The 60948-nt window shown below is 33.2% G+C and overlaps 2 protein-coding genes across 3 annotated transcripts; both read right to left on the bottom strand.

Annotated features, from left to right (window-relative positions):
• Positions 1-24950: 24950 nt before the first annotated feature.
• On the bottom strand, positions 24951-27072 carry LOC133185994 (uncharacterized). The gene has a single exon (XM_061321276.1). The coding sequence runs from the start codon at positions 27067-27069 to the stop codon at positions 25018-25020; it is 2052 nt and encodes a 683-aa protein (XP_061177260.1). The 5' UTR covers positions 27070-27072; the 3' UTR covers positions 24951-25017.
• Positions 27073-28525: 1453 nt separating this feature from the next.
• LOC133185406 (protein CIP2A homolog) lies at positions 28526-59579 on the bottom strand. Of its 2 annotated transcripts, XM_061320586.1 has the most exons (24): positions 59468-59579; positions 59011-59140; positions 56267-56429; positions 56067-56173; positions 55669-55763; positions 53394-53490; positions 51106-51234; positions 49433-49578; positions 48181-48256; positions 47592-47828; positions 47083-47245; positions 46257-46401; positions 45764-45863; positions 44463-44581; positions 41552-41762; positions 40985-41011; positions 38791-38853; positions 37490-37600; positions 37036-37169; positions 32673-32735; positions 32318-32431; positions 31932-32014; positions 31059-31198; positions 28526-29484 (listed from the first exon to the last, which is right to left on the bottom strand). In XM_061320586.1, the coding sequence occupies exons 2-24, from the start codon at positions 59110-59112 to the stop codon at positions 29317-29319; spliced, it is 2793 nt and encodes a 930-aa protein (XP_061176570.1). In that variant the 5' UTR covers positions 59113-59140; positions 59468-59579; the 3' UTR covers positions 28526-29316. The 2 variants fall into 2 exon arrangements, with proteins under 2 accessions (XP_061176570.1, XP_061176571.1); XM_061320587.1 differs by lacking the exon at positions 40985-41011.
• Positions 59580-60948: the final 1369 nt, after the last annotated feature.

Here is a 60948-nt window from a genome sequence, read left to right on the forward strand (position 1 = left end):
CAAAGTTTAATTAAAATCACTACCTTGAGACTTTGCTTAATTACATTAATTACGGTCAAGGGTCTGCAATCATTAAATATAATCCTGCATTATTCATAACCATAAGTCTGAATATGTTGATAAACAAAAAATATCATCAAACACATTTTCTCATTTCTTGTGCATTTTTGGGATCAAATCTGTTCTTTTAATGAAATTAATGATTTTTATGGATTGATTCTTCTCATTTTATTGTATTATTGTAATCAATAAAACTATACGATATCACTAAGTGATAGTATTTATGAAATTAAAATTGACCGTTTTATTTTAGAAGCAATGTCAGGTCAGGTCTTTTTTCTTTTTCCTCCATATTAAGGATAAAAACAATTATTGGTCCGATTTAAAAGGTACATGTTCATGTACCTCCTATATAGAAATATTATACGTTTTTCATTTTCGATATAAAAAAGACCATATCAGATGTCTACCAAATTGAGATAAGTTATTACGTGAAATAAATATTAGCTAACCCGAATTTCTTCTAATGTTCTTAAATTTTTAACGATTATTTTTTTATTTTTCTATGCTTCATATATTTCCGTTTTTCTTATCTTAACATATGGTGAAAAGTCGAATAATACGACGTTATACAGAAAAATATTGATGCTTAAATGAGACAGATTGTACAATTTTATTGATTTTTCCACTTTGATTTATTTGCAGATTTAAAACTTACAAATTTTGAAATGAAACAGTTTAGAACAACCTTATAATAGTATTGTATTTACTTTAAATACGCTAATTATAGAAATGATGATTTTTTACAATATTTCCAAGTCCTTCATCTACTTGATTCAATTTAAAAATTCTGCCAGATGATGGGATAAAGAGACATGCAAAGGTAGTCTGCGAACGAAATGCATGCAGGACAATAGACAAGGGGAGTCACATAATTGGCAGAGCCAAGGGAGGAGAGGGAGGCATGCCGGAGGAAAACGGAGAACAGGCGTGGCAATCAAACAACAACCTCAACAACAGAATCAAGCTTCCAATCAGCGAACAGATCAGCGTACTTGGCAGAGAGTATAGCACAGGGTTTGGGAATAACTATCTTCTCATTTGGTATTGCAACCATTCATTTAACGGTCGCAAAATGAGTTTTTCCGCGTAAGCGTAAAGATTATATCATTCAAAGTACGTTTATTTAGCTTAGTGATTATACACTCACAGAAGGAACTTTTATATCTGATGATTTCTCATCCTTGAACCCCCCCCTCCCCCCCCCCCAAAAAAAAAAACCGTAAACCTTTTATAAATTAATAAATAAATAAAACTTTTTTGTAATGAACCATTCATTTTATTTTCATGCTAGCATAAATTTTGTTCAATACTCACAGGAAAGTCTGGCGGGTTTTTTTTACAAATACATCTGCAATGCAAAAATGGGAGCCAGTAAGCTGATCAGTTCCTAGATCACTAAACACTAAAATGTTATGATAAAAATATGTTGAGAGAATTATACAGTATTATCTATTTGCTTCGTAAGTCAAAAGCTCTCAGCTTGTGTTTGTGTTTTAAAAAAATCTGACGTTGAAGAAAATTCTGATCTGACCGCTTAAAGCTCTGCAATAAGTACTAATACTTCTAGTATTTCCACAAATTGATGAGTTGATGAAACAAGGATATCAACAGTCTTTTTCAAGTCATAATTTATGGTCGATACAATGACCTTGTCAACACATACAACCTGTCATTGAATCAAATAATGAATGACGTTTTTTTATACTAACTGTAAAAGGTCCGTGTTTGCTCTGCTCCAAATTTGCATCGTTTCATTGGACTTTCGAGATTGAATACTGTTCGCTATCTTCATATCTCATGCATCTTAATGGGAAGTGCAAGCGCCGGTTCTCTGTTTTTCACCATAATTGATTTTTGAGTGGATTTTGCCTTCAATGTTTGGTTTTCACAATATTGTGCGTTTTTGTCAGGTTATTTTATTAGTTGGAATGGAAGGTACCCTAGGGTGAAAATATTTAGGGATATTTCTTTTTTGAGTCCCATTTACTGGTTGAAATAGGGCCTATATCATTTATTGCGTTTCTAGGTTTGGTATGAAACTAATATAGTTATTCTCGTTCAGTACGAACACAGATATATAGAGTTTATGGATATAGCGATTTTTTTGCAATCCTCCGGCGACCAACAAATAATCAAGCTTAAGAATAAGTTGGACAGATTAAAGATGCAGTGTTATTTATAATGGTCAGCAATATGATACTGTAAAGATTCTTTAAGCGAACTACTAATACCTAATTTTTGTTCAAGGCAATTTCTTTGGCATTTTAAAATCTTTTTGGCTTCTTTCTTAGACAGATAAAGTTCTCGTGTACAAAAAAGACCGACAGAATAAAAAAGTAATCATTTCCTTGGGCATAAAAAGAAACAAAAGAATAGCAGAGATTCAATTACTTTCTTATTTCTGTAAAACATTTAGATTTTGTGCGACTTAATTTTTACGACACTATGTCAGAACGTTATTTTCTCTTGAAATATGGTTTTGGAATTGATAAAAGAAATACTTAATTTCCTTAAAGCATTTTCCTTACAAAAAAATTGTGAGTATACACTGTGTGCACTTTCAAATAAACACTGTTTTAATGACATTTGAAAATCCTTTAAATGTATAGGTAAATAATAAGTTAAAGATGAAGTATGATTCCATGCATTTTATAAAAATAAAAGCAATTAATATTGAATGCTGTAACTCTATTTGCATTGAATAAAAATGTTATCAGTGAATTCAAACTTGATTTCTGCTGAGCTCTGTCGGTAATTGTTTGTTATAAAATTCTTTCATTTTTGATAAGTGATTGGGAATATGAAAGCTTTTGAAATGAATGTTCTATGTGCAATATAAAATTTAAAAAAAAAAGGTTAGGCATTGGCACATTTGTGTAAAGTATATTAACATATTTACTCAAGCTTGTTGATAAGTACCTTCTGAATATATATCATTGAGAAACACCGAATGACATAGAATTCAAGTCAGGTGGTTTCATTTAGATGAGCAGTAGTAACAAACATTATTTTTAATATCAATTCTTAAGCTTGAAGTCCATTAAAATCAAAGAAAATAAAACTATATCTTAAATACTCATATATATCAGATACTTGGACATCACAGTCTGACCCATCTGTTTCATATCAGGACATTTTCCTAGAAAAAAGACATTATCAGTGTCAACCTTACAACAAAGCTTTATGATAAATATGATGACGTCAACTTTCCTATCGTCAACTTCCCTTATTCATGTAGCAATATACCATTATAACTTAGATATGGAGTTCATGCATCCCTTCTGAGTCGATACTCAAGAGCTTGATCCACTTACGAACAGTTTCAGGGTGTGACCGGTCGACAGAAGATGCTCACTCCTCCATGGCACCTGATCCCACCTCTGATGTTTTGGAGGTCCGTGTTTGCTCTGCTCCTATTTTGTATTGTTTAATGGACTTTTGAGCCTGAATACTGTTCATTATCTTCATATTTCATACTTTGTTTTAAAGATTTTATTGTTACACTTTAAAGACATTGTCATTATTTCTCATGTGATATGAAATATATGTTTATTTTCATACAAAGATGCATAAACAATATCTGTCCCTATCCATTCTCTTATCTATCATTACTGAGAACTCGTTCAGAAATAATGGAGGAATGAAAGATATGTAAGCAACTTTCGAAAAAATTCAGAGTCCTGAGACAAAAGAGGAAAATAATGCCTTTAATGCTTTAAAAATAAACTAGGATCATCTAAATATATCATACTTTTTTTCCTTGTACTGCATTGTGCCAAATAACTTTAGAATTGCTGACTCAGCATAGAATAATAATTTAAATAAACATTATAATTTTGTAAATAAATGTATTAAGTCTTGGCAATATGCGAGTGTTACATTTGAAAATAAATCAATCAAATTATCTTTTATAATATTTTGTATTTTAAAATATTTGTAATATTTGTATTCAAAATTATAATTTTTTTTCATTATTTGAAGTATATTGGAGTATTCGTGCCACTCAGTGACACTTCGAAGAAAACGTAGCCTTTTTAACGTAATTCAGTAGGTGTAAGTCACTGTCAGGTAGATAATGTCATTTTAAACCCTATTTTGTCATTTTCTTTTGAAATTTATTTTCAGTGACCAGGTGCGACACTGTATGTGCATATGATATTTTTAATACGTTTACAAATCTAATTTGCAAAAGTGTGAAATTAAACAGCTTGGAAACATTAATGAGAAAGTATTACCGTCATATATGTTTGTGTAGTCCACAAGGAATATCTGTCTTCCCCACTTTAATACATCTATTCGTGTCATGTTATACTAATAACATTTAAATGGCGTTTGTTCTTCAATGATTTAATAGCATCATTTATGCAATCAACAATAAGAAAAATTACGCATAAGTCAAAATTCGAATTAACTGGCTGACAAGGCTTGTAATAATATCTTTGTTTGTAAAGTTCATAATTGTATTTTAGAAGAACTTGGTTTTAATTCTACATCCGGAAATCAAACTTATACTCTGAGTGTACTTTCTAGGGATCAAAGTCTTCTAAATTATACCCTATCTATACTGGATTCCTAAGCTTGAAATCCTTACAAACTAAGATACATTGCTGGGTGCAGAATATGCTCTACCAAGCCTCTATCTTTACTCCTTAGAAAAATATTAACTAACTATGCTAAAGCATTTTCGAGAAGTATATCAAATTGTCAATTCTCAAAAACTCCAAAGAAATTTTAGAAAATTTAAAATCACGCTGTTTTTTACAAGTCAGTAACATCAAAATATATGACTTTTCTATGTGCTTTTCAATTTCTTTTTTTTCATACGTACAACCAATCCTCACGATAAATTATAAAATAGGTTTTGTTTGATATAGAAACTGCTTGTGTAATAAAAATGAAATTAGGAAATTTTCTTATCTTGTAATTGGTCATCTTCAAATTTACTTTTTTAAAAGGCACGCTTATTCTACACACAAGAACTCTGCAGCTGATTTAAAAAGGATGCTGTAAAATCTATGGTTCTTTTAATGATTTTGCGTGCAAATACAACCTATTATTGGGTCTTTTGGGAAAACAGCATGTTTGCATTTATCTTTATTCTCTTTTTCATATTAAGAAATAGCCCCTCTAAAAAACTCATATACAAAACAACTCTTTATGATTACAATTCAGGTTTGTCAAAATCATAATCTACAGAACAGGAAAAAGAAAAGGGGAAAGATTGAATTCTGATGGTGCTCGCAGGTAAGAATATCAACCATGTCATTCCCTATTAATAAAAATCAAATCCACTAAGAGAATAAATTGCTATTTTAAAACCATTTTTTATATATAAGGTTGAAATTCCAGTTTATTTAAGCAAAGGTATATGAACTAGGATTTTGGTCCAATTACGTTGAAAGTTTTGAATAGAATATTAGGACAGGTGCAGTCTCAGAAGTGCTGTGTGGTCTTTGCACCTGTAATCTTTACACCTGCAGTCTTTACACCTGTAGTCTTTACACCTGTAATCTTTACACCAGTAGTCTCATGTGGATTGTATGATTTATGACCTGGTGTAGTTGTTACGGTAATACCCGTTACTATGGGTACCACTTTCTGTGGAAAATGCTGTATAAGTTAAATAATACTCCCTGCAACATATTGGACGCTTAAACTACAAAATTTAATATGATTTTTTAATTGTGTATCTGTTTTATCATTTGGTATATGTACCATTTTCATTGGGACGAGGTCAGTAATTAGCGTTTACCCGAAATCTTTCGACATCTTACATTCCCAAATCACGCTTTCACTATTTACGATTGCATTTGTATAACAAAGTTTATCAGTTATAAGAACTAAATGTAAATCATATACGGTACCAATTTTGATGCGCGCATTTTTGACAAATAGTGTCTTTTATTATGTAACTTATAGTGATTTTCTGCGCCTCAAGGTGGGTGTTTTCTTTCGTCGGAAAGGCATGGTAGCATATCGTTGATTCTTTGCTCTGACAAAGTTGGCGGAAATTTTCACTTTGTCTTGAAGTCATAACAATTGAGCTCGACGTCAATATAAGCTGGAGCAGATATATCAGCTGGAAAGTTGGTTTTAACGATAAGTAGTTAAACTCACATCCCCAGAAAGTTATATAACAAAGGACTCCCAATATTTTGGAAAATATTTTTATATTTTTAAAAATGAAATGTATGGAGATAACGAACAATATTCAAGCTCAAAAGTCTATTAATCAATACAAATTTTGGAGCATAGCAAACACAAACCTTTAAAACATCAGAAGTGGGATCAGGTGCCATGGAGGAGTAAGCATCTCCTGCCGCCGTTGCTCCTTGTCATGACAATTCAGTGTGTAAATAATGGCCTAACAATTAGTATGAAAAACGTCATTCAGCATTTGACTTAATGATAAATTGTGTTTGCTGACAAGGTCATTGTATCGACCATAGAACTTAAGAAATGGCGACTTTAAACGAGACTGCTGATATTTTTGTTTCATCAACTTGTTTGTCAATAACTTATCTCGTTTTAAAAATTGTACATACGTAGAGCATGTTCTTGCGTATCGAACCAACTGAGAGATATAAACCCCGTATGCAGGTGATGAAGCTCCAAAAGTAAGGGAAGTTGATTGAAAAGTTAAATTCATCACGTTTATCATAAAGCTTGGTTTTTAGATTACCATTAAAGTCTTTTTCTAGTAAAATAAATAAATATGAAACAGATGTATTAGACTCTGTGGTATCTTTTATTTCAAGCTCATGGGGATATATCGTATCGATATACGAATGGAAATAACCATTGTTAATTGACAATTCGTCGTCGATATATCGAAATGACGAGTTAAAGGCCACAGCAAGTGTTTTCTTCTTTTCACGTACAAGATTTTGAACACATCCTACTTCATATGAATACAACAATAGGTCTGCTAATAACGGGGCGCAATTGGTACCCAACGGAATTCCAATAGATTGTTAATAATACAATTGTCAATCAATACAATTATAACAGTATTATATATATGGACCGCTCTCTGGGAAAAGGGGTCTTAATGACAAAATTTTCGAAATTGACCTTTTCAAACATTTCAAATCTACAACAAATTTAGGACACACAGTCAAAATTTGAGCATTTAATTTGCTATAGTTTTAAAGCTATGCGTATTTTAACACAGCATGTTGTAATGAAAAGATAACGTCATTGACGTTATTCAATAACATCACCTTTGTTAAAAAAAATGACGTCTTAAAAACACAGACTTTCAATAACGTTATCTTTGTAAAAAAAAAAATGACGTCTAAGAAACAGAGACTAAGATTAATTTGATGATAAAATAGAATAATTTAATTTTTTCCTTACATTTTGAATAAAAATATCAATAAGCACATTTATTAAATTATAAAGTGTGTGTATCTGACTGTACATGTTGCACAACGAGTGACATTATGTTCATGTATATCAAATTAATTTTATAAAGGTAGACTACAAATCTTTTTTCAATAAATGTTGAAAACGACTAACAAAATAACTATGATTACAAAGAAATAGGGAACTAAATACAAAACAAAGCTAAGTAGCATTACATGTACGTTATTCAAGCGGTTAACAGGCCCGATGGGAAAATGCATCTTAGCGTCAGTGATAAAATATCTGGTCTATTCTGGTTACAATTTCTCGTCTTTTAAATTGCTGATCTTCACTTCTGCTATTAATGAAATTTATTCTCCTACGGACATAATACCAGGCTTTGTACTTTGAAATCAGTGGTAATTTTGTATTTCCCGTAGAGGCTTAGAAAAATCTTCCATTCCAGCAACTGTCATGCAGGGTACTCGGGAGCTGAGATTGCGACTGAAAACTGGTCCACAATTGTTTCAGGCTAATTAATGAATTGGTCTCTTCAGTTTTTTTATTAAAACAAATCTACCATCAATGCTGCAAAATGTATGACATTGAACTTGCATCATATGCTGATTTGTCCTACTGTCCCGTCATAATATGCCACATAAAATACATTTATTTCAATAATTTTTTTTTGGCCATTGCAATTATCAGTATGAATTGTACATGTAAGTTCTGTATTCAGAAAACGACTAATTCAAATAATGGAATCTGGCCCATGAGTATTTGTACCTTCGCACATTATAGTTTCGTGTTAAGAAATTTAAAAAAAAAAAAAAAAAAAGGATATCGTCTATTCGGAAACCAAAGATTTGGATTTTGCAGAGTCTCGATTATAGAGAGGCCCCATTTGGAGAGCATAGCGAGGTATAACTCGAAGGAAGCGGAAAATCAGTTCTTGTGATGTCACTGTAGAATACTACATGGTGTCCGAGAGAAGTTTTAAGCGTTGAAACTGCCAAGCCTCTGTAAATACGTAAATTCGTAAACCAGAACTCTATTTAAATGATGTTTGCCGAGTTAATAATTAAACTAACACGCATAAATTTAACTTGCTACATGTATATATATTTTTGAATATGTTATTTTAAAAGTGTAACGAAATAAGATTAAAGTAGACTTAACATGTTGTGCACAGGCTGTAGGAGGCACTTTTAGTTGAAAGGGGAGGGGGGATCAGCTTAACAGAAAAAAAATTAACAAACTAAACCAAAAAAAGTTACATTACTTTTCAGGTGCACATCTGTAACTTATCTTTATATTCTTTTGTAAAGTATTTACTGGTAAGTTTTTATGGGTAAAACTTTTAATAAGCTTTGTTTTCTGTTGTGAAGTATATAATGGTAAATTATTGCACCCTCCCCTTCTCCGGTTTCTATGGTACTGATATCTTACAATGCAATTTTAGGTCAAATCTCTCCATGAGCGAGGTTGTGTAAAATCAAATACTTGTAATGTGTGCATTTATAAGAATGACTTATTTCAATAAAAACACAAACTAAATAAATTAAATGTACTTCCACAAACACCTCAAGAGTGAATAAATTACATGTACTTATCGTCACCCCCCTCCCCTTCTTTTCGGATGGTGTTTAAGTTGAGTTACTTTTCAGGATACGCTCTATTAGAATCAAATCAGCCATCTTTGAGACACTTACAATTTTTTGTGTGAATATCTCTGCTTTTGAATTCTTGATAAAAGTACAGAATAATAACGACAGATTTGACGGAGAATGTTTTTAAAAATATAGGATCGTTACATTTTGGTTATATTTATAAGAGGAGAGGGTCAGTCCATCTTTGCTAGCTAATGATCTTGGCTAGCGGAGATACGGGTAAGTCATGAAGTTAAGTATGTTATCCTAATTTCATCCAAATTCAGATGCCTGTGATATATCAGTATCCTACCCTCTCTATCCCTCTTTTGGCTTTACACCATTATGTATCGGAATCAAGCCAGGATCCAAGATTTTTTTCCAGAGGGGGGGGGGGGGGATTCCACACCAGTAAAAAAAAAAATCATAACCATAAAGTTTTTTTTTGTTGACGAGCAAAAAGAAGCAAACAAAAACGTACACCCCTTTCAAACGTGAAAAACTTATTTCGTAAAGGTTGTGGATCAGGGGTGGGAATGTAGAGGTAGAAGTAGAACCGCTTTCCTCCACTTCTTAAACTTCAAAAGTATTATTCCTCGCTCCTCCAATCTTAAAAAGTGTCCTTGTTTTCCCGGAGAGGAAGAGGATCCGTGGTCATTTTTTCGTTACTTTACTATCTACATTAGATAACTAACTCCACATTTTTTTGGCAAGGGGGGGGGGGGGGGTTCCGGGTCCGCGAATGGGAATAACACATTATATGCAAAGATATGTTTTGATATTGATTAGGTAAAACTAGTACTATTATTCTTTCAGTGAAATAATCGGGAATTTTATATACATCATAAAATCCAGAAGCAACGCCGGCGTTAAAACAAAAGTACAACATTTCAAACGTGGAACTTGCTTTTAAAGTATGCTGATTTGCAAACGTGGAACTTGCTTCAGTTTAAAGTATGTGCTGATTTGTGAATATTTAAATAAAATGTATGTATCAATACAATGGAAAAAATCTTAACACGAACTGCTGTTTTATACATGAAAAAATATCGGAAAACAAAATGAATTTCGATCCACCAACAAACAAATGCTGCATAGAACAGGTTGATGTATGTTTGCGTGAACGCACAAAGATTAAAAAATAATCAAACTAATCTAATATTGTCAATTTTCATGTATATGCAAACTTTCAAAGAACAAACATTATACTTACTAATAATTCATCGTCCACTCTTCTGTCTGTGGTTATCCCTTCCATGCCTTCACTTGCTATACTTTGAGGTCTCGCTTAAGTGACGTAATATAAATAAAGATGGCTTTTGTGATGTTTGGTGGATCATAATACTTTACATTCACAGAGGCGGGTTTACGTATAAATAGAAATTTATGAAACATTATTTGTTTCAGCGTGGGGTTTTAATTATTCATTTTACTAAGATATTAAAACTAGCGAAAATAACTGAACAAAAGTTTAATAAAGATATTTGTATATTGTGTACATTCAACAGCTGTCCAACTTTGTCAGCGAAATGCATACGTATGTAGGATATTTACAAAGGTATAACAGTAAATACAAAGTAATATATTAGAATATCCCTCAGTGGTAACTTGAGAAAATATTTTTAAAATGGCAAAGAAACGTATTTTACACACGATGCGACGATCATAATACACATTCATTTATACTTTCACTCTGAAAATAAAACTGAACGGAAAGTGAAAAGGGAGAAAAAAGGAACACACATGTGCGTTTTAGACACGAAAATTTGACGTCACAATAAACACGTTTTTCTCAACGTGTGTGGGTGTGTGTGTGTGAGTGTGTGTGTGTGTGTGTGTGGGTGTGTGTATGTGTGTGTGTGTGTGTGAGGGTGGGTGGGTGTGGGTGTGTGCGTGGGTGTGTGTGTTATAAATTTTAATTCTGACTCAGAAGTAGAAAATTTAAATTTATCCCATGAAAAATTCTTTTAAGATGATTCTTCCTCAAAACAAACAATGAATTTCAAAAATCCAGGGCCCTGTTTTACAAAAGAACTTACGACTAAGACCAAAAACTTTAGCTGAATGTAAAATCTAACAAAAAATTTCAATTCTTGTAAAAACCTTCCTATGTAAAAATATCTCTTAAAACTCTTTGATTTTTTTTTTTTTTTTTTTTTTTTTTTTTTTTTTTTTGTAAAACGGGGCCCAGAGGGCCAGATGGCGCATTGGTTTGAATTTTTTGTCTACATAGAATTTTAAAATTGAGTATCGGGAAAGTCGCTCTCGTAAAAATGCGGATGCTTTGTCCCGTAAACCTTGCCTTAAGGGCTGTAAACACTGCAGCAAGGCAAGACAAATTCTTTCAATCAGTCTTCACAAACTAAAACTCCCAATGAAAGCCAGTGCCAAGTAAAAAGGGAAATTATTTCTGAAACTGAACATTATTAGTTACGTAGACACTTAGTGGGGTAATACATCATTTCTATGTTAAATTACCAATTAAAAGGGAAATAATTTCGTCTGCACAATTTAAAAGTTATTAATATTTTCTGAAACAAAATCCTGTCTCAAAACGAGCCAAAAACGACGTTTTCCCTACACAATTCAGTAGAATAATGTTGAAAATACAAAAACTGTGCAGACGAATTTTATAAAATTTTCAGAGAATGTAAAACGAAGGTAGATGATTCATATAGCTAATTTTCATGGTATGTTGACACTTTTAAAAGGTCTGCAAACTTGCGACCTACGTTTAGCGAACCGTTCCGTAACAATTGTTTACATGGTGACGTCGTTGATGCTTATGTGACGTCAGTTAGGTTCCTTGCGTGTTCAAATGAAAACAACATATTGTATATGATCTGAGCAGTATGGCACGTAGAGGGGTATATTGATTTGATATATGGTCAGCAGGTTGCGTGGAGGGGGCATATTAACAATAAAATGTAGGTAGGCAGCATAATATAGTGTTATATAGTATTCTTCTCGACCAATGAAATTTCAATATTTCTATTAGAGGCAGGATAAAGTGATCTAAATGTTAGTCCCAACATTAATAGTGGTGTACCTGAAAATGTGCTGTTACCATAAAGTCTCAGGGAAAATGTTCTACCTTAAGGATGAGCCCTACAAAACAAGAAGAAGCTAAAATACTTATAGAAAACAAAGAACCAGAACATAGTATAAAGGTTTTACAAAATAAAGACTCAGATCTAAGGGAAATAATAAAATGGGTCAGAGCTGAACAAAAACCTCTTTGGGAAGACATATCACATCTAAATGAAACGTGTAAATATTACTGGACAAGAATGATTTTCTTCATGATATCGATGAGATACTGTATCATAAATGGGAAAGTTTGCAACCAAAATTTCAAACTGTTCTCCCAAAATTCACCATAGGGAATGATGTGGTGGACTTTCTTAAGGAAATACATTGTAATAAAGTAGTCAAATGCTCACTTGGGGTTCAATAAAACACTGTCAAAAGCCCCGAGATAAATATTTCTGGCACAAAATGTCCCAAGATATAAAACATTTTTTGTAAAAGCTTTGACTGATGTATTGCTAGAAAATATCCTAATAAAGTCCCAACTACAAGAATACCTGGTTGTTGCTCCTATGGAATAATAAGCAGTGTATATATTAGGTTCTCTACCAATGACTCACGGGAAAAACTCTTACTTCTAGAGTTGTGGGAGATTACTTCACCAAATGGGTAGATGCTATCTCTATTAGAAATAAGAAATCAGTAACAATAAGCTCAGAAATTAATAAATCATCATATTCTCTATTTTTGGAGACCCAGTGCAAATTCATTCAAATCAACACATTTGAACCTGATCTTTTCAAAGAAATGTGTAAAATACTGGGTGTAGATAAAACCCGTACTACACCCTACATTGTTAGTAAAAACCAAAGAGATTGGAATGACTTGATACCCTTACTCATTTTGGTATATCGATCATCTTGACATGAGGCCACCATGTGAAATGGTGTTTGGACGTCACACTCCCAGTAGAGTTAGTGTTTGGTAGAGTTTATCTTGAAAAAAAAATAATCAAAACTAAATTCTGAATACGTCCAGTATCTCCCACAGAAATTAAATAAAATACATGAATTAACCCGAAATAAACTAAGCATATCTTTTGATGCTGTGTTCCGGGATTATAGTGCAAAAATTCATAAAAATCACTACAACCTGGGAGATGCTGTGTGGATCTTTTTCCAAAATCAGAATATGGGACCACAGAAAAAAGTTATCCCTTAAATGGAAGGGATCATACAGTGTGTTACAAAGAATAAATGATTTTCTTTACAAAATAGAGGGAAATACAAAACATACAGGGGATATTAACCACCACAATAGATTAAAAGCATATCAGGATAAACGTGATGACTTTACATTTCAATCGTCAACTTCCCTTACTTATATAGCAATATACCTTCATCACCTGCATACGGGGTTTATATCTCTCAGTTGATTCGATACGCAAGAGCATGCTCTACGTATACGTATGTACAATTTCTAAAACGAGGTAAATTATTGACAAACAAGTTGATGAAACAAGAATATCAGCAGTCTCGTTTAAAGTAATCATTTCGTAAGTTCTATGGTCGATACAATGACCTTGTCAGCAAATACAATTTATCATTGAGTCAAATGCTGACTGGCGTTTTCCATACTAATTGTTAGGCCATTATTTACACACTGAATTGTCGACGGATTTTTCCGTTATTTCCCGATCATGACAAGGAGCACACGGCGGGTGTGACCGGTCAGCAGGGGATGCTCACTCCTCCATGGCACCTGATCCCACCTCTGATGTTTGGAGGTCCGTGTTTGCTCTGCTCCTATTTTGTATTGTTTAATGGACTTTTGAGCTTGAATACTGTTCGTTATCTCCATATATTTCATATCAGTGAGTAAATAAGCCCACAATGTTCCAATCTCATGTATAGATTCCCTCATTAAAATAATTTATGAGATATTTGTAAAATATAAAAAGACAATTCCTAAAAATTTCTTACCTTTCGTTATTTCATCCATCAGATTCAAAGGTTAAAATGTCTCTTGTGTGAAGGAAAGGGATTCACATTGCTTGTCCATGCGAAAAGGCACATCATTAGATGTCATTCGGGCTTTGCCTTTAGATGTTCTGTGTGCAAGATATTGCTAAACAGGAGGGCCATGAAACATCCTTACCCTAACTATTCTGTAGAGGTAGTTAAGAGAAGCACAGGCACCTACACAAAGGAGTAAAAGAAAGCGTTTGATACTTTCCAGAAGGGACGGGGTAAGCAAGTAGAGCCTTACATGAAGGAAGTCAGACAGAATATGTATACTGGGGGGAAAAGCATGAAGAGGACTCTACTGATTTAGAGGCCAACAAATATAAAGTCTTCCTCTTCGTCATCATTATCTTTCGGATCATCTCAGCCTGAAAAAGACATATTACTGGGTGATCCCGACATATATACCATCCCGGAAGTAGAGGATGATCCAGCATACCACCCCACAGATAAGATGAAGACCATTCTGCAAGGCAAACAGATGGCCCAACAACAACGGGTAATCTAGAATGTAGATGGGAAAAAATTCGAGTCAAGCAAACCAACTCTGCAGAGTGATCTCGAATCGCTCCTAGCTGCCATGACATCAAACTGTCAAAGGATTCTCCAGTCACTCTCTACAACAAGGATCAGATATGCATTTATTTACAGACAGAAATCCTCGTTTCATTGATTTAATTCTGGATTTCCTCCGGGATCCCTCCCATTCGGAACATATACTGCCCACAGTTAAGGGTTTTCTGAAGCAGATCTTTGTGGAAGCAAACTATTATCGTCTTGAAGGACTAATGCAATTTGATTATAAAGAAAAGCCAAATTCTAATGAAAAGAGCTTCCTCATAGAATAAATAGAATGAGGATTCCGAAGTGTACCACATTATGATGAGGATATTGCTCATCACTTATGTACATATCGAAATATTTGTTTAATCTGTGATACATTTATTATGAATGTTGTTGTTAATGTTTTTATATATTGACAACTTATTGTGTTTGTTCATATATCTTTGTTAAATGTTATGAATATGTATCTACATATACTTACCAATTTAATGCAAAATGAATTATAGTACCCACATTTAATTATGTCGTTTTTGTGCCAACAACTAAAGGATAAAATAGAAAACTTGTACTCACCTTTTAATTCCCTGAATGAAATATATGGAGATAACGAACAGTATTCAAGTTCAAAAGTCCATTAAACAATACAAAATAGGAGCAGAGCAAACACGGACCTCCAAACATCAGAGGTGGGATCAGGTGCCATGGAGGAGTGAGCATCCCCTGCTGACCGGTCACACCCGCCGTGTGCTCCTTGTCATGATCGGGAAATAACGGAAAAATCCGTCGACAATTCAGTGTGTAAATAATGGCCTAACAATTAGTATGGAAAACGCCAGTCAGCATTTGACTCAATGATAAATTGTATTTGCTGACAAGGTCATTGTATCGACCATAGAACTTACGAAATGATTACTTTAAACGAGACTGCTGATATTCTTGTTTCATCAACTTGTTTGTCAATAATTTACCTCGTTTTAGAAATTGTACATACGTAGAGCATGCTCTTGCGTATCGAATCAACTGAGAGATATAAACCCCGTATGCAGGTGATGAAGGTATATTGCTATATAAGTAAGGGAATATAAGCATAAAATCATTGTAGAACGAATGTTCTTCACATGAGAGAGTGCCGTGTTACAGTTCCATATTTACTTCCCTTACTTTGAGTATCAGTATCTTATGAAATACACAGTGCAAGTAAAATAATACTCCGTGCAACATATTGGACAATAAAACAACAAAAGATATGATTTATTAATTGTATATTTATTTCATCATTTGGTATATTTACCATTTTCATAATTGGGATGAGGTCGGTAATTAGCGTTACCCCGAAATTACTGGACATTGGGAGAGATATAATATTTTCATTCTGAAAGTTCCACGGGAGTAAGAAGTAAGGATACTCATTTTTAAAATAAATTGTGCAAATTGAATACAATAAACAGTAATAAATTATATTATACATTTTAATCCTGAGTCAGAGTTCTTTTGTCCAATATACAAATAGTGGGAGACCCTATGTTGCAAAGGGGAGAAAACCCCTGATTGGCAACATAGTCTCAGTCGGTTTTGTGATCCGTAGGCTGGTATAGTCTCAGGTGAACATAGTAATCCTGTGACATCAATTCAAAAGTACCTCCAACATGCCAATGATCTGAAACCGATCAGCCTCATCAAAGAAAAAAGAATCGTCTTTTTCTCATCATAAAATAAAATTTAAAGCAATAGACAAGCCAGTTGAGAATACGGCAAAAATCACACAATGGCCCCCGAGGAGTCCATATTCTTTTGCAAATTCGACAGGTACCATTACATATCGTAAGAACCAATACTATTAGCTACATTTCAATCAACCACTTGTACATGTATGAGTGCTCATTTTATCTAAAAAGGAAAAAAAAAACAAGAGTAGACACTATTTTTGCTATGTACGGAAGCCGGTAGGTGCCAGGTAGAAAAATATTTTATCTGGCGGTCGCCAGATAACTTTCTGGCGGCAGCCAGTTATTAATGTGGCGGACGCCGGATAAAATATATTTTTTTCTATCTGGCACCTACTGGCTTCCGTAGCTATGAGTATATTCAATGAAAGTATTTTTTGTCTTCCATTGCTTGTATTTTGCCATAAAACAAATACGGCTATGTGTTTTATGCAAAGACCTCAAATACTTCTAAGCCTCATAATCCACTTAAGGAGAAAATCAATAGAAAGAAACGATACGTACTGGTGCTAAACAGTACGTTGTTTAGAAAATAATTTTTAAAAAAGTGCGCACTGGTGCAAAACAGTAGGAATTTCTTCTGAATAAGGAGAGACAATCTCAGCAAAACCATCAATCAATGAAACGACACGGAATATTTTGTGTGTAAGACTTTCTGACTTATTTGTTTTTGCTAATTTCTGTTGAGATTTTCTGGGAGGTCGAGGATTTTAACTAGGAATGATAAAAATGAAAGAATGTTATTTCGCATTCTTCTTAAACTTTCATAACCTTTTATTGCTTGACTGTTCAATAGAAATGGAAATTCACGAATGTAACTATTAATGCACAAAACTCTGCCATATTTATTACTGTGGAAATAATTCAAAGTATAAAAAAACACATGTAAATAATACAGCAATAGAATACATAGAATATGGTCAATATGTGAAATAAAACTACAATCTCGATAATAATTAAAAATTAATATTGCTAACAAAAAAAACAAGTGTTGTACTAATTATTATGTTTGTCAAGCTTCTTTTAATAAAATAATATATTCCATAAGACCTGAGATGCTTTCACTTTGGAATGTATTACTCTAGGCAAGGCAATGTCATAGGCTGTATACACTGTGGTCTAAACTCTCTGCTGTAGTGAGACACTGCCATATTTCGCACAACGTTGTAGTACAGCTTTGCAAAGTATTTACACAAACGTTTCCTATTTGATAAGTTACACTGACGAAGCATTTTCCGAAGAAAATTAATGTCACATGTTTCTCTTGAAATTGCAAAGGTGTAACCCTGTTTAAAAAAAATTGTTATAAATGTGATGATGATTTTGATAAATATGTTACTCATCATATACGTGCTTATGTTAAAGATTATTCGTAACAATAACTGTGTTTAACTTCTATTTTACTTCCATGTTTTTTGTTTGTTTGTCCATTCGCTTTACGTCCCTTCGTGAATGTTTTTCTCATATTGGGACGTCACCACTTGCCGGTAGAGGACTGTAAATTTAAACATCTGCTTGGTACTTAAGGCTATTGAGCAGTAAGGGATATTTTCCTGCCAGCATCTACTGCGACATATAGGACTTCCCTTTATATGCGCCCCCCCCCCCCCAGCTCCCCCCACTAGCAGCGACGTAAGGATCAACTTATCTAGAACGAGACACTCTAAAGCTTGTGGCCACAATACTTCCTTGTAAAGAGAATTCAACTGTTTTAAATTGTATCAAATAAAATAAACAAAAGTTATCAACAAAACATTATTTATTAGATGAATTTAATAGCTACCTTGGTAGCTATTAAACCGTTTATAAAAAAGCGTAAACTGTTCCGACACAGGTTATTTACCAGTATAACTTGGGTAGCTATTAAATTTATTCCTTGTAATTTAATTTCCAATTATTAAGTGTAGAAAATAAGACGATTTCTTCTTTAAAAATACCTTCAAATTGTACATATTTTTAAGTCACGTCAATCGGATTGATAAGTTTTTGACGTAAGTCACTGTGGCGTAGACAACACAGGTTATACGATATAACCTAATTTTTTTAGTCTAATCAAATGACGCGTTACAACCAAAATAAAGTTAGAAATAAACTAGAAGGAATGGGAAAAAATGATTTTTCAAGTCAGGCAGCATGTTTAGCTCTTGAAAGGAACCTCTGTTAAGGTCGTGAGAATCCACCTCAACTGTGACATAGGCCTAAGTCTTGACCACTGGGGAATTGTGTATTTTACAAGAACACTGAAGCAGTAATTGCACAATTATTCATCACTTTCATGATAAAATTCACTCTAAAATTTTTGTTTTCATACACACCTACTCAAACATTAATCCAGTTTGGGTAGAGGGTTAAGTAGTATCTCTTCATAGGTGGTCTAAACATTATTTAAATGATATATTGTAGATATGTAAAATGAATTTTGATTAATCACCTATTAGTCCCCGAGGGTCTTTACAGCCCAGTAGCCAAGTACTTCGGTACTAGCTTGAAAATACTGATATATATTAGAATAATTTAATTTTGGTTGTAACGCGTCATTTAATTGGATAAAAAATTTAGACTATATCGTATAACCTGTCTTATTTTCAGCACTTATTGATGGAAAATTAAATTATAAGGAATGAATTTATTGCTACCCCAGTTATGCTGGTATAACGTGGGTTGGAACAGTTTACGCTTTTTTATAAACCGCTTCGCGGTTTATAAAGCGTAAACTGCCCCAACCCAGGTTATACCAGTATAACTTGAGTAGCTATTAAATTCATTCCTTAATTGCTGTGGTAAAATTCAGAATATTTATTACAAAATTAAGGATTATCTTTCTCATGCATAGTTATAATCCTTCGACGTATTTGGCTCCATTCTTTGATATCCCTTTTCAGCTCTTCAAATTTTCATTTTAATTGTGGCGATCAGACGGATATGATCGCCGGTTGTCAGATAGCACAGTTGGTAGAGCACCTGACTGGAGATTCAGGGGGCCCGGGTTCGAATCCCGGTCTGACCCGCTGCATTTTTCTCTCTCCCGTTACATAATATTTTGTATTTCCAAGTTTAGGCTGAAGAGACTGAAGAGACATAATTTGTCGAAGTGCGCATCTGGTGCATCAATATTGGTACCGTATATGATTAACATTAAAAAAAAGTAGAATACATTGTTATTTTCAAGCTTTAAAAAAATCTACAGACTCAAGCAGAAGTAGCAAATAGATAAAAGTATAAGTGATATATGCATTTATGTAAGATTTCGTTTGAACATCCTAGTGGTAGAGCGTTCGCTTCATGATCGGGAGGCCCTGGGTTCGAATATCGGTCGCCGCGCCGCATCAAATGTAAGACGTAAACATAGGTAGTGACTGTTCCTTCGCCAAGTGTCTGGTATTGGAAGTGAAAGTCATGGGCCTTTCGGATGAGACCTAAAAAAGCGAGGTCTCATATCACGATAGATGTTTGCACGATAAAGAACCCTCACTGCTCAATAGCCCTAAGTGCCGAGTACGTCTATGTCTAAAGAGCCATAGCTGCCTCTCCGACGACACGGCCGACTCAAGAATTTAAAAGGAAATCACCTGTTTCTATTTATAGATATACCTTTTCAATTCAAGATCAAACTATGTAATATGGTTTGAGGACGAGTATTATATTTTCGTAGTTGCAAGTATGTCAAATGACATTCATTTAATTGGTTCAATGCTCTAATTCTGAGACAAAAGATTTAGAAAATCAATAAAAATAAAACAAGTAGCTATGAATTTACAAACTTTAAAGCTATATATGGCGTATCTGAGCTTAAAAAAAAAATAAAATAAAAATACGAGATTGAGTGAAGATAAACGTGATATATGTTTTTTACGTTCAAATAAAAATTTTCACCGATTTTGAACTTGAATAACCTAATGTTTCCATAGTTAAATTGATTTTAAACTGTGTCTGTTAATTAAATGCGGAGTCGTTAAATAAATCGGATATTGTGTTAAATTTCTAATACCAGTGAAACGTGATTGATTTTAATTGTGTAAGTTACAGGAAAGTCCTATCTTTATATAAAGTAATAAAACAAACAGAAAGATCTTTTCAATTTTAGTTAAATACGCCATATATGACTTTAATAAAATAGTTTAGGACTGTCTTTTCCAGAGATACTTTCAAAGTGTAATGTGTATATTATATCTTCCTGAAATTATGTATATTATAAAACGTAATAAAGAAAAACGTAGAAAAGATATACAAAGAAAAAAAATTTAAAAAGCATAAATGGAAAAATGTGGGGCTCGAACTCGCAATCACCATATTTACATTCCAGCAATCATACCACTGCGCCAACGAAGTCAATGACGTCGAATGGATAAATTTAAGGCAGATTGCTAAATCTTACGATTATATGAGAAGAAAATTTGAATATATATTTTCATCATTTTCAATATGAAGACCACCTTTAACCAAAATTATCTAAATGTAATGAAGTGCAGTCATATCCAAATAAAATTATTCAAAAGTTGTTTTTCTGGTTAAGTTTGTCATCTTTAGGTGGATACCTCAATATTTACTATACACTCCATACAAACTGGATAAATTTTATATTTATCATATGAAGGAACTATCAATATTGAAATATCATTATTGTGTGGTTTGGTTTTACGTATGTATAAACTAATATTGTATGACAAAATTTTGGTTAAACAATCAATTTAAAAAATCACTAGTATAGTAGGCGATAATGCCTATCAAATGCGCTATGGCTCTTTGAAGCCTTTCAGCGGTATTTGGTGACGTCTCTATGTGAGTGAAAAATTTTCGAATGGATGTAAAACAAGAACTTTCCAAAATCAAATATCACAAATTATAAGAATTGTGCACCAAACATTGATAATAACTCAAGATTAAATAAATGTTGTTTTGATTGTATTACATTAATTTGGTGTTCCTTGTAATGTCGATAAAGTTTCTTAACGTCAACATTTTAACTTTTTTTTCTATTTACATTTTTTTTCTAAAACTCCTAAGGCGTTATAATGATAACGACTAATACTGATTACCTAAGAGGACATAGATAGTGGATTATATATATGTTTTACGTACACAATGGTAGCACACATCATGATGGTTACATGGAATCGTAAATTTATCCTTATAGAAGAATGGCAGCTTAAGTGGAACACTGCATCCATTTGTCCAGAGAGGTATAGCACAGTTCTGAGACAAACACACGCATCCCATCGAGAGTAAAATCAGTATTCGGAAGGTCGAGTGGCCCTCTAAAAAGTGAATTAACATTAAAATAGAAGACAAAATATTGATGAATTTTTAGACTAACTAGATAGCATAGAATGTAAAATCAATATTTGTAAGGTTATATAGATATCTGTAATTAATGTGCTCTAAATCAAAAATGAAAGTCTATGACTTTTTTTTATAAATTAACTGATTGGTTAAATTCTGCATCAGAGGAGGCCTTAGAAAAATGAACTGAATATGAGACAAAGATTTCTTGATTTTGTACTTACGGTGCATTTTCATGGAAAGTTTATTCACCTGAGCAATGTTTACATTTTCACCACCCTCAGAATGTACTTGTCCAGTGCACAGGTTCATGGATTTATACAAATGACCTTACGAGCCTTGATTATGAAAAATGATGCATGGTCGTTATGAAAGAGTACAAGATGCTTATATCGTGGTGTGTAATAATTTCCTCCAGCAAAACCTGTAGCTATAGATAATCAATGATGGTCTCCAGACTAGATGACATCGTACCCGTTTTAAATGTGTTAGATATAGAATTTGTAATTATATACATGTAGTATGTACCTCAATAATTCAACGTCATAATAATGCATTCAGCTTTTTTTATTTATTTTATTCTTCCTTAGTCTATGTCTATATTCAATTCTTTACAGAATTTAATCTGATTTCGTTCCTACTTTAATTATACGTTAGCAACATCCAACTGCTATCATCCATAGCTAATATTTTTAGAATTAACATTTTTCAATTATATGTAGCATGCAATTTATGTACACTCTGAAAAATACAATTAAAATGTATTATATGTTGGATTTAATTTAGATTAGGAAGTTTACACTAAACTAATGATATATTTTAAACCTTGAAAAAATTTTCACTGTCATATCTAATGTTTTTTATTTTAACTTTTATAAACATTATTTTAAATGTAATTCTAAATAATCATATTAATAATGGATTATATAAATTGTATAATTTAGGAAGTTTTAGAATTGTTCGGAGTAGAGAGAGTTAAAAAGACAAATAAAAAACATAAAGAAATTAAAATCTTGAAATTTATCAAGTTCACGTTCTTTATTTTTCTTTTCAATACGACACTTCAGAGTACATATAGCAATAAGTAAACATTTATACAGTATATGTATATGTATGTGTATAAGGTGTAACAAAATGAGAGTGAGCATAATAGATAAATAAATAGTAAGTATATAAAACGTGTTATAACAGGTAATTGTAATAAAACACTTAAAAATTACAAATGATTCATGCTTCTATTGGAGGCTTGATATAAATATTTTCCGAGATTTCAATTAATTTCCAAACAGTGGATTTCTTGTATTAATACATCAGTTTTTCATGTTCTAGGGGGAAAAAAACCCACGTGCAACAGAGTATTTCTCAGATTTTCCAGCTCGATACAGTACAGTAATTAATCAAGGAATAAACCAAGTATACTTTAAAATGTAAAAGTCATTTTAAAATTTTATGCACAACTAAAAACTGACATTGTAGGCAATGCAATCAAGCTTCTCCCTCACTTTCTCTCTTTCTTTCTCTAGAGGGAGCGGGGTATTGCTCGTGAATTTCTGCCACTCATGTAAGAATAATGCCAATATGCCTTGATAGTTTCTACTGACACTTGATGAGTGTGAGAGGAAGAGGAGATACTTCCGATTGTGTTTTGTTAAATATCCTGCAGTGAATGAAGGATATCGAGCATTTGAAGTAAGTACACGTTACCCCGTCGTTTATTATTTTTATTTATTTATTTATTTATTATTTTATTTTATTTTTGTTTTGTTGGGGGGGGGGTCGCATTTAATAAATAATTTAAATATTTATTAATTTACCTTCCACAACTCCCATATTTTGAAATATATATGAGATAAATAATAATGTAAATATTTCATTTAGTAAGAAACAAATTTTATTGAAAGCTCAAATATGTACAGCTTTAGTAAAATGTGAAAACTTAGAATTTATGTATGTGTGTGCACTTATCTGAAAAAATTAACATAGGAAATTCACTATTCGATATTTTCTCTTGCATGTACGTACATAACTTCATGCTTACTTCGGGATCATTGCAATGATGCCCTGGAAAATTTCATGTCCATCGAAGACGGGGATAATCAGTGGAAACGAATGTGCTTATTTTATGAATAAATCTACCACAACTCATTCCTTCTACGTTTGATGAAATTTAAAATATATTTACTATTTATGGTTTTATCAAATGTTATACCAATATTTTCATTTCCATTAATATCTTATAGCTTTTCTTCTTTAATTGGATTCGATGTAATGACGCCCCGGGAAATTTCCCTCAAAATTCAGATCGGAAACTTGGGAAAATGTGCATATCTTATTGATCATTCAGTTTAGAAATATTTAAATAGTTAAAAGGTAATGAGATATTTACTGACTATATACGGCAATGGCCATCAATAACTGAACTAAACTGTGACAAACGGACTGACTTCAACTTTTCCATCTTCAACTTTCCCTTTCCCATTTAATGGATTTATGTATACAAGTATACAAATATCAATGATATTCCAAACAACCAAATTGATATCGATTTACCAAATCTATACTGGATTCGAAATTCTTTCAAAGACATATATCGGGTTCTAGTAAATGTTCTACCAAGCTTATTTATTTACTCCTCATGAAATTATTAACAGGCATCATTGATCGATTGTTGATTTATGTCCAGTTCGAGAATTTTTCACTCATATAGAGACGTCACCATATACCGCGGTGAAGGGCTTCAAATTTAGACCTTTACTCGGCACTTACAGCCATTGAGCAGTGAGGGTTCTTTATCGTGCCGACGCCTATCGTGACAAGGAGCCTCGGTTTTTAAAGTCTCATCCGAAGGACCCGCAATTTTCACTTCCATGTGCCGAGCGCTTGGTGAAGGAACAGTTGCTACTTATTTTTTTATCGACTTAGGTCAGTCGCAGCCGTGATTCGAACATACGACCTTCAGATCACGAAGCGAGCGCTCTACCGACTGAGCTTTCGGCCAGGCAAAATTGAAGGAGAAACTTTAAAAGTACTATTCCTTCAAAAGTACTATTCCATAAGTGGTGTTAATCTATTGTGAATACTTAAAAACGGCAAGGCACTTTTAGAAAACTTGAAATCACAAAATTTACCAAAATCAACAGCATCAAAACGTACTTTTCAACACTTTCTACAACCATTCCCCTCGATAAATCAAAGACCGGGCTTTTTAATATCATAGACAATTAACTGCTTCTTCGAGTAAAAATGGAAAATGTAAATATGCCCCAAAATTATTTAACTAAAAAAGTTCCATTCTTTTTGACAATTTTTTTTTCTTTCTGAAACTCGTCTGTCAAATTAATGTCTCTCTTCTCTTAGGAGCTTATTTAGTAGAATCCCAATTCGTAAGAGTCCCGGGTTCTTATTTTTATTTATCCAATCACACCCCTTTGCTGCCTTAACACTCTCACAGAACATCTCAACTGCTTCAGAGTAGTTCCCAGCTCTCTGTTGACAAATGCCTATGATGTTGTATGTCAGAAATGAACCATTATTGTGTTCATCGTCGTAAACGATGGCTGACAGATTTGTTAATGCCTCCATTTTCATTTCAATGCTATTTGACATCTCAAAACTCAAAAATCTTAAGAAATGTAGGTAGACTAAAGCTGGTACTTTGATCAATCTAGTATGGAGGTCGTGAATCTGCATCTCAAGTTCCATTGCCTTTGGCCACAAATATGATGACCTTATTATTTCAATGTCAACCACACACCCTCGTTTCATTTTCTCAGACAGAGGAAGATCATCCGAGGAAATCGCACTTTGGTAAAGCTCTCTGCGGCCTGTATTATTTGATACGTGTCTGAAATCCCGAAGGTATACGGTAAAAGGCAATATGTTTTGCAATGCTAAGTTGGTGACCATAATGCATCTTCTTATTTTGTCAGTGCAGAAGTAAAAGGAAGCAAGAGATAATCTTCCACTGGTCACATCACTGGCGCATCCTATCCTTAAAAAGGCCTCCGATAAACAAAGCATCAGATACCTCCTTCTATTAGTGTGAGAATTCTGGACAATTCGATAAGCTATTTTCCCTGCTGCGTTTACCAACTTGTAATACATCTGTTTTAATGTATCTCGCTGAATATCACTTAATGTATCCGAGTCGAGAGCTTTTTCAACATTTTGCATAAAAAGTTGTGCTCTAGACCAACACATAGCACTGAAGTAGCTATCCCCAATGTATTCAAAGAAAACAAATTCGCATCTTGCTTGTAGATCTTCAGGTGACAGATCTAGAACATCGACAGATTTGGGGGGATCTGCGGAGACATCATTTTTCACTCCCTCGAAAGAAGGGCAACTCAATACCTCTGTCAAAAGTTCGCTTCTGAGTGTTAATAATCGTTCAAGAATAAAAGCCTTCTGGAGTGGTCTCAGCTTCCGTTCAATAAGGTTTCTTTCTGGGATAAAGTAATGTGGAACAAACTCTTTTCTAATCCATTCTTCTAGTTGTGAGAGACATGTTTGGATGCTCTCTTTCAAATTGCCACCGCTGACAAAATTCGGAAGCTTGTCCTCGCACACCCAAAACATCAGAGTTCTAATCATGTATGAGGATATGAAATCATCACAACCTTCAAAACTGTTCAAACGTTCGTGAATAAAAATTCTGATGATTTGGTAAAGTGTAAAAGTTGCGTGGTCCATTGAATGAACCAGGGTGCATTCGGCAACTGAAAAACACAGCTGCCATTCGTGAATTTTGGTATCAGAGGACGGGTGACCAGTTGGTACACATTGACAGCCGTCTTGTATAACTTTTTTAATAGTTTCAGGAGTCGGCCAGTATCGACAGCGGTCTCTAGTTTTCCATTCTTTGGCTGCTGGTGGCCAGCCAATGACGGGTAGTGCGCATACAGTTCTCTGTCCCCCTGCCACAATGACTGGTCCCTCAGAACACGAGTTGCTGGACGAAAGTTCCAGGCATTTCTTAACAAATAGTGAGCTAGAAAAGTACACATGGCGTTCCTTGTTAGCATAAAATAATTCTCCCGAAAAAACTGGACCAGATATATACTTTAACATACAATATCCAGTTCCTGTGTACTCTGCAAGAAACACCGTCTCTTTTTCAATCGAAGGATTCCATTGGTCATCTTCAGCCAAAACGCAGGTGTTTCTAAATATCACCAAATCATCAATGTTATTTCTTCTGTATTCTATACCATCCCCAAAGCTTCCTATAGCCTTCCGTTCAAACGTATACTCCTGATTTGTGACCTTTAACCAAGTTTCCTCCACAATTCGTCTGACGTCTACACATTCTTTGAATCCCATTAGCCAGTCACATGCCTTCCAGAGATACGAGAACTGGTACGAGCCATTTTTCTTACCCACTGTCATGCTGCATGTAAATTTATTTGTGAATTAAACACTTCAAACCGCTCCCCGGGGATCCACCACTTGCATCATCAAAAATATAGAATACTAGTATTATATTACACGAACATACTATGCATCTACTATTTATTTTATTTTAAAAAAAAATGTGAATATAGGCAAACAGCTTATTTGAACAAAAAGTTACAATGTATATATTCTCACCTGTTCGTACGACAGCTAATTTATCAATATATATCAAACCGAAAGTAGGACAGCAAGCTATCGATCGGGAATTTTTTGTGACCTTATAATATACCTCCTTATAAACAGTACCTCTATTTACAAAGAAATCTCAATTTCAATGACTAGCGTTAGCTTATAGATTAAATCCGCATTTTAATACATTTCATTTATTTCTCTGACATTTAAAGACATAATCAGGTAATTTTCGGTTCATCTTAGAAAACATATTAATGAAAATTTACATTCATAAGCTGGGGTTTTAATGATCTGCGCGTCAAAAATAGTGTCTTGTCGGAAAAGTTCTTCGTACACTTGTTTTTTTTATCAGCGACACACTGATATGTGGAACAAGCACATACAGTAAATACTAGTTAATGTAGTAAGTTTATTACGTGAATCATTTTCCATACTTCCTACTTCCTTCAATCAGCTTCCCTCTAAAACAAAAATAACGATTTAATTGATAAATTTCATTATGAGAGTGTTTTTCCCCTCAACTATTAATCAAATCCATGCAGATCAAGAAGCTGGTGTTCGTATTATAAAAACCAAACAAATAAACTTATTTATTATCAAATGGACGTGTAAATTAATCATACACAAACAGAAAATTCCAAGGTAACATAAAACCTTGACATCACGTGGAAATTCACATCTGACAAAAAGATTCTCAAACTATAAGAATTAAATTGCTATTAAATGGTTTCAAATAACATAGAAATTTTCAATATTACGATATCGAAACTGGTATATCCACTTAAACATCGGCTCCAAACATTATTTATATATTTAACCAGCTTTACTTAAAACTTTTTAAGGATATATGATTATTGACAATCCCAATTTTGACAAGTCATAAGTATCCTCATATTATTAGTTATTATATGTATTAGTTATTAACTATCATTGTTCCAACCAATGTCTCAAACCGGGTTAAATGCTCAGCAGCTGGCACCGAAATGTCAAAATTAGTTGTTTTTTTGTTTTGTTTTTTTTTTCCCATGAAAACATAAGAAATGTTGCTGTACAAAACTTTTATTCTCCATCAGAATCTAAAAGTTTTTGTATCTGTAAAAAAATAAATCCATGCAATTAAAAATATATGCATATAAATAATCACAAATAATGAGCCATGTTAACTTGTGAATCATTACCTAAAAGACATAAATAGCATGTTATTGAACATTATATCTCGGATTTCCTTAATCACCCCCCCCCCCCCCCCCCGCAAAAAATTAACTATAGAAAGTAATATTAATAAATAAAATATATATGAAATGTATCTACCATCAAATCATCTTGTTAATACTAAATAAATTGTTGGTACATGATAGAGAGAGAATATTGTTTAAAAAAGACCTGTAAATCACAGGTGGATGAGAGGGAGAGGCATTTATATATAAACAGAAACAAAATTGTAAATGAAATTTTGTCCTTCTTCCTGTGTCTGAGCCTAGTAGTGCATTTAAATATTATCAATAACAATAGTGCATATCCAGCATTACTGGATACCTTTCAGTTATATTATAAACAAAAAATAAAGTGGACAGCACTTGCATTATACAACTTCAAAAAAAATTCTAAATTTCCAGTACTTTAAAATAATGTTTTTATTAAAAGTAGAATTCACTAACTTTCTAGGTAATTTTCACTTTAAAAAATTACACATTTTCATAATTAATGTGCATTATACATGTATCACTCATGTAGAAATAAAGTATTTATGGATTTAAGTCCTGTATGTTATGAGACAATCAGTTTTAGCTTGTCAGCTATTAAGCTGTCTATTAATACATGTACCATGTAACTTACATTTACATCCATGACCTGCTTTCTATATCATGTATTTATTATTTACTGATTGATACTGGCACTCTGCATAAAAATATCACAACTAAAACTTAATAAATACAGGACAATCACACTAACACAGCTTTGATGAGTGAAAATATCATATAGCCTTGTCCTGAGTAATTATTTCATTAGTTCCAGATCTATTTTTCTTTTCAGAGATGTCCACTCTATTCACTTGGTAACACTGGCCCCTGACTCAGACTTGCCACTACTCAGACTGTGTATAAGAGCTGCTATTTGTGTGTGTTTCTCTAGATTAGTCCTCAGATCCTTGATCTGCTCATCCTTAGACAGCAAGTCAGCTTCATGTTGCTTACACACCAATTCCAATGCTGAAACCTGTAAAGAATATACTGTTACAGTAATATAGCATCTCAAAACTTCACAATCTTTCATTTTCAATAACCACTACGTGTACAATACAGGACCATACATGAAAATAAAGGTCACATATGTAGTTCTGAGTGTTGCTCTTACTGTATGACAATCATAATTTAAAAAAAAAAAAACAAGATGTGTTTGTGAAACCCGTATGGCAACTTATAAGAAAGGTTAAACTTTCTCAAATGCAAATCAAATATGTTGGTACCCAAAGTAAGGTCTTGTCTCGAGGAATAAACCTGTGAAATATGAATGCCCTAGCAGCAACCATTGAATAGATAAGGAAAACTCAGAAGGTTAAAGTTTTTTTCAAAAGAATGTCAAACATCAAGGTCAAGGTCAAATGGTCAAAAATTAATGGTGCCCAAGGAAAGGTCATCTCCCAAGAAATACACAGGTGAAATATAAAAAGCAGAAGCACCAATCGTTCAAAAGTTATGGCCAAGGTTAAAGTTTGGTAAAATTTTGCAAAACTGGGTCAAACTCCAAGGTCAAAGTCAAAAAGTCAAATATGGTGGTACACAAAGAAAGGTCTTGTCACAAGGAATACACATGTGAAATATGAAAGCCATAGCTCCAACCAATTAAAAGTTATGGGCAAGGTTAAAGTTTTTGAGGACAAACAGACAGACAGCTAGACAGACAGACGGACGGACGGGCAAAAACTATATACCCCCGAATCTTTGATACGGAGGCATAAAAAAAACTTTGACTATGCATTAAACATTTCAAAAAATGATCCGATACTCACCTTCCTTCAGTTAACAAAGTTGTTAATAACTTCCTTCACTTCACAAAGTTGTTAATACCATATGATGAAAATTATCTTTTGGTTAACCTTGTCTCTAAGATTAAGTCTGTATTAGAGGATACTATACCTGTTATTGGAGCTGTTTCTTCGTCTTGTTGACTGTGTCTCTAAGTTTGAGTCTGTATTAGAGGATACTATGCCTGTTGTTGGAGCTGTTTCTTCGTCTTGTTGACTGTGTCTCTAAGTTTGAGTCTGTATTAGAGGATACTGTACCTGTTGTTGGAGCTGTTTCTTTGTCTTGTTGACCATGTCTCTAAGTTTGAGTCTGTATTAGAGGATACTGTACCTGTTGTTGGAGCTGTTTCTTTGTCTTGTTGACCATGTCTCTAAGTTTGAGTCTGTATTAGAGGATACTGTACCTGTTGTTGGAGCTGTTTCTTTGTCTTGTTGACCATGTCTCTAAGTTTGAGTCGGTATTAGAGGATACTATACCTGTTGTTGGAGCTGTTTCTTTGTCTTGTTGACCATGGGCCCATTTTACAAAAGAACTTACGACTAAGACTAAAAACTTTAGTTGATTGTAAAATCTTACAAACCTTACGTTTCTGTTAAAAAATTTTTGCATAAAAATATATTTTTTTAAAAATCTTTCCAGAAAGATTAAAACCATTTTCAAAGTAATGCAAATATGAAAGTTATTTGCATAATAACATTTTGATCTTAGTTGTGTTCTTTAGTAAAATGGGGCCCTGGTCTCTAAGTTTGACTCTGTATATTATACCTTTTGTTGAAGCTGTTTCTTTGCCTGCTCTGTCTTGTTGACCGTGTCTCTAAGGTTATCCAACCCTATTTCCAGTTCTGTCCTCTCTTTCTCTGTCTTCTCATATTTGGATTCTAACTTGGTGTAATTTTTTGTTAATTCTATTGTAAAAAAGAAAACATTTGCTAGAGGCATATTTCAGCAATTTTTTTTAACAAACTCATAAGCCTAAAATGCTTGAAATAGTTCAAATTAATAAACCACATTTATATATCCCAAATTTTAGAAAGTTTTCAAAACTGAGGGTAAGGAAATGTGATAATAAAGTGCACTGCTATGGCACATGATTTGTTCATCATAATTGTTTAATCTTCATAAATAGATGAATATGCAAGGAAGAAAATGATATCAACCTTAGTACAAAGATCTCAATGATTTTTCCATTCATAATGCTTGATGCGCATCTGCTATGCTGTATTTATTAATTAGAACAAATAGTACAATACATTTTCAAAATTCATTTATTGAATATGAATAAAAGTGGTATTTAGCCACAGTGTTAAAGAATATCAAAGTGATATTTTTTCACAGCATGACAGAATATCAGAAGTGTGGCAAAACTTGTGATTTCCTTCCCTTCCTTTCAGGAAGAGTGTTGTAAAAATACTGCCATGGACATGAAAAAGCTAACAGACAGACTGACAGAAATGAATGCCATACTATTACATGTCCTGTCTAAAGGCAAGTGTATAAAAATCATGCATTACAAACAAAAATTCTTTTAATGTTGTGCCTGATTTTCTTTTTTATTGCATCCTCTCATTTCGTGTCTTTTTCTTTTATTTTTTGTCATATCTATAAACACAAATAACCAATGAAATAATAATCAAATACCTTGAAGTTTTCCTTCTTTCTCTTTCAAATGTTTTGATAAATTTTTTCTCTCCTCTTGAAGTTTGGATGATTGTTCAGATGCCCTTTAAAGAAGAAAATTCTCATGATGTAGTATGAATCACACCATAAATCCAACTGAGAATTCATCAGAAGTTATAATAATATGAAATAAAGCAAAATATACAAAACTTAACCACATCAGACCAAGTCTTAGCAGAATGAATCTAATATTAAGACTCATAAAGGTTTCATATGTCTTTTAAAGGACTCATAAAGTTTTCTTAAGTCTTTTAACTCTTTATTTTTTATTTGAATCTGCATATTGAAGCAAGAAGAATTTTACACAATTGTGAATTAATTTAAATGTACAAAAAAGCTTCACTTACAAGTCATGCTGCTGTTTCAGTGATACATTGTGTTTCTGTAAAATCTCATGCATTTCTGTCAAAGTTTTTAGCTCTTGTTTGAGAGACAACAGGGATTTCTGAGAAGACTCATACCTTAAATAAACAGTTACACTTATAAATAAATCTACCTTTAAAAAATCATTTCTATATACAGGTTTCTTCAACAGATAAATGGAAATACTTCTTAAATGATAAGATAATTTTAAGATGAGCTTAATTTATTTTGAAATAGGGATACTTTATTTTACCCTAAAATCCTCAAAAGAGAAAGTAACATGGATAACTCCATAAATCCTCAAAAGAGAAAGTAACATGTATATAACTCCATGCTTACCGCTGTGTTATATCTGAATAGGCTGCTGTCAGTTGTTGATGCTCCTCTGATATGTGTTCTAATCTACAGAAAAAAAAAAGACACCTGTTACAAGAGGTCCTTCTCTGACGTACATAAATAAATCTTGTAAATATTGACCCCTCACTCTCTCGAGAGCACTGGGCTATTTAAAGCACATAGTCAGTAAATATGTATCGACAAATCTAAATATACATAACATGATCTTGCTTGAATATCTATTTCAACAAGCAAATTCAAAGAATTGTGGTCCCCCACTTTCGGTGTCTTAGTGGTTGGGATGCCATTATTTATGGCATATTGTAAATGTCTTGACTGTGTGTCCTGTCTTGTCTGTGCATTACATAAAAAAGATATAAATTATTGAATTAATAACAGTTATTGCAGAGATTATAGCTTCTCAAAACTACATCAAACTTCAAGATGAAGGTCATGAGGTCAAATATCATAATAAAATCCGAACGGTCTGGTCATAAGTAATGCACATGTGAAAAAAAAATATCAAAAGCCCGAGTATACAATAGAAAAGGTCTTGAAACAGGTAATACACATGTCAATTGTAAATGCTATATCTTCTCCCAATCAAAAGTTATTAGCAATGTTAAAATTTTTGAAAAGTAGGTCAAACTTCAAGGTCAAGCGGTCAGAAATCATTGAATATTTGGAAAGGTCTTTCACAGGTAAAAACATATATAATATGAAAGCCCGATTTTTTCTCATTCAAAAGTTATTACCAATTCAAAGTAATGTTAAATTTTTTGAAAAGTGTCAAACTTCAAGGTCACGGGTCAAAAATTGTAGTATATTTGGAAAGGTCTTGTCACAGGTAATGTACATGTAAAATATGAAAGCCCTATCTCTTCTCATTCAAAAGTTATGACCAAGGTTAAAGTTTTTGTGACAGACAGACCTACAGACAGACAAATGAGATTTAATGTCCCCTCACTTTCGCAAAAGCGGGGGACAATAACCTCAAATTTTCAACATATTTCAGTTAGGAATCAATCAAAGAATTTAAAATGGTTTTTTTTAGCACTGGGATTATTTAAACATTGTATCATGGCTGTGGTGTTTTTCCTTTGAAGTCAAGTGTACAATAACTGGAGATACACTGATGGGCGGAGCCAGCAAAACTGTGCCGTGTAAATAAATTATTGAACACCAAGGCGATTTCAGCATTTTAGATTACATGTATTTTGAATCTGAATTACAGAATTACATGGGTTTTTAACTATACAAAGACAAAATTTCTGCCAATGAAATAAAGGTCTTTCACATAAATTACAGTGCACATGTATCCCAAAATACGAAATGTTTTACGGAACTCTGCAAAAATTCGATCCACCGCAACGAGAAATCAAGTTCTTGACATGAATTCCAAAAATAAATATCTTAAAATATCACACCTATTGTAATAGAACGTTTTAGCAGGATGTACTATCTTCACTGTGCTGTGTTCTTTGCTCAACGAGAATAAAGTTCAGCTACACTGCATCCATAGATGAAGAGTTATTGACCCTGACACAGCGTTTTTGTTCATGCAACAGCTCTCGAATATGTCAAATGATCAACAGGTATTTTTTTTCTTAGATTAACACCTGAATTTCCCTTCTTCAACTTAGAATTTTTCATCCTTGATATCCAAAGGTTTTCTTATGAATTTCATTAACAATCCGTTGGAGAGCTGCAATCCGACGTCCTTTCTCACGAACATACACATAATATGTGCAAATTAAAAAATACTGGCGGGAAGGAGAGAATATTTATGCGGTCACCTTAGAAAAGCTATATTTTTATTGGTGTAATTAAAAATCATGCTTGAAAATGTGTGACATGACAATTATTAACGTTTTGATTGGCCATGATACAAGAAAGTTATTGAATATTTATTATGGTGTATCCTGATTTATTTGGACGAAGGGGCGGAGACTCGTGCTTCGCACTCGTCACCCCCCTTCGTCCAAATAAATCAGGATACACCATAATAAATATACAATAACTATTACTTTAATGACAACATTCTATTTACAATAGCTTCAAACTAGAACTGTCCAAAATGGACAAATACCCCCCACTGGGTTTTTCAGAGAAGGTACCAAATCACTAATGTTTTCTAGATGTGAGAGGTGTTCACAATTTGCTTAAACATTTAGAGTGAAAATTTAATTACTCATTATATTTTTTTTAATGAATGAAACTAAGGTGCAGCCTAATAAAACATCAATACTAATAATTAGTGTTTTTTTATTTTTGAAAAAATAGTTTGCAACTATCTGTCATCTTCGTGAGACATGACACTCTGCAAATTGATTGTTGAAAAAAAAATATCATAATAAATTATACAAAATAAATTGATCTTATACCTTATATCAAACTCATTTTAAAAATAAAAGGCTGGTTCCAGTAACTATGTATTTTGACAGACATAAATTACAATTAAGAGACTTAGACAACAGAGATCTTTATTTCTTTCTGCCTAATTACCAGGAGATATAGATAAAACCTGCTTGATCAGAGATGCCCTTACAGCTTCCCACACTTAATTCATTAATTAATCTTTAACTGGATGCATGTCCACTCATTACTCCCAAGGGACAAATGAATTTACACTATCTGCTGTGTAATGTAAAAACTGTTTTTAATACTTTGTGATTTTTTTTTTTAGTTCTAATGAGTAGTTTTGAGCTGTAGTTCACATTTTTGTACAGATGTTCTAGATTCTATGTCTCAAACCTTAGACATGAACCCAAAATGACTAAGTCAATAAAAATGAAAAAAAAACAAGAGGCCCATGGGCCACATCGCTTACTGAGCAACTTTGACCATGCTGTTCTTTACCAGATTTCCCCCCCCCCCCTTGTAATACCTATTGTGGCCCCACCCTACCCCGGGGGGTCCTGTCTGAACAATTTAGAATCTACACTACCCAAGGATGCTTCCACATAAGTTTCAGTTTTTCTGGCCCAGTGGTTCTTGAGAAGAAAATTTTTAAAGATTTTTCCTATATAAATCAATGTAAAACTTGGATTCCCTATTGTGGCCCTGCCCTACCCCCGGGGGACATGATTTTAACAATTTAGAATCTACACTACCCAAGGATGCTTCCACATAAGTTTCAGCTTTTCTGGCCCAGTGGTTCTTGAGAAGAGGATTTTTAAAGATTTTTCCTATATATTTCAATGTAAAACTTGGATTCCCTATTGTGGCCCCTCCCTACCCCCGGGGGTCATGATTTTAACAATTTAGAATCTACACTATCCCAGGATGCTTCAATGTAAGTTTCAGCTTTTCTGGCCCAGTGGTTCTTGAGAAGATTTTTAAAGATTTTTCCTATATATTTCAATGTAAAACTTGGATTCCCTATTGTGGCCCCGCCCTACCCCCGGGGGTCATGATTTTAACAATTTAGAATCTACACTACCCCAGGATGCTTCCACATAAGTTTCAGTTTTTCTGGCCCGGTGGTTCTTGAGAAGAAGATTTTTGAATGACCCCACCCTATTTTTGTCTTTTCTTGATTATCTCCCCTTGTAAGGGGACTTGGCCCTTTATTTTAATAATTTAAACTCCCCTTCATCCAGGGATACTTTGTACCAAGTTTGGTTAAAATTGGCCCAGTGGTTCTTGAGAAGAAGTTGAAAATGTGAAAAGTTTACAGATGGACGGACAGACGGACGGACAACAGGTGATCAGAAAAGCTCACTTGAGCTTTCAGCTCAGGTGAGCTAAAAAACACCTGGAAAATGTGGAAAAATTACCAAATAATGTTGAAAATACTAGGTGCACATCTTCATATGGTAAGTAATAAGTGTACAAATTTTCATACAAATCTATGCAATAGTCTCTGGGAACAGATCTGGACAAAACCACATAATAAAATTGAACAAAAAAAAAACACCTGTAAAATGCAAAAAAATTACCCAATTATGATGAAAGTACCAGGTGCACACCTTCATATGGCGAATAATAAGTGTACAAATTTTCAGACAAATCCTTCCAATAGTTTCCAAGAAATGGTCCAGACAAAGTCTCGTCTACAGACAGACAGACATGCTGATTCCAATATACCCCTCTAAACTTCGTTTGCAGGGGGTATAAATACATTACGTATAAAAAGTTACATCCCCAAAACTCCTTTATAAAATTCATGCATGTTTTTGCTTGTTTTTGCTTCTTGAAAGTTGAGTTGAATATAGTTTTATAGACTAAAAGAAGTAGAAAAAGTTGAATTTACAAAAATAAAAACAAACATTCACAAGAATCTCTTTAAAATTTTCTTTCTGAGTACATTGTATGGGTATTTGATATTCTCTGAATTAAAACCAATATCCAGTACTTGTCTTACTTTTGATATTCCTGAGACAGGTGCTCTAACTCCAAACTGAGTTTTTCTTTCTGTAGCATGATCTCATTCAGTCGTTCTCTGTGTTCCTCCGACTTTAACTCAGATTCCTTCAATAACTTTCCCATTTTATGAGCCTAAAACATACATTTTAAAAGATAGCTTTTTCAAAACAGTATTTCATAATACATTTTTGATAAGCTTTGGTATTTTTGAAAGCATTAAATACAGCAATTATAATAAATTGATAATATAGTGACCAAATGTATCTTCAAACTGAGTCTAACGTTTTCAGATATACATACTGCTGTATCTAGCATACCCCTAAACAGGTCTGTATTTAACAATTTTAAGTCAATTTGATTTAGGGGTTTCAAAATCTTATCCTATACAAACACAATCATCTAAATAGTAAATGTAATTAAAATAACTCTTATAAAGTTTTTTTTATTCTAACCCCTGCTTCATTCTGAGCTCGTCGTGATCTGTGCTGGGCGATCAGTCTATCTGCCTGAGATAGAGCCAGAGTTTTAGCATCAAGTAGATCCTGGAGGTGATTCTCCCTGGTCTTCAAAGAAAAGCATCCAGGTAACAAGAGGGAAACAATCGGGATTACTACACTTTATACATAAACATGTTTCATCTTTGGTTATGTAAGTTCAAAAAAAAATAAATTCAATTTAATTTTATTTAAAATTAACATTGTAATTTTACTCTCTGAAAATATACTGTAAAGAAATAGTTAATAAATGCTTGTGATTAATCTTTATGAAATATAGGTGTTTTACAGAGGATTATATTCCATGTATGTGTATCTCATGATAGTAAATTTGATATATATTAGGAATGACTCTAATTCTTGGCCAAATTATTCGAGTATAACCTGGTTTGGGTCAGTTTACGCTTTATAATCCGCGAAGCGGATTATAAAACAGCGTAAACTGACCCAAACCAGGTTATACTCGAATAATTTGGCCAAGAATTAGAGTCATTCCTTATAATTTAATTTTAAAATCATTAAATAACTATGGGTGTAAAATTTCGTTACTTTTTATTAGTTCAAATTTGCCGCTCAATAATACAACCATAGTAACGGAAGTAACGGAAGTGATGGGAATCGAGGGGAGGTAAAAACTGATACATAGGCATAGCAGCCATGTTGTTTGGTTACATGTGGTAAGATCGAATTATTGTTTGAATTTAAAGGTACATTTATTAAATCTGGAATTTTCCATGAATCCCGAGGACTGGAAATGAGAGGATTGTATGGATACAGATGATTCAGCTGGTTGTCAGGGGGGTGTGTCCCCATACCAAACCAGGTTATACAGAAATAATTTGTGTTCCTTTTTGGATATTAACCAATCAGAGGCTAGAATACAAACAAAATTAAATTATATATATATATATATATATATATATATATATATATATATATATATATATATATATATATATATATATATATATATATATATATATACACATACAGTAAAACTTGTCTAATCTGGATGTTGCGTATTCCGAAATCTTGTCTCATACGGTGTTTATTAATTCTCAGTCTCTTTCAGTAAATTCGGTTGATTTAAATGTTGTCTAATTTGGCAAATTTCTATGGAACCAGTGGAGTACATTTAAGACAAGTTTCAGTGTATCTTTCATTTGAACATTTCATGATTTGAGCTATTAACTTGTAAGCTTCATATCAGAAACTAAGAACTTCATAAACTATAAATATAAATCTATGAAAGTAATCACCTGATAGCCTTGAATTTTGTGTTCATAGATGTCTATGATTTCAGATCTGTTGATGTCCTTTATCTACGATATGAAATGGAAAATACTGCATTATTTTTAATTACCTGAACTCTGCTGATAAATTTTAATTTGATAAACAAAGCATGTCATTAGCATTGATTCAGGAAAAACAGCAAATCTAGTATAGCTTCTAAAAAGTGATTATGAATGGAAATGAAAATTTAACTTAAATAACAAACAAAAATGATGATTGTTGTTCTATGACAGGAATAAATAACTGTAGGAAACTGGATTTAAATATTTCTGGCTACATGTGATAGATGGAAGAATGTTAATAAACATACACACATATACTGTCCTTAATTTAAAATACATGTATAATACAGTCAAACCTCGTTATCTCGAACTTCACGGGACCAAGAAAATACTTCGAGATATCCAAGAATTCAAATATCCAGGGTAAAATACTTAAGAAATAAGCACTTGGGACTTCAAGATCACTTTGACATATCCATAGTATTCAAAATATCCATGTTCGAGATACCAAAATTCAACTGTACTTAAATACCCAACAAAGGGTAATGAAAATGAATGACACATACATGTATAAACATACAATTGATACTGCAGTTAGGCGAAAAAAAATTAATCAATATTTTCTCAGGCACCACCGCATCAGGTCAAAAACGGCCGCAATGATCAATTTTATTGACATATTGAAAAGGGAAATAACTCAATTTTCTATAATTTTTCCAAGTAGAAAAAGAAAATTGAGTTATTTCCCTTTTCATAATAATAATAGATAGACGTTTTTATTAGATAAACAATATTCTTCTAGTCTATACAGTCCTTTATTAATTAACTTTTAAAGAAATTTTTAGAATAACATAATTCAAAGTTGAGTACATTATAATTAGTATATTAAGAGAACCAAAAAGTGAGAATCAGTTAATATCATCATTTTGTTGAATGACTGACATGAAAAAAAGATACCTGCTTTAAAAAAAAAAAAAAAAAAAAAAAAAAAAAAAAAAAACTGCCTGCCGCATTGAATTTTGAAATTTTTGACCTGAGAAACTATTGATTATTTTTTTATGGCTTTAGTAGGTCACAGACAGCCAGCAGCACATATTTATTCCAAGCACACTTTCAACCTTTGATTGAAGTCATGCAGAGCTTTGAAAACCCCAGTCAGTTAAATGATTACCATGGTTACACAGATTATATATATACCAAGTATATAATGCACGAAGTAAGGTGTTAACATAAACAGGTCTGAACCATATGCACAGTTCATGTAAATGTAACCAAAGATTACAAAGCTCACCTCAAGCAATGTAATCTATATGTTTTATATGTGAGGAAAAGTTCCATTATATCAAGGAATGCTCAATATTAACTAAGCCAGTGTCATCAAAAGTATACTAATTACACCTCTGGAAAAAGTAGCATCAAACTGCTATGATGTTATGCATCCGCAGATTCATCATTCACACAAGTTTGGTCCAGGTAGGACTTTCCACTCCTCTAGAAAATTTAGCTCAGAGACAGCATTCTTAATACAAGCTTGGACAGGAATTATAGATACTTGGTAATGAATCTTCCCAAAAGCTTGAGCCTGGTCACTATTGGAAAATGTACAGTACATCAGATGCAGCTTCTGAAGAAAAATGCAAGCTGGGTTTCAAAAAGTAGTTTAATATACTTTGGAAAGGGACCTGCTCCATGCAGTACATTTAAAATGGGTACCAATGCCAACACCAAGGATTTAGAATAGAGTTAATATAATAATTTTGCTGAGGTGAGCTTAAAATGAAATTTCGGAAAGTTATTACTATTTTTTGAATAAGCATTCCCATGGAGTACAAATAACATAAATGAAAATAATGGAATTACAAGTAAAATATATCTACAGATGTAATAAATCAAATAGTTTTGTAAAATTTACAAGTATTCTGATGTTGGAATCACTCACCAACTGCTATAAAAGCCATAAGCCTTATTTGTACCATAAATTAACATGCAACTACATGAGCATAACCACCATTGGACATCGAATAGGTACAATTTGTCCCCAAATTTGTTTTTTTTAAAAAAAAACATGCAAATTAAAACTTCCAAACTGTTACTATTTGATTTACTGCTACAAGAACATAAATGTATAATATGGAATAGAAAGAAAACATTTTATTACTGCTTTTGTAAACTCTTCCCATCCATTCTGCAAACAAAGTAAATTCTTGTTGAAATTGAAAGTGTAAAAGGTGTCATTGATCAATGTTTAGTATACATATGCACCTTTTATAGATTCATACTCTAAATATAATATTGTTACATGAATCTAGATATGTATCGCTTTAGAAGAAAAAATTTATCCAGGTTTCCTGCAACAGATTTGTAAAGAAAACAAACTTTCCATCAAATTGGCTACACAAGTATTACAGGAAAAACAACTCTGACACTTATATATAATAAACATGTGTATTCTTGTAATTTTAGTCCGTAAATTTCTCATTTTTTCTTACACTGCATTTTAGCTTTCAAAAATACCGTAAATCATTTTTTTATTCACAAGCACTTCATTTTCAGCAATAACCACAATACGTGAAAATTTTGTCCAGCTTATAAATACTAAATATACTGTACCTATCTTATTAAAAAAAAAAAAAAAAAAAAAGATGTCATGAAAATTTAGTGATCTACAGTATCATTTATCACTTTCACTATCCACTTTTATGCCCATAAAATTTGACACATGTACCTCTAATCCAGTCTGCATTTTGTCAATAATCGCCTGGACAGAGGCCTCATGTTCACCATTGAAGGATCTGGAGAAATCCCCTGCGCTATTATATGAGAGAGAGGGGGACCGTGTACTCTTCATCTTTGATCCTTGAGTCAGAGATGCAGCATTTATATTTTCTGTGACTTCATTCTTCCTGGCAATACAACTTGCCATAGAATCTCCAATTCTATAAATACATGTAAAATATAAATATCAAACATCTAATTTATTGATCATAACATAACCTTTTGGAAACTGAAATTGAAGTTCCTTATATTTTTTCCCATGTTCAACATTTCCAAATCAATCTACACCAAAACACTTTATTGTCTTTCCATAAAAATTTAGGTTCAAAGATCTATAAGTATATGTATACAAGTGTAATGGGAAAGAAGAAAATGTATGGCTGGAACAGGAAGTGAACCCAGGACAATTCATCACTAGTCAGGTGCTGTACCAGCTGAGCTATCCAGGCCAATATCCATGGCCCAAATCATTACATTTCTCTCTTCTTAAATTGTTTTTGCCCACAAACACAACCCAAGTTCTTATTTGCCCCTAGCAGGACTTTCACTTGCAAGTCCAAGGGTGGTCACTGGTCACAGCACCAAATAATGTAACCGAAAAGAAGAAAATATATGGCTGGACGGAGAATCGAACCTGGAACCTGCATCACTAGTCAAATGCTCTACCAACTGAGATAACCAGGCCAATATCCACTGGCTTATATCATTACACAAGGTAAACTCCAAAGACATTAAAGCAGATCCATTCCTAAAAGAGAATAAGCTAGCTCTGGTTGTAAATTGTGACACACCATTTGATTGAAGATTTACAACATATAAACTGTGTTAACTTATTTCCTACATGTACATGTATGTAACTTTAACATGAGTTATGCAGAAATTAAATAATATGCATCCAGTCAATCTTAACATCTATAGATGCGAAATACATGTATGTAAGAGGAGATAATCATGTAACAACCATACTCAACAGGATCGTTTATTTGAAAACTACATGATGCCAGATGTCAGACCAATTAAAGAAGATCATCCATTCACAAAAGAGAATAATCTAACTCTGGTTGTAACTTGCAACACACCATTTGATTGGATAGAAAATTTACTTTATATAAACATGTAAACTGTGTTAACTTGCACAAGCTTAACAGATTACAAGAAATGGCTTGCATGAAACCCTATATGTTTTAAATAGGAAATAAATTATCCAGGTTCAATAAAGGGTGTACAAGGATTAACCCAGAGTTGTATACCATACACCCTGGGGCCGAATGGAATACAACCCAGGGTGAATCTCCGTACACTCTTTATTGAACCTGGATAATTAATATTGTCTATGTCACGATGACTTGTGTCAAAAAATGTATCAATCTGTCTAAATTTGAATTTTGTACAATTTGAAAGTATTATTTAAGGGTATTACATGTAGTTGTCTTTTTTAACACTAAATTAATGAAAATTAAATTATAAGAAATGGATTTAATACATGTAGCTACATGTGGTGTGGAATAGATTTTTTAAACATCAGCTGAACAAAACTGAAGGATAGATGAACACATAAAATACATGTACATCCATAGATCAAATTATATGTCACACTATGGAAAAAAAAGGAATGTCTGCTTGCACTCCCTGATAGGGATATCATACAAATCATGTAAAACAAGCTAATATACATGTATTTATGTACATGTATTTAATATTTAGCTTTTGTCATGTTTGTTATATGCTTTTTATATCCTAAATCTGTGCATTCTTATGATTAATGCTTTTTGTTTTAAATTAGAGTCAACCTGAAAAGCAGCATACATGCACATGCATGTTCCATCTCTTCATATACTGTGGAATCATTTAAATTCATGGAGGTCAATTTTGCAAAATTTTACTTTTTCAAAGGGAAATAATTTTGTGGGTTTCTCATTTATATGGAGGTTCAATGAATCAATATGTTAACAAAATAAATGTTCATGGGGATGTAAATTCGTGGGTAAGGGTGATCACAAACATTGATCCCCCTAGCTGCAATAATGTAGCCCTCTCCGATTTTTTTTAATCTGATATTTTCAGGAGAGGGCTACAATTCCACTGCATCTCCGTAATGGTGCAAATATATTTTTTAGATACGGGCGACTGCAGGCAAAATAAATTGTTTTTGCACTCAACTTACTTCCAATAAGACGGAATTTTTATTCACTATCAACATCATAGCCCTTTATACGCGAAAATCAAGTAAAATAATTCTGCGTGTTTACCAGTCGTTCTCTTCAGCAGCCATGACAGTTCTCGCGTGATGTACTGAGACTTACGCTTGAAATTTAGAATCGCTTGATAAAGTAAATGTCGGTGTTGATAAATGTTTGTGTTGTATAATATCACTAAACATCGATAAATAAAAGCATTCCATGGGGTATTTTTTCATAAACAGTGATACTTATGCTTAAAATAAGGGAAATATAAAACGATCCACTCCCCTAGATCCCGTATTCTCATTGGTTGTCCCAAAATAAAATCGATCAAGGTCAGTAAACATGGCGGATAAATTTAAGTTGGGATGTTGACATACACGAAAAATAACCGATATACGGATTGTTCTGTATATTTTTGGATCTATTCATGTCTTGAATAACTACATTTTATGAGTTCAGGTAAGATATGTCAATAAAATACCCACTTACTGATAATTTGAGCCGAAATCATTGCGGTAGTGAATCACTCCCGCACTTGCACCATTATGGAGATCCTAAGGAGTTGTAGCCCTCTCCCAAAAAAAAAAAAAAAAATCGGAGAGGGCTACATTATTGCAGCTATGATCCCCCCAAAACAATGATGATTCCACAGTAACCAAGATTTGATGAAATCCTTACAAAACGGTAGGAAAAGCGTCCAGTGTAGTGCCTATAGTGAAGAGCTGTAATGCTGTCTGTAGTACAGTACGATCAGGGCTAGTCATTCCAGCTGACAGGAAGGGAACCAGCTTACTGTCCTACAAAATGAAAACTTACATTCAATATCAAGCCTTGTTTTTCATCATTTTTTTTTTGGTTAAGTCTGTTATTTATAGATATTAAAAAAAAGTTAAAGTACAAGTGAAATAGGAAGATAGTTATAAACAACAGGCCCAAGGGCCACAAAGGTCACCTGAGTTGTTTATTATCAAAGATGAATGATCAAAGGGGAATAACTTCTCTCAAGGTTGAGTAAAAATCAATGAAGCCCTGTCCAAGCTCATGAACCCTGACCCACTGGTTATGAATTTTGCATATCTAATAAAAACGTTGGTCATTACTACTATGTACTTGGATTGCCTGCTAAATGCCTACAGAACAAAGAAGACTTTCAAAAACTCAATGCATTTTTCACTATATAATCAGTAGAGCTGAGCCCAAAAACCAAAACCACTGATCTGGGACCATAATTTTCACAATTAAGGTAGAGGCAATCTTTGCTCATTATAACCATGCTTTTACTTTGTCTGTTAAATACCCAGGAATAGAGAATATTTTCAATGAATTAATACTTTTCACTATATGATCAATGTGGACCCATCTGAACACCAGAACCCTGAACCTTAGGCCATGAATTTCACAATTTAGCTAGAGACATTCTTGCTCATCATAACCATGCACATAGTGTGTCTGGTTAATACCCAGGAACAGAGAATATTTTTTAAAAATTTATGTTTTTTCAATACATGCTCAATATATCCTAGTCCTAACACCAGGAGCCATGACCCTGGGGCCATGAATTTCAGTTTTGGAGGGGAGCACCCTTGCTAATAAAAATCAAGCACTTAGTTTGTCTGCTACATCTACAGGAGGAGAGAAGAAGATTTTTAAAATATATACACATTTTTGACTATATGATCAATAGAGCCCCATCGATCGCCAGGGAGTAGAGAAGAAGATGTTTGAAGGTTGCAATTTTGACGGTTTTTGACCCACCTCTCAGAGAGGCTATGAAATTCAAATTTTTTGTTCCCCTTTGCCAAAAGATGCTAGAAACCAAAACTGGTTTAAATTGGTTCCACAGTTCCAGAAAAGAAGCTGAAAATGTTCAGTTTACGACTGATGCACAGAGATGAACAAAAACAGATAGCAATAGGTTACCTGAGTGACTCAGGTGACCTAAAAAAGGCATGTTTGACTCCAAACCTATAGATCTCTACCTGTAATAATGAACAGAACAAGCCATCCAAATTTGGCATATACTTCCGTAGTTTGGACATCAGCTCCAGGCAAAATATCACAATATGTACCCCGTCTTCACTGAGATATACAAGAGTAGAAAAAAAATGTTATAATAAAAAATGAAGTGAAACATTTGCTTGGTATTTAAAATAAAAACAAAATAATCTTAAAGGAAATGCTGTGGTATAATACTGACTTTTGTATCACAGTTGAAATTATGAATTCATTATGCTTTTAACAGCATGAACAAAACACAGAATGAAAGTAAACAAAACATCAAAAATACATGTAGTAATACTGCAGTTGGTTTTTTTTAATGTTTTGTTTCTTATCAGACTTAGTATGTACTGGCATTGTATAAACAGAACCTCTTTAATTTTCTTTCACTGCATAATCAATTATGAAGTACTGTATACACATTCAAATAAAAACAAATATAATTTTACATGAGGATCTCGTTCATACACTGACCTCCAATCTTCACACCCCACGGCCACATTACTGATATGACGTGTGACTCGGTTATTGGTCAGCTGGAAGTTCAGTAACTCTGTGTAAACAGAGGGACTAAACATGGCCACCATCTTCTTCCTGATGTCATCTTCTCCAGATAACACTGAAACATTCAGAGAAGATATCTGTACATTCACCTGAATGTCCATGCAAGAACAATACAAATTCATTGCTACACAAACACGCACTTTCAGAAAATAGATATCGTTTCAAGGACATAAAGTAACATGTACCGGTAGATGTAAGTAAATATATCTGACATAAACTGAAAATTTAATGTTCATGATGTTCAGTCATATTTCTTTGAAATGCAAAATACTGCTACCAAAAAGCGTATTAAATAGGTCTCCATTATCACGGTTTGGCTGGAGTACCTGATAAGACCTCTGAGGACTTTGTTATCATGAGGATGTGAGAAACAAAATGTTCTTCTACAGCAAAAGATGTCTCTATACTGTCTCTATACTGTCTCTATACTGTCAATTTCTATTTTTATGAATTCTCTGGTTCCTGGTTGAAGCTGTAGTGACACAGCACCTGTATGTTTTCTGATTTCTGTTGCTTCTACCTATTACATGTTCATAACTACAGTACATACAGTCAAACCTCAATATCTTGAACTCAATGGGAGTAAGGAAAAACTTTGAGATATCCAAGGGTTCTAAATATTGAGGGTAAAATACAAAGAGAAAAAAATGATTTGGATTTCTCATCTTTGACATATCCACAGTATTCAAGATATCAGTGTTCAAGATACCGAAGCTCAACAGTATACTTATTGTACCAGATAGAAGCTGTAGCGACTTGACTTTCTTTCTGCACTGTTTCTTTGGCATACACATTTCACTGTCTATATCAACTTCTGAATTCAGTGCGGATAATAACACTGGTAAAACAAGGTCTGCATGAACAGAGTACTTCAGTCTGGTGTTGGAATAAATCAGTTCCTACAAACAATACACATAAATATAAATTCACAAAAATACCAAAAAGTCTTGTCTTCCATTTTTAAAACTGCAAACAGAGTAACATAAACATTGCCTGAGGTTTGAAATTTTCTTTATCAGCAAATGTGAAAGGGCCATGAAAGAAAAAATTCTCAAAGAAATACTACAATTCTGAAATATTTACAAAAGATAAGCATTTACCTTTCTTGTTAAAAAAAACATAAAGACTTTATAGATTAAAAACACATGTATCAAGTATCAACATGCATGAAATGCAGGAATAAATACAAGGTACAATAAACAAGCTGTATGAATATCACTTTTCTTTGTCATATATATACAGTACCTCATAAATTTCCGTGAGGAAATCCAATGCATACATGGGTGCCTCATCATGGGTGTCCGGGGATTGGTTTGCCCAGTGAACTATGGCCAGTAATGGTTCCTTGACCTGATGAACTGGACCAATCAACATGTCTGAGAATTGAGGCCTAACCCCGAAATCTAGTGTGGACAACACACTTCTACATATTAAACATCTTAGTCCCTCTACAGAACAGAAACACAGCAGCAACTCAAACACCTAAAAGGAAGAAAGTCAATTTATATACATGATGTGTTCATGCAGGTACACCGTGTATCAGGACCAGTCACTGGCATTTTTGACAGATTGAGCAAAGTCCAATTTATGGACAAATATTTTCTCTCTGAATTTGACCATGGGTCTTCACTTTGTTTTGTAAAATATACTTAGTAGATTAAGTCCTGTGACCACTAACCTGAAGGCTTACTATCAGGATTATAAGAAACATAAATCTATGCATCAACACAATTTATGGGTCAATCAAATCTAAATTTTCTATTAAAATAGGGTCAAAATGAACTTCAATATCAAATACAAGTATTTTTAAAAAAGAAAAACCAAACAACTTCACCATAACTACTGTTTCTGGAGTGCTTGCAGGAATCAATTTCAGTATTCCATCTATATAAACTGGAAGACGACTGAATCTAAAAAATGGACAAAACAAAATTTCAGTGATCATCCTTTGTTTGGAAATTTATCAATTACTGTACAGCAGGAAATTAACTCGCGGAGTTAATATTCGCGGAAATAAAACTTCTGTGAATTCAACATACAGTGAATAATTCTTCAAAAATTGATAAGGATAAGTTGAAATATTGCCGATATTTGTGATTAGATTCGTTAACTCTATTTGTGTTTCCTTGCAAGCATAAAAGCAGTAATTAATATAGCAGAGATATAGGCTGTCTTCCTAATTATGCGGGTGAACGGATCAATTACTAACACATAGTTGTTGATTTTTTTTAAAGCTTAATTGAAAAAAACATCTATAACTGCCATCCAGTAGAGCTGCAATGTAATTATCTCTAAAACATGTATTGTTAGATTTCACCCATGTGTATCACTCAGTCTTATTATCTTTAATCAAGGCACTTACGTAGTAAAGACAACACTGTTACACATTAATTCAATTTTATTAGCAGTTCAACATTTCGATTATCGATACTGATTATTCAAAGGGATTTAAACATACTGCAGTAAATACTACTCTGTACGCTACTCAAAACATACTTATGAACGAACACCTGCCAAAGGGCTTCTTTTTTTGTACATGAATGTTTTGGATACGACTTGAAATCACTTGAATAAATCACTCGAGTATAGACTCATATATATTTCAAAAAAATTTAACAAAAATACAACAGAAAGAAAGAAAAAAAATTATCTGAATGCTTAATATTGTAAATCGTACAACATTTTGTTTTCTAATCGGGATCAGTATGGTGTTTCGTTCTCGGGTTCAGAATCGACATAATACGTAAGGAAAATATTTGCAGTGCTGAAAGAAATTTTTGTACATTAATTTTTCCTTTCCGCGAATTCAAACGACCGCGATTTGCTGCAAGTTGAACAAATCGCAATCTTTTCCGACCGCAATTTTAACCTGCTGTACAGTACTGTAACTATGCAATCTCCTTTGTTTTTCTCTAAAACTGTTTTTCTGTATCGGCTTTTAATGATTGAACATAAAACAAAGTGGATATCTATCCTTACAACTCAAGAGATTAGCATGAATTCCATAATCTCAGGTTACATCTACCATTTTATAAATACTTTATAGTTTAATCCTAAATTCTATAATATGCTGTATAGAGCCTTACTTGGACAATTCACCCTGTATTTGTCCGTCCTTGAGCATTTCTTTAAACAGATCCACACCATATCTCCGTGACATCCAAGTCTCTCTCTTCAAGATGATGTTAAAGATGGACTTGAACACTGATTTCAGGTTGGATGGGTTAAAAATCTGTACAACATTTTTTTAAATATATTCATCAGGATTGCTGTGAAAATTTTTAATCCTGAGTTAAATTTACCTTTTTTTCCACAATATCAATAAAAATCATATTTTATTTTTTGATGCACATCTCAAGGAACATAAACAAGGCTCAGAAAATTAGGTTAAATCCTTTTGCTCATCCGTCTCCTTAATCAGTCAGGGGTGAGACTGAAAATCATCATTTTTAAAAATGATGATTTCTAGTCATAAACTTGAGTTTTAATAATGACTAAAATTCATCATTTTGTAGAATAATGATGAAAAACAGCCATAACTATTTGGAGTTTATTTTAAAATATAGAGTTATTTCTAAAAATAAATATGACTGTATTTCATCATTTTTTATCAAATTGTTAGGTCTGGGCGCACTTAATTATCTCGTTAGTTTTACGGGGCGCACTAATTTATTTTGGTTTCAGTTGTTTGTCAAGATGTTTCTCTACACATGGGTCCATGGCAGGATAGTGTATTGTATCTTATAACTGTAGTAAATGGGTTGGAATAATTCACTTGGGAATGGAAATATGATAAAAACAAGTCATATTTACAAAAATAACCAGAAGTCTCTGATGAGACTGTAGCTCTACTGGTCTGTACATATAACAAAGGAAAAGTAGCACTTGGATTTGAAACTTTGCAACATGCAACAATAAAAAGAATTATGTATCTTAATTTAATCTACTTCTATGCCAAGTTATATTGAAATCAGAAAACTGTTGGAGGAGTAGCGTTTTAAAGGGATTTCACAAAAATTTCTATTTTTAGTAACCATGGCAACACCCTTCATCAAAATCAAAAACCATGCACTAAATTATGTATCTTAGTGTAGTCTACTTGTGTGCCAGGTAATATTGAAATCAGACCAAAACTGTAGGAAGAGTAGCGTTTTAAAGGAATTTCACAGAAATTTCTATTTTTAGTAACCATGGCAACACCGTTCATCAAAATCAAAAACCGATGCACTAAATTATGTATCTTAGTGTAGTCTACTTGTGTGCCAAGTTATATTGAAATCAGACTAAAACTGTAGGAGGAGTAGCATTTTAAAGAATTCACAGAAATTTCTATTTTTAGTAACCATGGCAACACCGTTCATCGAAATCAAAAACCGATGCACTAAATTATGTATCTTAGTGTAGTCTACTTGTATGCCAAGTTATATTGAAATCAGACCAAAACTGTAGGAGGAGTAGCATTTTGAAAAATTGTTTACAGACAGACGAACAGACAGACAGACGGACAGACAGACGGACAGACAGACGGACGGACGACAGACACCTTACTATCGCATAAGCTCTTCTGGTCTCTGACCAGTAGAGCTAATAAAAACACGTACATTATGTAGTTAGAAGAAATGACAATTATCAATCATTTTTAAATATGACAGATTTCAGTCTCACCCCTGACTGTTAATATTCAACATATACATTATAAATTCTACGTTTTATTAATTGATACCCTACCATACAGGAACATACATGTAGACAAACTTACCCTGTCATATTCCTGGTCATGAAGCCAAACACTAGTGACCACAGAGAAAGAATAAATGACAAAATCTAGGCTACTCTCAGATCCTAACATATGATTCAACAAGGTCCTCTTCAACTGTTTGGAGTGTTCCTGAAATCCAGAAATAGTTACAATGTAAATATGTACCAGCATACACTGCATGTATTAATACTGTATACAGGTTTATTTTCATCCCGTGTTATTTTCGCCCTTTCAGCCTTGCAAAGAATTTTGCCCCATTTTAAATTCGCCCAGTCACAATTTTGTTTGAGAAATTATACTGTGTTTTTTTAATTCGCCCCATTTTGAATTCGCCCACCTGTGAGAAGGGCGAAAGGAGCAAAAATAAAACGGGGGAGAAATCCCTGTATGCAGTTAATAAATGGTCAAGTCACTGCGAAATTTTAACATTATTACAGTGTTGAACATTAAGACATGACTGAATCTAGTAAAAGATGGGGGCATTGTTGGATTTAGTTTCACGGAAGCCCAACTGATTGTTTTGATTTTGCTTATTGGATGGTGAATTTTATTATTGAAAGTACTATTTAACATGTACCATGTGTATGAATTCAATTGTATTTTCAATTTTTAAAGAATTAGGAGCTAAATTATTTGTCATTTCTCCCTTTTAATAAAACTATTTTTGCAAACTTTAGATATCTGATGTAAACGTTACAATGTACAGTAACTGACGGTGGACAAATTTCATGACCAACACAGAGACCTGAGTGTACCTGTCCATTATGTCACCTAATGTAGCCAATGTTTATGTAAATGTAAATGCCCCAAATGTCTGTTTTCCAATATATTTTACAGCCTTTTTGAAGGTATTGGAATTTTCCATTAAGAATGTTGAGAAAAGTCCTCAACATTACAATAGCTGAGAGACAGTACAAAAAAAAGATTGATTCCATCGATTTAAAAAGAAAATCGTAATCATGCAAGGTTTTCTTTGGGTATTAAAATCAAGGGCTTGGGCCTCTCCATTTGGGAAAAATGGCAACATTAGGTTGAAATTAGGAAAATATCATATTAACATTTTTCTAAATAAATTCAAATAAGTGTGGGTTTTTTTTCCATTTGCAAGGTATTTACTGACTTATTTTACATTCAGTCAATCAGTTTTTGGAGCATGCTTTTTAGATTTTTTTTTAACACCACCCCTGAAATACATGTTACTGAGTTCGGACATTTTTTTTTACCATATTTGCTTGTTTCGCTTGTCTTTTGGGAATTTTCTTTTATGAAATTGGGAAAAACACAAATTTTTTACCATTGGGAATGGGGCAGAATACAGGTCCCCTACCACCCCTTAGGCCTAAAAAAATCTGTAATGATAATCCTGTTGACCTTGAAGCCAAATAGTTCTATCTGAACAAAATTGGAATACACATATAAAATCCTTGGAATTTAAACCTTTACTGTAAAATGTGTGATGACAGTTTCTAACACACATGCACATAACATAGGTCATAATAATGTTACATTTAAGGGCCCTCTCTCCACCCCCTGACTTGTGACATATGTTGAGAAATCATATCTCTTCTTCCTGTTTTGAACATATAGTTTCTGCAATGAAGATTTGGGACTACCTATAGGAGATATTGAAACAAAGTCTTACAAACACTTTAGCAATTAAGCAGGGTTCTCCATGAGCTGTTTTACTGTGTCGGCCCCTACACAGTAAAATTTTCCCCAATTTGATTCCATAAACAACTAGTAATATTATCCAATCGTCTTTCACCGTTTAAACTTTAGTCATTCAGTGCGGATTTCATTCAATATGGTTGAACTCGGAGGCTAATCGAAGGTGAAAATGGAGCTGATCTCTCGAGACGGACGATGAACAGTCCCTCAAATATTGTGAGGATGACCAAAAGCAGTTATATTTTTAAACGTTGCTCTAAAATAGAGTGCAACAGATGACAAGTACGGAAAAAAAAGGTAATGCATGAAAATTGCATGGAAAAAATGGTGTAGGGTTAACGACGGCGACCTAATTCTCGGAAGTTCGAATATTTTTTTCTAAGTTTTAGTAAAGTAAGTTAAATGACCAATTTATGACAATAAATAACAACATTCTGCCTTTCGACTGGCAAAACTTTTTCATGGGTTTTTTGAATATAAATCGAAGTTTTTAGAGTTTGAAGCGAGGCACCGAGGAATTAATGGCAGTTCATTAGGTCCCTTCTCCCCTATCATACTATTATACCCGATTTTGCCAAGACTGTCTCAAGTCCCTGTGATACTGAACACTGATATTTTACCATGTTTTTGAGATGGGACTGTACAGCAAAGTTGTCTTTACACAGATTGACTAACAGTCCCAGACAGACCTCTGTACAATCCTCAGCAGGGTCAGTTCTGAAAGTAAAAGACATTTCCTGAGTTCAAAATCACCCATAAAGCAGCAGTTTTCTGTAAAATATTTACACTGAGACACAAAATCAAGCATGATTTTCAAAGTGTGTGCTAAATCGATACAGTACACATATTTGAAAGATTCTTGTGGATAAATGTTATTATAATATTGCGAATTATAATACCCTTTGAAAAAATTTTCCCTGTAATTATGCATTATATCTATAATGTTTCATTCTAAGATCAATGATATTTTCTGAAAACACAGTTAAACTTCGTTTTCTCAAACTCAATGGAGCCAGAAAAAGTTTCAAAGACTTGAGATATTGAGGTTTAAATACATAATGAACAAGACAACAAGAGGCCCAGGGGCCACATCGCTCACCTGAGCACTAAGGCTAGGAAAAAGCAGAAATCAGTTCAGTCTTGAAAGGTTGAAAAGTTTAAATAAAAAAGTGGTTCGGGGTGGGGGGTGGGGGGTGGGGGGGGGGGGGGGTCATGAATTGAACAAATTTGAATCTACATTATCTGAGGATGCTTCCATTTAAATATGACCAAATATGGCTTTGCTGTTCTTGAGTAGAAGATTTTTAAAGATTTAACCTATGTATTCCTATGTAAAACTTTGATCGCCCATTGTGGCCCCACCCGACCCCCGGGGGTCATGATTTGAACAAACTTGAATCTAAACTACCTGAGGATGCTTCCATGTAAATATGACCAATCATGGCTTTGCTGTTTTTGAGTAGAAGATTTTTAATGATTTTTCCTATATATTCCTATGTAAAACTTTGATCGCCCATTGTGGCCCCACCCGACCCCCGGGGGTCATGATTTGAACAAACTTGAATCTACACTACCTGAGGATGCTACCATATAAATATGACCAATCATGGCTTTGCTGTTCTTGAGAAGAAAATTTTTTAAAGATTTTTCCTTTATATTCCTATGTAAAACTTTGATCGCCCATTGTGGCCCCACCCGACCCCCCGGGGTCATGATTTGAACAAACTTGAATCTACACTACCTGAGGATGCTTCCATGTAAATATGACCAATCATGGCTTTGCTGCTCTTGAGAAGAAGATTTTTAAAGATTTTTCCTATATATTCCTATGTAAAACTTTGATCGCCCATTGTGGCACCACCCGACCCCCGGGGGTCATGATTTGAACAAACTTGAATCTACACTACCTGAGGATGCTACCATATAAATATGACCAATCATGGCCTTGCTGTTCTTGAGAAGAAGATTTTTAAAGATTATTCCTATATATTCCTATGTAAAACATAGATCGCCCATTGTGGCCCCACCCGACCCCCAGGGGTCATGATTTGAACAAACTTGAATCTACATTTCCTGAGGATGCTTCCACATAAGTTTCATATTTTCAAGCACAGCTGTTCTTGAGAAGAAGATTTTTTAATGATGCCATTAATTTTTCACGAATTCTTAATTATCTCCCCTTGGAAGAAGGGGTGGCCCTTCATTTGAACAAACTTGAATCCCCTTTACCCAAGGATACTTTGTGGCAAGTTTGGTTGAAATTGGCCCAGTGGTTCTTGAGAAGAAGATGAAAATGTGAAAAGTTTACAACAACAACGACGACAACGACAACAACAACGACAGACAACGGACAAATTTTGATCAGAAAAGCTCACTTGAGCCTTTGGCTCAGGTGAGCTAAAAAGTGATTGTGATTTCAAACTCACTTAGACATATGCATTTTATTCGAGATATCGATATTCAAGAAACAAGTTTAACTGTATGAGGTTTTACCATTATACATTACATGTTCTTATTGTGCTACTTGGTGAGCTTGAGGATGCATTAATTTATTTTTCATCTGAATAAACTAAATATACAAATGTTTCAAAATATGCCATTGTTTAAAACCAAGGCAAATTATCATTTCTTTCTATTTTACAGGATCTAAATATTTCTTGGCAAACCTTATATGTGTAGAATGATACAGCAAGTCATAACAAACTTAACATATGTGTGGAACATTAAAATCTACCAAGCCCTAGTAAACCTTATATGTGTGAAATGCTGAATTCTAACAAATCCTGGCAATTGGTAAACCTTTCAAATATGTGTGGAATGATAAAATTTAGCAAGTCTTGGCAAACCTTGCATGCATGGAATGATAAATTCATAGCAAGTTGAGGCAAATCTTACATGTGTGGAATGATAAATTCTAGCAGGTCTTGCACATAAGATTCCTGGAGTATCATTTTATGTCCATATATTATTATTTGTAACAGATGAAGGGACTGAAAGAGAAAATAAAAACATTGATTAACACTGTAGTCAGAAAGTTCCAAAGTGGAATTTCATTACCTGTGATAATGGCGACATCATGCAAACATGAATATGTATCAATCAGTAACTTAACTGTCAAACATGAAGCTTAAGTCAGCATTACAAATTGACACAGGACATACATGTAAATACTTTCATACATGTATCAGATATTCTATTAAAGATATGCACTAGGATATAAATGTAGATAATCTATTGTATAAGAATTTAAGAAATACTTTAGTACTGAAAAAGATGAAAAATATTGCATCTACCTCCATGCATAATGGATTAACAGAAGGATTATGCTTGATTATCTCTACCAAGACAGGTGTCAGATTAAATGACTCGTGGAAAGATTCTCGAATTTCTTTTTCTGCAGCTGAAAAATAGAATAGAAGAAACTTACAGACTTGTGGTAGTACTATGTGAAAGTAAGGGATCTTCAAGTATTTCAAATACCTTCCATAAATACCTAGGTTTCTCAGAAGCTGAAGACACTTAATGACAAGTGACGGCTTCATTTCACTGGTCTCACTCAAGATATCAATAATCACAGTCAAACATTCTGTAGGTAAAAGGTTTCGAGGATGGAAAAACTTCAAATCTGATCCACGAGAAGTTATGCCCAAGAGGACCTGTTAAAAAAAGGCAAAAATTATTTACAGAGGAAAGATATTTCCTGAATCCTATCCTGCTGACAGTAAATAAAACACTGTATTTCTCCATGTTCTCTTAACATGCTTAATGTACCATCACTAATCACTAATACAATCATACTTAAATTTCTGATAATTTTGAAAATTTTAACAATATCTGTATTCTCATTAGACATGTTTGCATTTTTTTAATTATAAAGAAATAATGCATTGTACAAAATGAATTAAGTTTATGAACATGATGAAATTAACATGATTATAGATAATTATCATAATAATCATAATAAAAATTAAACATATTATTGAGAATCTAACTTGCACCAAAAAAAGACAGCCATTTGATAGTACTTCATTATGGACACAATTTCCATCTTGTTTTTTAAAAGGATAATACTGTTGATTTTTTATATTAAATAGTAGGGCTGGGCAATAATCCAATATTTCCGTATATTGCGGTATGTCGACAAAAAAAATATCGTATTGCAATATGTTTTTGAAATACCAATTTACCAGCAAAATGCTTGGACTCAGGGATTCTATCATAAAATACAGAGAAAAATTGTCAGAAAATTGTCACGCCAAATAGAAAGGCAAAAGCTGTTGTATGGGTGTATTTAGTTGTACAAGTGTAATTCAATCAACAAGATATCTTTTATTGGTTATTTATCAACCTGATGCAACCTTACATACACATCATAAAAATGTAGAAGGTATTGAGAATGCCCTTAACTTTGATTTGTGTGAGATTGAAAATTGGTATTCAAAAAATCAAATGGTGTTGAATATCAATAAGACAAAATGTATGCTTATGGGAACTCAACATAGAAAATCAAAGATAAATTCTCCTGAATTAAATTTATATGCTTCAAACAAAATAATTGAAAATGTTGAATCTGAAAAACTTTTGGGAGTACATATTGATCATTCATTGCGCTATAATTACCATATTGACTCAGTTTGTAAATCTTTGATGTATAAATTATATACCTTACGCAGAATTAAAAAATTTCTCCCATTACACACAAGAAAACTATTCTATAATGCATACATTCTGCCTTCTTTAAATTATTGTCTATTTGGGGTAATGCGCCAGGTGCTGGCATAGATAGAGTTTTTAAATTGCAAAAAAGGGCAGCCCGGATTATACTAGATGTGGCTTATGATGCCCCTTCACTACCATTATTTGAAAAACTTGGATGGCTGACCATATATGAGTTGATTGATTTTCATAAATATGTATTACTGTACAAAACACTTCATGGTATGGCACCTGATTATTTAAGAGACTCTTTTGATTTTATTTCTTCTAATAATTATGTTTTACGATCTGAAACCAACTATGACCTTCGTCTACCGAAATATCGAACAAATCAATTTAAAAATTCTTTTCATTACTCCGGTGTTCATTTATGGAACAAATTACCTTTGTATATACGTTTTTCACCAACTGTACACACATTTCGTAAAAATGTGGAAAAATTTATTATAACTTGCCGCAACACTGTTTAAGTAACGTAATTCCATGTCCTAAACTTTTAATTGTACTTGTATTTTTACATCATGTATTATTTAATTAGTGTACAATGTTTTCATAATTGTATTATTATTAATATGTTTAGAGGGCCCCGAGGAAGACTAGTGCATTGCACTAATCGGGTTACCCTCTTTAAATAAAGTATTATTATTATTATTATTATTATTATCATAGTTATGTACATTCTACATGTAAAAGGAAGTTAATATAATGAGAAAATTTTATTTAAATTTTTGTTGAAAATATTGCAATTAAAAATATCGCAATACGAAATCTCTAGCCAATACCAAGCCCTATAAAATAGGATGATTGTTATTTTACTGGTGAAATATCTTATCTTTAAAAACAATGAAAATTCAGATCTCTGTGAAAGATTTGGGAACATGTGTGTGCATGTATATTGAAATTAGTTTTGATAATCTTTTAATCAAGCATTTTGATTCTCAATGTGGGTTACTTAGCTGCAGAACTGTAGCATTATAGTTTTATATTTTAGTCTTTGACAATAATGCTACAGATACCGTAATGCAAATATGGTGTAATTACAGTGCAAGATTTTCAGTGCACGGTTGTTGAGAATTTCTCCATTTTCCAGCTTTGCATGGTCAATCATTCAACTACCATTCACTCCCTAATTCTAGACACATTCTTTAACCAATACAAAGCATTAAACTCGCTTGTTTTGAATTTTCTGCCGACAAAATATCTAAACAAGCGAGTTTATTTGTCTGTAGAGACGACTATAAAGAATTAGGAGGTGGATAAAATATATACTAGGTTGGTTAAAGAATTTGTCTAGAATTAGAGAGTGAAAGGTACTTGATTGACCAATGCAGGAAAGTGGAGAAATTCTCCCCAATCATGCGCAGAAAATCTTGCACCGTAAATTGCATCATGGGATCTGTAGCATTAAGACCAAGACTAATATATAAAACAATAACAAAGTTCTGAGCTAGGGGTTTTATACTGCAAAAGTTCATAAGATCTTCTTTAACAAAACCAAAACAAAAAAAAAAACAAACATACATCCAGTTGGTGTTGGAATAAAACCATGTTGGAGTTGTTCCTGCTGAATCTATACTGATTCGCTGTCATGATGACAGTTTTGATCACTGATGCCTTTTCCATACTCTCCGGATGCCAGTGGTGAATAATTCTACAAGCAAAATGAAAAAACAACTATTTTGAATGAACTTGTCAAAGAAACTGTTTCCTTCTTACTAAGTACTGAACTTTTTTATAACAGTCAATTAACAACATTTACCCCCCCCCCCTTTTCCACCAATATGTTACATGCAAGACAGTGAAAGGTTATAATCTCATCTGCCTGCTTTTTTTAATGATTTTGTCTTCAATTTTTTCACTACAATCAAGTTCCTAAATACAACCCTGCTATACTTTTTATTTTTAATTTTATTACGATTTTTCCAATAAATAAAACCCCGCTTTGTTTACATTTGCACAGACATGTTCGGATACTTACATTCCGCAGATTTTTGTCCGTCAAACATTAAATTTGCTTAAAGTTAATCTGAACAGCATATATAGAACATTTCGTCATTAAAATCGAAAGTATATCACAGCTTAATGGCACTAATAATTCCATTTGTCATTTTCCAATTTATCATGTCGTAGCTCACAGCCGCCATTTTGAAATTTAAACTTCCCGCCAGAGTTAGAAAAAGATTAAATTTCTCTAGAGAACCTGATGAAATGCTATCAGTGCAAAAATGTTAAATATGTTGTGTTTTATATGAGTGTGAATCTATTATTTCTACTGCAATTTTTTTTTAAAGAATTAAACTCAGTCGCGAAATTGTGAAATAAATGAAAACGGATCCGTTATAAAATGATATTGAGGATGAAAAACATTTCATTTTGCTCTGTCCGAAATATGAAGCACAGAGAAAAATATTCAAAACAAAATTATCTACTTTCCCTAATTTCAACCAAACAATCCATAATAATGACAATTAGTTAAAATCATTGATGAAACCAGGTGTAAAAGCCCAGATAGCAAGACTACATCGGGCCAACGTTGGCTGATGGTTGGTAGGTTGGTATAGTGTTGGCGTTGGGCGGTAAATGTTGGCCCAACATTGGCCCAACGGATGATACGTTGGCGTGAAAGCTGGTCTGTCGGTGTCGGGTATGCAATGTTGGGCCAATGTTGGTCCATTGTAGTAAATGTTGGCATGAAACATGACCATTATATGTTGGGCATTTGATGTTGGTCCAACGTAGGTCCAACCAAGTAGATGTTGGCTTAAAACAAAGCCACTGTGTGTAGGGATGTAATGTTGGCCCAACATAGGGCCAACCAAGTAATGTTGACATAAAACACATGAAAAATGTGTGTTGGGCATGTAATGTTGGTCCAATGTTGGCCCAACGTAGTAAATTTTGATTATAATGAGGTATTGATATGGCTTTCAATGTTGGCCCAGCGTTGTTTCAACGGAGTGAATATTGGGATAAAAACAACTTTCATTAACATACATGTTGGTGATCTGTTAATTACGCATATTAAATTTGTATCTTTTAGAACCAATTAAGCTTCTTTCAATAGAGACATCTCATCTTTCGTTAAAATATTATGAACAAGGGATTATCTTAATATCCCATTTATTAATATTTTACAGTGTATTTGTTAATAAAAATGAAAAAAAAATTATTCCAGAACCTAATTTATGAAATAAGATTTTTAGTACTGACTTATGTTTGTAATTTGTGTCCGAGACCATTGCAAATACATGTAGAAGTTTTAATTATTCTGCATAGTGTATAATTTTGTAGATTCTATATTTAGCATCATGGAACTTAAAGTGCTGAATTTTAGAGCTCCAAATAATTAGGTCAGTGGTGAAATCCACTGGCTCAGCAGGTGACTGGCCGGTTTCCTAGGAAACAGGCATCCTAATCAGCTCTGTTTCGTAAACTCGGAGTGGTCACATCTTATCACTT

The sequence above is a fragment of the Saccostrea echinata genome, unplaced genomic scaffold (assembly GCF_033153115.1).
Source record: "Saccostrea echinata isolate AGI-Se365-2 ecotype Australia unplaced genomic scaffold, CSIRO_AGI_Sech_v1 ptg000012l, whole genome shotgun sequence".
NCBI classification, from domain to species: Eukaryota; Metazoa; Mollusca; class Bivalvia; order Ostreida; family Ostreidae; genus Saccostrea; species Saccostrea echinata.

Bases quoted from the DNA above. Each gene is read 5' to 3' on its own strand.
- LOC133185994 (XM_061321276.1), bottom strand. From the start codon at position 27,069: ATGACAGTGGGTAAGAAAAATGGCTCGTACCAGTTCTCGTATCTCTGG.
- LOC133185406 (XM_061320586.1), bottom strand. From the start codon at position 59,112: ATGGAAAAGGCATCAGTGATCAAAACTGTCATCATGACAGCGAATCAG. The intron at 53,491-55,668 runs GTAAGATTTGCC...TTTTACTTTCAG, and splicing joins GAATTTATCATTCCACACAT to AACTGACCCTGCTGAGGATT. The intron at 32,015-32,317 runs GTAAGTGAAGCT...TCTTCTTTAAAG, and splicing joins CTGAAACAGCAGCATGACTT to GGCATCTGAACAATCATCCA.